The 71,657-nt window shown below is 43.4% G+C and overlaps 1 protein-coding gene across 2 annotated transcripts; it reads left to right on the forward strand.

Moving 5' to 3' along the window:
* Nucleotides 1–19,892: 19,892 nt before the first annotated feature.
* ZNF644 (zinc finger protein 644) lies at nucleotides 19,893–36,495 on the forward strand. 2 transcript variants are annotated; one of them, XM_085231915.1, is made up of 6 exons: nucleotides 19,893–21,910; nucleotides 22,333–22,888; nucleotides 23,097–23,702; nucleotides 26,249–26,371; nucleotides 33,840–33,942; nucleotides 34,415–36,495. In XM_085231915.1, the coding sequence occupies exons 1-6, from the start codon at nucleotides 19,895–19,897 to the stop codon at nucleotides 34,605–34,607; spliced, it is 3,597 nt and encodes a 1,198-aa protein (XP_085088041.1). In that variant the 5' UTR covers nucleotides 19,893–19,894; the 3' UTR covers nucleotides 34,608–36,495. The 2 variants fall into 2 exon arrangements, with proteins under 2 accessions (XP_085088041.1, XP_085088040.1); XM_085231914.1 differs by lacking the exons at nucleotides 19,893–21,910; nucleotides 26,249–26,371 and having other exon boundaries at nucleotides 22,317–22,888.
* Nucleotides 36,496–71,657: the final 35,162 nt, after the last annotated feature.

The raw sequence follows: 71,657 nt of genomic DNA on the forward strand, positions 1-71,657 counted from the left end.
AGCACCTGCTTTGATTATGTAATCTCTGTTCTGAGGAAGGTTTTTTCAGTGGTTGCTCCTGTAAGGACAGAAAGCACACTGCTACCTGGATAACCTCATACTGGACCACGTTCTTACAGCCCGAGGGTTAAAATAATTATTCCTGGTCTTGTTTCCAGTGTCCTACAAACTGTCTACAAAGTCTCTTAAATGCGATTGTTTCAAAAGTGCACTATTGTGCTCTTTTGATTAATGTAAATGAGTTTGCACAGAGTACCGTTTTAGAGAGTACAGTTAGATAAGTACATCTGACTAAAGAAAATAGTACGAAGTGAGATATCTTCAAGTGTGTAGCCAGAGAGAAAACTTGAGCAATTTTGCTGCCTTGGAGTTTAAACAGAGTTTGTAATAAGAGTTGTTGGTGTCAGAAAAGTGCTAAAGCTGAGGAGAAAATGGCTACCCGAAATCACTGTTGCTACAGTAACAGCATGGCTTGACTATTAATGTGCTGGTCTCATCGTGTTAGGTGTGTTGTGTGAGATGCTGCTCCTAGCTAAAAAGGACCTTACTGGGAATAGACTTAAATCCACTTGGAAGCCTGACAATAACCATTAACATCTTGTTTTAGAATATGAATCTATTTATTGGAAAGAGTAATTTGTAATGAATATTTTTTTAACTACCGTTTTCTACAAAAAATAAATTACTTAATGGCTTTCAATTGTACCGATAACTTTGTTGTTATAAAACAATTTGCAGGAAGTTAAAGTACGGAGTGAGTGATCTTTCAGTAGTAAGTTTAAAGGAAAACTATCTAGTTTGTTCTGAATTGTTTATTTATTATTTTGTTCTATTTATTTCCATGGAAACTACAACAGATGCAAAGAGCGCAATAATAATATCTGACAGAGCAAATTGTCAGCTACAGAACACTATTTTCCAACAGTCAGCACAGGTAGCAGTGCATTTTCACCAGCAGAGACAAGAGCCTGCATGCTGCACTCGTAACAGTCTGTACTGGTGGAGGAGACTCAGTGTGGCCACTGCTGAAAGGCACCACCCACTGCCTCACTGTGCTCACATCTACTGATGGGTTTCCATCAGTGTTCAGCAAGCATCAATGAATGTCAGTGGGTGCCACTTTTTGCACATAGAGGAGTTCATTGACGCCCTTTTGCTTTGCGTCCCCCTGGCTAATGTCAGACACCATTCTGTCAGTGCCCCTCTGCTGCCATCTGTCACACAGCAACAACACGTAATGGGTGTTGGGCTAATGGGATGTTGGTGGGATGGTTCAGCCTCTACTGCTGTACCAACATACACCTCTGATGTCGTGTGCTGACATAATAAAAAATGAGGCACTGCGTTTGGAGCACCCCTCATAGTACTCTCATGAATTTAGTGTGCATTAATATCATGGTTTTTCAGAAGTACAAGTAATTTTTATTTAACACTGGAAACCCATTTGTTTCTCTTGTTGTTTCAAATACTTTACTATTTTGAGTTAAAATTAAGAAATTAGAAACCAACATCCTGATTCAAGACTTAAAAATAAGGATTTAAAAGCGTGATCTATGCATCTTTTTGCATTATATTTTATTTCATAGGGCTGTCAATGTAGGCGTTCTGCAGTAAAATTTGCAAGTTTTTCTCTAATTGAGGAGAGCTCATTTACACTGAAGAATTTCAAAGATGTGCAATGAAGAGGTCAGTCAGGAAAGAGATGTGTGAAGTGCAGGAAATGCGTGAAAACAAGTTGATGTATTGCTGTGTGCCTGGGTTCCACAGGTGGTGGGCTGGGAGTGGGTATAGATTGGTAATTGTCTGCTCTCTATACAAGTCCAGTGTGTGTGGAATGCACTGTATAGTGTGTCAGATGCCATATGTGTTTACTTTGAATGTACTTGTGTAGTATTTATATTAGACAGTCTTATTCCATGTACTGTCTGTTACAGAGCAGCCTTCTGACTCGTTTCAGTGGAATCCTGCTTCATTTACTGCATCTCAGATGTGTGCTAGATATATAAATTGCAATTTTCAAGACTGTAGAAAAATGCTTGGTATGTAAGAACAGTCATTTGGGCAGTGGGATGTTGTTGTTTTTTGTTACACAGGAAAGGATGCACCAATTGGATGTACATAAGGCTTGAACACTTTGTGGCTCTTACGTGCAGCTTTGCCTGTGTTTCATTGACATTCAGGGGGCTTGGCAGAAGAGAGAACGGTTGTTACTTTAGAAATGAACTGACTGTGTCCGTGTTCTGGAGTGCATTCATGTCCCTGTATGTGTGCTGTGTATATAAAGCTTGTGTGATGGTATAGCAAAGGAATATGTAGTAATTGAGACTGGAGGAGTTCCACAGCTGAAGGGCTGAGGTAGTTACCACACAGGTAATGTATTGCAGAGATTCTGCTGACAGTATAATGATGAGAGAAGTGTTCAATGTCAAGGATGATGCCAAGGTTATGTGCAGTGTCAGTAATGTGGAGTGAATCAGAGAGATGATGTCGCACTGCTTTGGGTTTTCCTGATTGAGAGAAGCTGTTATGTTCAAGGTATATAATGGCAGGAAATCAAAAGCTAGTTTATGTGGTCAAGGTAAATGGACTGAAGGGTGACAGAAAACTTACAGATGTCTGCTATGCAAACTATATTGATTGGTAGTTTAAACTGGTAGAGTGTTACAGAAAGAAGGGGAATTGTTGCTCTGCAGCTTATTGTATGTATTATGGTAACTACTGTTGTGAGGAGTGCCATTTGATTTAGCTGAATATTGACAGACTGAATATCAACAGTATTTAGGATATTGCAGGTGGGGAAGCTGCAGTGGGAAGTAACCTTCAGCAACAATATATTCATATTCTTTCTTATGATCCAGAAGTTCTTTAAATTAATGCTTCAGCTTGCTTCTGCGATGCTTTAGTTTGTTGCTTACTATATACTTGCTTACTGGATAATGTATGTTCAAAGCAGACAGATCTTAAACATATCTGCTTTCTGTCCGCTTGCTTCTCTGCAGATATCTTTCCATCTGACTGTGTGCCTGCTGTATACATCGTTAAACACCTACTTCTGTCTGTTTAGAGATGAAGATGAAAAGTAGCCTTTTTAACTGGTAGTTGTTCCATTAGTCCAAACCCCAGTCTACCTAGAATATTTTTCCCTCTGAGAGCTTTTCCCTTTTTCCCCCCCTCTATTTAAGTAGTAGAGATTTTTGAAATAGTAATTAAATTTGTCATTTGACTTGACTGATGATAAAACTAAGCTCTTTTTTCTTGACTCAGGTAATTCTCTCTGACAGCTTTTTTCCCACTGTGATAGTCCAATTGATGTTACGTTCACCTACTTGTAATCTGCTTGTTTGGACTGAAACAGCTTCCCTCTGAAGTATCATCAGTTGTGTTCCTCTCCTGTGCTGTCATATTTCTCCTTGAAGTGCCTTACCATCCCATATGGGGTGTTGTCAAAAAGCAAAACTTCTTCTCAGTAGAAAAATGAGATCAACTGTTCCACGAGAAAGTCCCACCATATCTTTGGGAACTGTGCATGTGCTTTTTACTGTGGTGGATAGATGAAGGAAGAACTGTAAGAGTTGGTGTTTTTTTGTTTTTTTTTTAACTGTTTTTTCATATATAACTCAAAATCTAACAGGAGATGGAAAATGCCTGAGACAGTCTTCTGTCTTACAGTCCCTTGCTTGCTATTTCTTTCAGTCACTGAAGACTATGAAGGCAGAAGCATCTCCATTAAAAGGACATAAATTCTTTGTAGGTTGTTTGGTTTTGGCTTAATTTTACTTCTGGATAATTTTTCAGATAATGGCTTCAGTCTGGTACTTGTATGCAACTATTGCAAAAACAGTGATTGTTATTTTTCCTTTACAAGTTTAACTTTGGTAGAATTGATTGTGGCATTTATAATTCGGTTGGCTAATGTTGGAATAGCACAGGTTGGAGAATTTGTAGAAGTTATCTCAAGGGAATGAATTTTTTGGTTTTAGAGAAGAACGTGTTAAAGTTCAATCAATTGTTTAACATAAACTGAGTGGTAGTTCTGTGTGTTTGTGGGTACTGAATGTTTTAACATATATCTAAAAGCATCAAAATCCCTTCTACCAGAGAGCAAGCAGGTACATTTTGTACAGACTAGGCTATTTCTGATGACTTGCTGGAGAAAAAAGGCAGTCTAGGTTTGTATTCAGTGACTATTCGGCTGTAATGACTGATTCAGAGGAGGCTACTAGCAGTGAAGGCCTTCCGTTTATCAGGCTTCTTTTAAAATTATTTTTTTCTTGGTAGTAGTGGGTGACCATGCTAGTGGGAGCTGCTTCTGGGTTCCTTGAAGAGCTTTTTCTTACCTGCCACATTAGATCTATTAGATTCCCATGGATTTGCGGAAGACTTCCAGAGCTGCATCAGACGGTAGAAGGAAACTTCTGCCCTTTCACTGCGCCTTCTCTCTGCCACATTTCGGTTTAACAGATCTTAGTGCCGGGACACTGGTGTCCTGATGAATGTGTCTGTCGCTCTCAACCAAATAAATACATTTATTTTATCTCAGGAAGTGCTTGAGGTTATGACCACAGGTGCAATACCAGTGCTGTGTTTTTTGCATTAAGCTGCTGATGTGAACTGTGCAGCCCCAGCTTATACCAACCAAAAAAAGCTGTTGCTACAACTTATTCTCACCTTTGTTCCTTTGTCTTCCTTGATTCCTCTGTAATCAAAATCAGCTGTGAAGGCAAAAGCTGGTTTTCTATTACATTAGAACTTTTACTTAAAACAACAAAATAAATGCACTTCTCTCAATTACTGCAACTATTCCAGGAGAAGGTGCTGGCTGAAAAGAGTTAAGGGTGTTTTCCCAGATAAACATAGAAGTATCTATTGCTGTGGATCTGTTAGGGTTTTTCTGTTAAAAATAAGGACTGTTAAAAATAAGGTAGATAAGTGCATCAAAAGTCTCATCAGGATTACTATAAATGTTCCTTGTACACATTTGCAATCTGGTGTTCCTCAACCTTTGCAATCTAGTGTTTCTCAAAGGCCTTCCCTAGAAAGGGGCCTGTTGTAGGAGGTACTTCATTATTGAAATCAGGATGGTACTAACTTAAACAGAAAGTGGACAGAAGTGTATTTAATTTTAAAATAAGATGTAATTGTAATGACCAGAGGAGAAATTGGGCAAGTTTTGTAAAGTAAATCAGATTTAAACTCAGGTGAATTATCTTAATATAAACTATATATTTTGAATGACTGTGAGTTCAATGCAGGAGTCATAGGTAAAATATTTTCTGCTCTACTTATAGATGGGAAAGTGGTTACCTTAATTATTCTTTATGTACCTGAATTTTGAAGTAGCAGCTGTAGCTGTTTGCTTTTAAAAGCAATACTAAGGAAGCTTTTGTAGCTGATCTCCAGCTAGTCATAAAGATTAGAGTTTTTTAGTGTCTATAGTGTGGTCATCTCTAACAATTTTGTAGCATATTTTTAAGTTATTCCTAAGATACTTTTTGAGAACCTTCTGTCTCGGCAACTCACCCATGCTCGAGTGACTGTGATTGCCTGGGTAGTATCCATGTACATGTCTTGATCATTGTGTATGGACTGGAGAGCTTCTTGTGCCTGCTTTGGGCTGTTTGATACTGTGTATGAAAGGGAGCAGCACTGATACGCTGTTTCTGTTGTTGGTTGTTTTTTCCACTGGTTTAGGTGATCAACCCTGGCAGTGCACCAGCATTAGCTCATATTCACTGATTAGTGAGATCTGCTTGTGCTTTTGGACATTGAAATCTGCCTGTTCTTCTTTGGTATTATTGGGGTGTCTGTGAGGCATTGTCCATCTCTGCGTGTGCTGTGTGCTTCCTGCTGCCTGTTCTCAGCCCTTACAGAACAGGCAGCAAATCAGTGGTCAGAGGCACAGCTTCCTGCAGTGGCCATTTCACTGCTGTGGCCCACTTCCCTCCTTGCTGAGGCCTCGAGGCGAGTACACTATTCTTACTGGCTTCTGAGTTCCCTTGGGCCCTATCTTTGTTACCTGGTGGTAGTAGAGAGACTTTCTTTACAGCTGCTTTCCTGATAATGAGAATTAAGGCAGGAAAAATCAGAGGTAAAATATCTGTGATTTTGCCTTTCCCTCAGGAACCCTGGGGAGCTCTCTTGGATCTGCTGGGAAAGAATTCCGGGTGCTCAGTTATTTCAAATGTCAACACCCTTGAAATGAGAAGTAGCTGTTAAGATTGGGCTGTTTGTGCTAAAGTGAGAGAAATCCTCCCTGACAGTAGAAGAACCTTCATTGGGAAAGTGTTGGTTGGGCAGTGCAGGTTTGGTTGCTTTAAGCGTGGTGAGTCTCAGTGCTGTCAGTCATCAGCTACAGCTTGTGAGTCCCACCACAAAACATGCGTGTTCTGCTGCAGTGCTGTCGGCCGTGTGGCAGGGCTCTGAGTGCAGTGGTTACTAAATCCTTAGCAGCGGAGTTAAGGGCCTGCAGAACTGCAGCAGGCTGTGGTAGCCAGCCTGTCGGTCCTTCTGCAGTCTGCTTGCTGGTGAAACTTGTGGCACCTGCCTCTCGACTGGACAGTATCCTGACTGTGATGGTCTGTTTTCACTCTTCCCTCCTCTTTCCCTCTGTGCCAGATGTAGATAGAGGATAAACTCGCTTTTTTCCCAGTGTACTCTAAGAGCTCCCTGTGAGCCAAAAAGTACTTATATTCAAGAATATTTGTATTGGAGCAGCGCTTGGTCTAATGTAAGGCATTGCTGTTGGATTGCTATGTCCAGCTTGGTCCTGTGGTGCAGAGATGCTGTGCAGTTGAATAACAAATGATGAAAACTGTGTGGAGAACAGTTTTTGCTAGTGTTAGGCCAATTGCAGTATTCAGAAAATACGAGGATTGTTGCGATGGTGAGATGAGTTTGCAGGGTGTCTGGGTCATTATATTGAAAAATTGCTTGCTGTGGAAGATACGTTAGGCTGGGACTGGCTTTCACCAACCAAATTGCACAGGCTTACTGAGATGTCTGTTTTAGTGCTAATCCTACCGCTCGGTAGTGTTAAGCTGCATAGACTTTCTTCCCCTTTTCTGAAAGGTGTTTTGGCTCATCATCCATGGAAGGTATATTTTGTGAGTTTTTTACTGTACTTGCTATTGAGCCTTCCGTTGCATCTAGTAGGGCTTCACTGCTGTTTGAAAAAAATTCTTTTGCTTCTGTAGGCACAGGAATTGACTTTTTATAAACTTGTTTTTTTTTATTATTGTTACTTGGGGAGGGAGAGGGAAGTGTGACGTAATTGAGAAAGGAATGTAGCTTTTCAGTAACATGGCGGAAAGGTTGTAGTTTTATGTGGTAATCAGGAAATGATCCTGTGGCTTGCAGAAGGAGCTTGGAGACTTGTTTTCTGCTGGCTTATATTGCCTACAAAGACTTGGCAGAGGTGTCTTTCCCTACTCTCTGCCTTTGTATTTCAGACAGATGACTTGTGACAGAGGCTGACTGGGAAACTAAGATTCAAAAAAGCTGCTGCGTGTGAACCAAGTTAGGAGAGGAGTCCTAGGCAGTATGTGAGGACACGTATCTCTTTCCAAATTATTTCTGGTGACGGATTCATGAGTTTTGTCTTGATATGAGTGTCTTGTGCTAAAAAGCTGTATTCTCCTTGTCTTCACTGGTAGTAAACCAGTTTTGCAGAGATGCTGTATTTTGATCCGTTCTTGTTTTGTACAGCTTCAATAACTTTCAGTCTCTTCCAAATGTCCTGTAGTCTGGTACCTCCAACTAGGAAGTGAAAAGTTTCCTTACAAAGTTCTTCTGAAGATTTGTAAGCAAAACTGAAAAAAGATTAGTTAATCTGGTATTAATCAACTTATATGAAAGCAAAGTAGGTTATGATTTTAAAATGGGCCAACTAGCCTTAAAATTATGGTTAACTTTTTCAAAGGAAAAATGAAGAACTGGTGAGACCCTGTATTTAAAACCTTCCAACACTTAATTTCAGGTACTTTGATAGTTTTTACGAAAAAGGTCAGAAAAACTTTGATTTCTAACCATTTATTCTCTATGCTTCATTCACTGTTCAAGGAACATAAAATAGCTGAGTTTGAAAGCACTAGCTGAAAATGCAGAACTTCTCTTGCTGTGCAACTTTTTTCCCCCTCTTCTTAGTTTAATAGCACGTATATACTTACATGGCTTCTTGATAGGTTAGTACCAGCATCTGTTATTTGAAAATCGCATGTGTTTGAGAGAAAGCCATTCGAATTTTGATGTTTCCAACCTAGAATACATATAGATTTCTCTAGGTTTGTGTTAAATTCAGGTTTTATTTTGTGTTTTGTTTTGCAGGTTTGTTTTAATGTGGAAGTGGATCTCAGAGCTTAATGCAAAAAAAACAAACAAAGGTATGTGGAATTTTTTTTCCCAGATTGCTTGAATCCATTAACACATACAGCTAAGCTATCAGAAAAGCAGTCAGTGAAAAAATGAATTGTATTGCAACTTGAATCTTGATTGCTGAAGTTTAGGTGTACAGTGCCTAATATACACCCTTCCTCTTCCCCCAGTAGGTAAACTTATGATAACAGTTATGGTTGATTTTTTTCTGCAAACTGTTGTAGTCAAAAAGCTATTGTGGTGTTCTGTTAGCTGACGAGAACCAGAATTATGAATACTTAAGATGGATTTCATTCTCTACATATTATCTGCCTGGTTTCTAAGTATTGAAAATGTACTTTGCATTGTCAAAGGAATGTGTTAAACTTTCACTTCTTTTATTAATAAATAATCATGGGAAATCTGACCAGCTACCAGAACAGTATTTCAATTTCTTAATTAAGAGAGTTTGTTTTTTTTTTTTCCCCCCTGTCCTGTCCTTAGGAAGAAATTCTTTGTGGAGCTACTTGTAAGAAAAAATATATGAAAATCTACTGTAGAATCTTGATGTCCATTTGCAATTGCAGACTGTCAGTTCAGGAGCATATGCATTTCTTGGCATGCTCCTCTTACCCCCTCTAATTTTTTGAGACAAAAGATTTAGTTAAACATAGATTTTTTTCTTTTCACATTACTTCATGTTCTACAACAGGAATACTTTGATTAATTAATGTATTCCCTATTAAGTTACATTAAACACACCTAAGAGCAGTTTGCTTTCATCTGTTTTAGCTTGGTTCCTTCACAAGTGTCTTTAGGTAAAATCCCAGATTCAGTAAATTATTGTGGAGATAAGTCTTGATGGTTGGGCATGCGGGCTTTAGCAAGCAAGATCTGGATTCCCAAGTTTTCTCCTTGCTGCTGATTAATATACCATCTTAGAATTTAGCTCAGTATTTTGAACAGGTGAGATGGAGAACCTAGTGTATACACAACAAGAGGACAGAAAAAATGGAAACAGTATAGTGATGTTTGATTGGTACTGCTACTGCTTAGAGGAGATCTTGAGGTTCTGTTAGAAATAGGCAAACCACCTGTACTTGGCTATGTCTTCTGTCTCCACTCATGAGTGTAGTGACTGCAGCATGTTGTAGACTTCTGACCAGTGAATTTAAATTGCACAACTTGGTGCAGATTTGGCCTTTCGTGTGAGCTTATGTCACCTAAAGCAGTTGTTGAAAATGTGATTTAATGATTCGCTCAAACGTCTTGTGCTCTTGACAGGAATTTAGTTCCTGATGATGGAAAGTGCTTTTCTATACAGGTTTTCTTTGGGAGTAATGAATTTGGGTTTTTGCTTTGCTAATTGCAAATAGTAGGATATCTTGACTTGGGAAATCAAATAACTTATTGCCAGTTAAATGTACACAAGTAAGAAACTATTTAACAACAATGAATGTGTTTTATTAAGATAAATGTCGTCTTTGTTGATCAGAACCAGTTTGCTGGTGATGATCAGTGGATACCATAAATGTCATTTATTACTCTAGAGTTGTAAAGCAAGTGAATAAAAGTGGAATGTTATTTGAGGAAGTCTTTGGGAAATACAGCATGCTTTAGGAGACCTCTACATCAGCAGGAGGTACAATCTTAGAATTTGTGATACTACTAAAATATGTGCAGCAAATGATTATCAGTCAGAGAAAGTAAAAAGCATAATAAATTGCTGCATACCTCTCAGAACATGCTGGAGAGAGAAAAAATACTACTTTTTTTTCATTGTAATGAGAAATGTGGTCAGAATTTTTCCCAGAGTTGGAGAGTGTGTCATGTTCTAAGATATATTTCAATAAAATTGAGTTAAACTGTTTTAATGTCTTCTATTAAAAAAAAAAAAAAAGTTGCACTGTAAATCTGTGGCAGTGTTGTGCACATTCTCACCTCTGATCTTCAGGAGTGAGATCCCAGAAATAGCAGGCATAACTAACAGCATATGGTTGATGAATTTGAGAAATATTTCTGTCAAAAATAGTTAGATTAACCTGATTTCTAAAACCCTTCCTAGTCTGGTTGTGATCTCTACGTGCTGAGTTTTGAAATACAGTGAGAGTAAACCTCTGTGACTGTGCAGTTGTAATCACTGGAGATTTGCATAGGGTTATGACAAACATTATTAGTCAGTTTGCTGATCCCTGCTGTATTTGTAGTGGAAGAAAGAGTTCTTCAGCTACTGCTCACAAAAGGAGTCTGAACAAAAACACCTAATTGTAGGAAAACTTCTTAAAATGAAAGTCAGTTTTGGATTTGACTACGAAAAATACGTAGTTCTGCTTTGATTAGTTTGAAGTCTTTTTCTTAGTACACCTTCAGTCACTTACTTGGTGGCTGGGGAACATTTTTAGTTCTGTGGGATCTACATGTGGAGTAACTACATTTGCATACGGAATCTCACCACCACTTGGTGGCACTACTTGGCTTCAAAAGGATTTTTTTCTGAACAGAGAAACTCAGCGCCTTGGTTCTGTAGAATTCCAATTTGAAGGGGAGCAGCCTTGTTTTAAATTTTCTAGAAGTTGCTGATGCACTTCAGAAGTGAAGAGGCTTCTTATTTAACCTACTGAAAGGATTTGCTTTTGTATGTCTCCGTGGAAAATCTAGCTATCATATATATGTATTTTAAGATAATTTCTCATGATAGTAGTATTCTCAGAAGATGTATTATTTAATGTTCCCCAGCTGAATTATCATAGCATTTACTTGTAGTGTTCTACTTAGATTGAATAGTACACTTCAAATGATTTTAAAAGATAACATTAGTTTCATAGTAGCGTTCTTCATAATGTTATCTGTTGCAGGCAAATAAGGGAATGACGAAACTTCTTTCTTGCCTTCTGAAGTTTTCTCTGCACTGTTACATTTATTTATTGATTAAAAACATGAGGAAAGAATTCCCTCATTTGATGAGTTCATGCCCTTACTCTTAGTTCCTGCCTGGCCAGTTGTGCCAGTTCAGTTGTAAGTGTGCCAAGCTGTTAAACTGGGTAAGGAAATTGTTAATAAACTGAAAGAAGGGATGTGGAGGAAGGCAGGAGTCACTTAAATTGGCTTTGCTGCTAAGAAAGGCATAATTCCAATGTGTAACCAAGTAATTTGACAGTGTATAGCTACATGTTGAGACTCTTTTCTCTGCAAGCTGAAATCTTCTGCAGTGACAGCAAAGCTTTTGTTTTGTTTTTTCCCCTTACAAGAACTCTGGTAGTGGTGCTGGAGCCCATAAGAGTGCATGTACCTTCTTAAGCATGTTCTCTATGTGAAATTCCTCACTCGCTGTGACTATAGTCATAACTGATGGAAGTAGCTTTCATGATGGAGAAATACTTTTCTTACATTGTCTGGAAAGCTGACATTGAGAATCCAGCTTCCTTAGACCCCTCTGTGGTATGACAAAAAGGTATCTAAGCAAATTGTGAGCTGGAAGAGGGGTTCATCCTGTGAAAAAGTAATAATCGTGACAAATTCTGAGTAATAGAAAATGAGATAGAACTTGGAAAGTGCATGTTTATAAATTTGAGAATAATGAGATTATTTAGTGAGAGAACTCTGGAAAACAGCAACACTGGAAGAGAGGGATGTCAGAGTACAGTTCTGCTGTATGTTCTCCGTAGCTTGAGAATATGCCCTCTTCAGGTGGAAACTCACATATCCCTATCTGTCCTTCCTATCCCTGGACACCACTGAAGAGTGGGCACCATTGAAGGGAGTCCAGTACTGTCCTTTTTGCACTCTTCCTTCAGATGCTTGTACATATGGATGAGATCTGACCCCAAGTCTTCTCTTCTCTATGCTAAGCAGTCCCACTGCTGTCAGCATTTCCTCATATGAGATGCTCCAGTCTCTTAATTGTCCCAATGGCCTTTCTGGAGACTCCACAGTAGCTCCAGGTCTCTCTTGTGCTGCAGATCCAGGAACTCCAGGTGTGGCCTTGCCAGGGCTGAGTTAGAGGAGAAGGATCACCTCCCTCAACCTGCCGGCAGCATTCCTCCAACTGCAGCAGGGATCCCACACTACCATCTGACCACAGTGATTTATCTCTGCATGTGAACCTATGGAGGGCAACAGTTTTGTGGTGAAATAGTAAGTATTATCGCACCACAGTAAGTCTGTAGTTTTAGAAGTTCTGTGTGCACTCCTGGTATGCTGTTAGGTATTACCTCATCTGTGTTCATCTCAGAAAAATCAGTAGTTTGACTGTAGAAGGTCAGTGTCTCTTCAAGCTTGTTCGTACTTGTGAAAATACAAACTAGACAAAGACACAGGAATGTGAGGACTTCAGTACTTGACCGTCCTGTATGGATGGGGCTGTCAAGTGCTGTGGGGAGTTACGGACCTGTAGGGCTTCCTCCATTCGAGGTTTCCATTCAAGATTCATTGGTTTTGTACAGGCTAGGCATCTTTTGGCAGTATTTAGTTCACTTTGAAAAGTCTTTGCCAATGAGATCATCTTAAGTGGCTGCAGTAGCTCTTAAAGCTAGAAGAATGTTTTTGAAAGTTCTACATCTGATTCTTTTGACACTTAAATTGTATTTTCATTTATTTTATTGATTTCAGTATTGGATTTTAGTGTGATATAGTCCATTGTGACAAATTGGTATATTTTCCCAAGCAAATCAATATTGAAGAAATAAGATTAAGAATGGTTGGTGGCAGTAACAGCATTCTCTTCTATCATTCCTGAATTGTAAGACAGTCTTGCTTTGGTTGTGAACTGTTGTCTTGCAGATGTGAGATGTTTCAGTATCACTCTTACGCTTTCTAAACCAAAAATCATGTTTATAAAACTCTTACATTTTTTCTAACTGTCAGACACATGGCTTTCAAAGAAGCTGTTTTGTTAACTACAAATTTCCAGGCATATAAACTTTTGGAAAATAAGTGTGCTTCGAGTTTGATGTTCCTGAATATCATCTTACTGGAAAGACAGACTTTCTTTTGTGTAAGTTGATAGATAGACCAGCAGAAATGCTGTCTTGCTTTTCCTGGAAGATCTGAACTTAATCATTTATTTAGACAGAAAGAAAGTCTTTAGGTTTAAATTCTTAAAGATTTTATAGACTTGATGTCTTTTTGTTGCTTAGAGAATTCCAAGTCCAAAAACTTCAAATTAGTAAATAAAATACTCCTGAGAAACTATTCCTTACTTTCCAGTATTCTGCACTGGAAATGCTTTGGATCTGTTTTCTGTTTTGGGTTTTTGGTTTTTTTTTGTTTGTTTGTTTGTTTTGTTTTGTTTTTTTTTGTTTTTTTTTGTTTTTTTTTTTAAATACAGGTAAAGTTTGTGGTAAAGTTGTGTAGCTGGTGATTACTACTGAATTTTCCATTGCTGCGCAATGACAGTTGCATTTATTTTTTTTCTTTTTTTCCTCCCCTAATTGTGTTGATCTTCTGCTAGCTTGCATAATTATAAAAGACTCCTGTGTAAGTTTCTCTTTGGTCAACTTTTCATAAAGAAATATGACAACTTGGTGAAAATTTTCAAGTTTGGTTTACTTACTTCTTGTTGCCTTTTTAAGGAATTGGGAGCAATCTTTGCAGTTTTAAAATTAAAAAAAAAAAAACAAAACACATTTGTAGTATTGTAATCATTGGGATCCTGTCCATTGCAGTAACTTCTGGATTTTTCATAGTGTTGCATCAGTGAATTTTCTTACTGCTTTGAAAACCACTCTTAGTATGGGAGCCCAACTAGGTATGAGAGCTTCCTGATGTTTGAGCTTTCACATAGCCAGCTGCACATCAGAATTCATTTAGTTTTCAATGGAACTTTTCAGACTGTAGTTATGTTAATGACCATACTCCTGTGTGTAGAGGTGTGAGAGGCAGGACTGATGGTGCTGGGCAGTGCATGCTAAGCAAGCTCTCTGTTCACTGCAGAAGTTAAAAATTCCCAGAAATGTTCAAATGAATTTGTATATTTCAAAGCTCAGTAGGGCAGTTTATGAGTTAGTAGTCTGTCTGTGCTGTGCTGTGAAGAACTGAATGTATTTTCAACGGCTGAATTTGCAGATAAGCTTGGTGAAGGCAAAGTGAATCACTGGTTTGTTCTGTGGTCATCAGGCTTTATGGTTCTGTTTTCATCTGGGAGATGGATCAGGAGAGATTTTAAGAATAGATAGAGGAAAACTATTAGTAGGTATTCTTCTGATGTTTAAAATACCATAATTTTATCATCTTAGAGTATTATTACTACTAGATAGCACCCCATACTCAGTAGGTGTGAAGTATGTGCACTGTTATATGGAAGAGGCTAAAGTATTGTGAAGTGTTGTCCAGATACCCTCCAAATAAGATGATTTTTTTCTTCAGGTGTGATGAGGCTATGCTTATACACTTGGCTATTTGGGAAACAAGCTTTTTGGCTTTCTCATCTCCTGTTGTTGATTTGAGTAGCATTTATGCAATTTCCTCCTGTTCTGCATGAGTCTTTGTTTTCCAGATGTTACAAACATTTCACTTTTGATGGAAGCTCAGTACTTGTCAGTGGACCACGATCGAATTAGTAAAGGAATAGACTGCATACTGAGGGAAAACAGGGATCCTCTCTGCCTTAGCCTGGTGCCATGGTGTGCTTAAAGTTCTTTAGTCAGCTGTTGTTTGGAAATCTGTGACTTTGGTTCCATCAGCTGTCATTCCAGAAAGCTTTATTTCAGCAATGCTTCTGGATAAAAGTGATGACATCTGTTGGTTTTTTTCTGTTTTAATAACAGAGTCTTGAAGGAATAACAAATGCTAATGGAATCAGTAAAAGCCCGCAACACCTTTACTTGAATATTTGAGTAATCTCAAGTACCTTGGTTATTTGTGGATGTGGCTTGAAGAACTGAATTTACGACTAGTTATTTGGCACAGGACAAGTTCAGTTTTGCCTTTGTTGTAGCATTGTGTAAATAGTGTGTTTCTTCAGTTAATTTAGCGAGTACATTCAACCCATTTAGGAGATGACTCTTAAGTCGTTGTGATACTTAGTAGTTACTCTGTGTTTTTAGCTCACTGGTTTATGAATTTGGTGAGAAACTTGATATCAAAACACACAGAGACACTTAACGCTTTTCTCAATCTCAGCCGTGTTTTTCCAACTCAGTTTTTCACCTGCAGCATCCTTTCCAGTCTGTTGTAAATGCTTGTAAAACAGCGTTACTGTAACAGAAATGGAGAAAGCTCTAGCTGTATCTGCTCATAGGCAACAGCGGAATGCGCTTAGCATTGCAGTGTAAGCTTTAAGGAACTAGTGTTGTGGGAAGGCACTGCAATTTGGTGTGTGACACTGCAACGTAGTAAGGGTTGTCATTATGAAACAGCAGCTTGGAAATGTCATAAACCTACTTGTAGTAAATGCAATTAATAATGTACATAGAACAATGGAATTAAGTAGATTCCTATCAAAAAGAATTCTTAATGAACAGAAAGTGGACAGCATAGGTTTGATGACAGGAAGGTTGCATCTAATCTGAATTACTGAGTGACCTGGGAAGCTTGCTGAGAGGGATTACCGAATAATTATGTTAATATGCAATTATCACCTCATTTCTTCTGTAGTAACCTCAAGATGTAGTGTAGTAAGGGTGTTATAGCAAGTGCTGATAGTTTGCAAAAATACTGACGTTCAAGATTTTTGTGACTACAAGATCAGCTTAAGGCATTTAAATGATGATCTGTCAGCTTGAAGACAGATCTGACCTTACACTTTTTTAATGCTTAGAGTATCTGGCCACAGGCATTCATATCTGCAGAACTAATTATGATTTGAAACTGATATTTTATGAGTAAAAATAGTATTTAGAAAGTGAAAATGTAAATTTAAAAGTACTTAATTAAATCAGTTGGAATTGGGTTTAGTTGGCTAAATAATTGGTTGTTTTCTACTTTCAAAAATGAAATAATGCCACTATAATAAACAGTGGATCACCTAAGTCAGGAACAACACTGTTAACCATGCTTCATTTGTTCTAAGTTTACCTAAAATAATTGAATAGAATTTTGAAGTTTCCAAGGTATGAGCCTAGAATTGTGGTGCTTGTGTAGACTTTCTGTGCTCTGCTGTTTTGGACGCATCTTCTGCGTGAATGCTCCTAAATAAAAAATTAACTGCATTGCCCTGGTAGTGGATGTGGCAAGCACTATTTGCAATATTAAATCTGAAGTTTAATCTCAGTGTTTAAGTTTCAAGTACTCTAAGGATTATTTGCCATATATTTTGACAGAACTAGTACAATGTGTGTTTTGAATGTGGTGTAGAAAGCTATAAAACGATATGGAAATATGCAATGATTATTGTATACTCTTTGTTAAATCTTTGTTGTTTCAATGATTTATTTTCTTTTTTTCCAAGTAGTTCAGGATTACGTAGCATTTCAGTCTGGATATTGTGCTTCCTGAATGGCACGAGTGAAATAATAGTAATGTTCTTCTCAAAAGTAATGGCATTGTGTGGCATCATTGTTATTGAGCAAATTTCTACATGTACAGTACTGCGTTTTGACTTCCTATTATCACAATACTCACAAATCTAAGAATGTCTTCTATGTTTTTTTTTTTAAATACACTTAGTTAACACTAGTTAATACTAGTTAAAAATGCAAACTCCCTTGTTGTCCTGCACACCTAATAGTGAATTGTATCACCCCAATAGCTGGAAAAATGTGATAATTAGCAGAAAATTATAAAATGTAACAGCAATATTATCGATATGATAAGCAGCTATGGCTTAGTTCAAAGCCTGAAATCTGTAGGGACTGCTGTATTACCATAGATGTCTTCTAATCAGATCCATATGGAATAGTTCACAATCTCCATAAATACACAATATGGAAAGGAATCTCTTTTGAGGTTGCACGATGTGATGGTTTGGATATTGTTCATGATAGTCCTGAAGATTGAGGTGGTTGTATGGTGCCCTCTCCTCTTTGTTTTATCTCAGGTTTTCACAATAATGCACAGTTTTTGTATATGGAGCAACATGATTTTTCCTTCGCCCTGTAAACCTGTGAAAAGTTTTCAGGAGCCATTTGATAACGAGGGCTGCAATCTCCGTGCTCTCAGTCAGCCTCCCTGCTGTTTGGGGGCTGCCAGTGGTGTTGCTTTAAATGGGAAGCGTCTGTTCTTCCTCTGAATCCCTAACACCACAACAGATGGGTGGAACTTGGAACGTGGAAGGTTTTTTACCTCAGAGGTGGTAACAGTGAAGCCACTCATTAACACTGAATTTACCACTTTGTTAGAAACATTGCTTCCTGTTGAGAAAAGCTAACGTAGGCTGTGAAATCGACTGAGCATGCACTTGTCTACATCTGCAGTAACAAAATGAAGAAAATGCACGACTTTCAGGAAAAGCTGACTTGCTGTATTTCTTCTAAATTTTCTTGGAACGTTTTAGAGTCTGTTGCCAATTATTAAATGGAGCTTATGCTTCCAGTTATAAAATCATTCCAGCAGTCCGGTGTCTTTGGAGCCTTCCCCTCTTTAATTTGATTTTTTTTTTATATTACTGATTTTTTTAGTGCATGTTTGCAGTACCCTTTTCTAACTTGTGTTTATGTTGTAAAGACTCCTGCTGCGTAGTGCATTATCACCATTTAAGGATGATACTGTGAATATGATGTTATTTGAAGGTTGTGTTGTGTAGAAACTAACTGATCTGAAAAGAGCCAAGAAACTCAGAAATTTACAAAATGAAGACAGATATCTGGAGCATCTAGTTGAACATTAGGACATACAAGTAGCCTAATAAATAGAATCATTTCATATGCATTGGGCATTTGTTACTGAGCTGATGTGAGTACAGCTGCATTGCTAAATTGAGTAGATGACTAACTGGGTAGCAAAGGGAACACTTCTTGAACTTCTTGCTTTATTTGTACTACATATGCGGTTTATTTTTCTTCAAAATGTTTAAGAAAAAATGCAGTATACTGAGGTTTGTTATTTAGAAACTTAAAGGAGATTAGGTTATTTTGTCGTTTTGCTGATTTGAAGAGCGTAGAACTTCATGAGGCTCTGGCTAGCTTTGAATTACAAGTACGGCTATCATGATGTTGAATTGGAAAAACTAGTAGTTCTGAATTCATTTTGGTGTGTGATGTATGAAGATGAAATTGGTGCCCTTTAAATAACTTATTTTCTATCCTTAGGAAAAAAGGATGTCAAGCGTGGTGTTCCTTGATTTTGATGAAGGACCACTGCGAGGAGCCATGGACATTTGTCGTGAGTTATAACACCGTAATTTGAAGAATCTAGGTAATGACTCCATTTAACAGGATTCTTTATTCAAAATGTTGATTAATGTCTGAAATTAAGTATGTGATGGCAGACACAAATCCCCTAAAATTTGAAAGTACAATTCAAGGGTAAAATAATGTATTTTCTGTAAAACAGGTATATGTTTCCATCTCCTAGGTAGATGTTCTAATGCCTTACACTTACTGTGTTCTCAAGACCCATATGCAGGAAACTTCTTTGTGCTCAGTAAGCATTGGGTAGATTGTGTGTAAATAAATGTTGCTTATGGAAAGATGTACTTAACACATGTGAAGAATTAATTTGTAATATTCTCTGTCATACACTGAATTTGACATGGCGATTTTGTTAGGTAGATAAAATTCTAACTAAATATTTTTTTAACTGCTAATTTTTTTCCACCTTTAAGAAAATCTGTTTTATTTGTTTACCATTTTAAATGGGCTCAGAACATCAACAGCGGGTCTGATTTATGCATTTGTCTTAAAGCAAGGAGAGTGCTTTTTTAAGAACATATTGGGAAAACATTTCATTTCTTCAACGAATTTGATCCTTTGCTATGTTTGCAGCAGCAATTATATGTCCAAAATTAGCCTAGTTGGATGTATTCTGCATTAATACCCAAGTAAAGGCACTACAAGCTCCTGCATATCATGTCAACTGTATACAAGTGCTTTGAAAGAAGTGATACCTTGAGATATATAAAAATTATTTTGGTTTATTTCTTAGGTCTCAAAGGGAACTACATTTTAAAAAGCAATATAAAAATCACTAAAATGACTGTAGAGGCTGTCTGGATAACCTTAACTCCTTACTTGTTTTAGTTTTAGAACAGAATTAAGGATAAACAGTATGCTCAAGTAAATGTACATGTAAAATGCATTTGCACAATTTTTGTCAATCATATTTTTTTCCATATTGCATGTAAGTGTTGAGACTTTTTTTGGACTGAGATAATACCAGACAGTGCTGTATCACTGTTAATATAGACTAGCAAAATTAAAAAAAAAAAAAAAAAGTATACAGTTTTTGGTTCCTTTATGGATTAATTTAAAACATGTCTCAAACTTGTTAGAATGTATTTTTTCAATTCAAAACATTCTGACTGCAGTGTGAAGGAGCATGGTCCTAGAGAAAATTGTAAATTAAAATTGCCATTCTTATATTTCTGTGATTCTGATTCCTTTCTTGCTTTATTGTTTTCTGTTTGTTTGTTTGTTTTAGTATAAATGTACTTAATGGACAGACCAGCAACATGGATGATTTAGAGATAAATACTGAAGTTACTGGTGCTAAAGAAGAAGAAGAGGAAATCCTATGTGATTTTGTATCTGAGGAGGAAGGTGGCATTCCTGAATCACAAGAGAGTGACACATTGTTTCAGAAAAACAGTACATTGACTCTGCCAGAAGAGCTATCCAGGGACAGATCTGAAAAAGCCTTAAGTGGAGGCCAGACTTCTCTATTTATACACACTGGTGCTCCTACTGTTTCTAGTGAAAACTTTATCTTGTCTAGAGGAACTGCTGTTAATGGACCAGTTTCACACTCCACCTCAACAAAAACTTCCATTATGAATAAAGGCAGTGTTTCACTAACCACTGGACAGCCTGTAGGTCATCATACAGATTCTTGCTCAACTTTGACGGTGGTTCATGATCTTCAGCTGCCTGCAAAGAGTACAACAGAAAATTCAAATCAGCACCAAGTTTTATTTTTGTTACCTGATGTAGCACATGCTAAGAACATGACTCATTCCATTAAAAATTTACCTACCTCTGCTTCAGTTGGTTGTGACTCACAGAAATCAGTAGGAAATAGTGTAGACAGCACTTTAGTAGGCCAAGTAGAAGTTTGTGAGGATGATAAAAATTTACTGGTAAAAGACGATTGTGTTGATGCATTAACAGGCATTTCCTCAGGTACAGGTGGTTTCAGATCGGGATGTGAACCCAGCTGGGATCCACAAAAAGAGTTTATACAGTTTCTTATGACAAATGAAGAAACAATAGAGAAGTCTCCCATTCACTGTAAAGTAGGTTTAGAAAAAAAGAGAAAAAGAAAAATGGATGTTAGTAAAATAACACGCTATACTGAAGACTGTTTTGGTGATACTACTTATATTCCTAGTAAGTCAAAACTGCTAACTGTTGACTTCTTAGAACAGAACGAGGAGCTACAAATAGTAGAACCTCAGAAATACTCATTGAGTAAAGTAAAGCCTGAATCCACAGATGAAGAGCTGGAAGCTGTTGATGCTATCCAGCAGCTCATTTATAGTCCCACTGGTAGCTGTGCAGAGGATGCTTCTCCTGTTCACACTAGTACTTTTCTTTCCAATACTTTAAAAAATAAATGTGAACAGAATGATTCTGAATCACCATCTACCTTCAGTACTGATGAACCATCATTTTATCCCTGTACAAAGTGCAATGTGAATTTTAGGGAGAAGAAACATCTGCATAGGCATATGATGTACCATTTAGATGGGAACAGCCATTTCCGACATCTCAATGTCCCGAGGCCCTATGCGTGTAGGGAATGTGGGAGGACATTTAGAGATCGTAATTCACTTCTTAAACACATGATAATTCACCAAGAACGAAGACAGAAACTGATGGAAGAAATCCGTGAGCTGAAAGAGCTTCAGGATGAGGGTAGGAGTGCACGGTTACAGTGCCCACAGTGTGTATTTGGTACCAATTGTCCCAAAACATTTGTGCAGCATGCAAAGACCCATGAAAAAGATAAAAGATACTATTGCTGTGAGGAATGCAATTTCATGGCTGTGACGGAAAATGAACTTGAATGCCACCGAGGGATTGCTCATGGAGCAGTAGTCAAGTGTTCTGTTATTGGTAGTGACATGTCCCAGAGGAAGTCACAGAAGAAGGCATCCATGAAAGATCCATATTTAGGATCCTCAAAGAAGTCGTCGACGTACATGTGTAAGATGTGTCCATTCACAACTTCAGCTAGAAGCATTTTAAAAAAACACATGGAATATTTGCATCCAGCGTCTTGCATTGATCCCTTTGGTAGCCATCTTAGACTAGAAAAAAGAAAAAGCAGCATAATAGAAGAATCTTTAGATTTTGGTAGCAGGACAAAACAGTTGATAAAACAATCTTCTACGTTTCCAAAGAACTCAGTTTTAAAACAAGATGTAAAACGATCATTTGGCTCTACTTCACAGTCCAGTAACTTCGGAAAACTTCACAAGCGACCCTACAGGATACAGAAGGCTCGGAAAAGCGTTTCACAGTCATCTGTAAGTGTGTGCAATCTAAATTCTCCAGACGAGACCCTTTTGATTAGAAATAGCAGTGATCAGAAACTTAGAAAGTTTTCATCAAGCAGCAAAGCAGAGAGCTAGTGTCAAAGCAAGCAATAATTACTCATGTAGACATAAATGTGAAAACTACAATGATTAAAAAATATACTGATTCTTACATTTACGTTTAAGAGTCCATCTCTGTGAGTTCTTTACATTTATTTTCTCTATCAGGTAGCATCCATAATAATTTTTTGTCATGAATTCAGATAATCTTAATTGCAAAGGAGCAGAAGGCTATAAAGATAATAAGCACGTAGCTGTAGTAAGAGTGGTTAAGGAGGGATGGCACTGTTACAGGAAACAGTTTGGATTGCTTTTCAGGTTTTCTGCATAAAATGGCTGTTGTTGTTTTACAGAGACTTAACTCTGCTGAAAAAAAAGACAGCTATGAAACGGAGGATGAAAGTTCATGGGATAATGCTGAACTGTGTGATTACACTACGCGGTCTGTGGAGGATGAATCTTACAGTGATATTAATCAGGAGCATGTAAGCCTATTCCCCATATTCAAAGGTAAAATGGAAGATCATGAAGCTGGTGATAAATCTTCACTTAGTTATGAGCAGAATGATGGCTTTTATTTTGAGTATTATGAAGATGCTGAGAGTAGTAACTTCCTGCATGATTTGCATGATGCACAGAATTTAGAAAATGTAGGATCAGCATTGCCAAAGCATAATTCAGTTTTCCATTGGACTGATTTGTCACTTGAAAAGAAGTCCTGCCCATACTGCCCAGCAACCTTTGAAACAGGTGTTGGATTGTCCAACCACGTCAGAGGACATCTTCACAGAGCTGGATTAAGCTATGAAGCCCGTCATGTTGTTTCACCAGAACAGATAGCAACAAGTGACAAAATGCAACATTTTAAAAGAACTGGAACAGGAACTCCTGTTAAACGTGTTAGAAAAGGTACGTGTTTTTTAAATTTGTTTATTGTTGGTTGTTTTTTGTTTTTTTTTTTAAGTTTTGGTGTAGAGGGGACAAAGTGCACTAAATTGAGCACTAAACAAGACTTGCTTTATTTTGTTGTAAAGCCTCTCTTCGTCCTTGTGATTTGCTATTGTAATATTTAATAGTACATAATTGTCAAAATACATGAAAATTATTTTCTTTGTAGCAATTGAGAAATCTGAAACTTCCTCTGAGCACACGTGTCAGCTCTGCGGAGGCTGGTTTGATACTAAAATTGGATTGTCAAATCATGTGCGAGGACACCTGAAGAGGCTTGGCAAAACCAAGTGGGATGCACACAAGTCTCCGATCTGTGTTTTGAATGAGATGATGCAAAATGAAGAGAAGTATGAAAAAATACTAAAGGCTTTGAATAGTCGCCGTGTTATTCCCAGACCCTTTGTTGCTCAGAAATTTGCATCAAATGATGACTTTTTATCTCAGAATGTTATACCTCTTGAAGCATACCATAATGGCCTAAAGACTGAAGATATATCTGTGTCTGCATCAGAGGAAGAAGGGCTGAGTTTCCTAAATGAATGTGATGAAACAAAGGCAGTACTACATAATGAAAAAAAAAATCAGTCACTTACACTGATAGAACTTCTGAAAAATAAAAGGTTAGGAGAAGAAAGGAGTCCTGGTATTTCTTCTCAAAAGATTCATAATCAAACTGCGAGAAAGAGGTTTGTTCAGAAATGTGTTCTTCCATTAAATGAAGACAGTCCATTGATGTATCAGCCACAAAAAATGGACTTGACTATGCAGTCAGGTAAGAAGGTGTTTCTCGCTGTCTTCACAGCATTTCCAAACAAATGTTTTAATTCACAGAAAATGTACAAGTGCAGAGGATTTTATTTGGGAATTTGTTTATTTAATTCTTGTTTCATTTCCAGAGGACCTTGACTGCGAGAGATAGCGCAAGAAATTTTTCTTGTGTGTTTTTTCTTAAGTGAATATTCAGTACTGAGGGCTTTTGGCACAGAATGTAGTACGTGTTCTGCGTATGGTTGGGCTTATAGATTCAAAGTGGGCATAAAATGAGCCTCAAAAAGGAAGAAGACAGATCCTGCAGTAGCCATATGTTGAAGTGTCCGTGCATATATGGTAGACTTAACAGTTCTGAGATGTTTGGGCTTGTGACCCTGTTTCTGGGCTTTAAAACTGCTGGTTTGAGAATCACGTCTTTTAAATCTTGGAGGTTTGTGCAAAACAGCATTTGCTCAAACTGACAGAACTGTCGATGCCATTATTAGCACATAGTGTTTTAAATTGATTAATTTCTCTTAACTAATTTTGATGTTTTTAGGCAAACATGCTCTTACACCGTAGAGTAATTATTGTTTGTTTTAAAATTGTGTCTGCTCTGAGAAACTGGTGCTTTCTTAAGGTCTGTCTGTCCTGAGTGAAGATGTATGTTAGTTGGAATACAGTTGTAGCCAGTAGAGTTCTGATATGCAGCATCGGACTGATAGGGACGAAGATGTTCCCTGCACTGAGACTTGTGCTGATGAGGCAGTTCTGTAATCAACTTTCTAGCTATTCTGTACTTAGAAAGCAGTTTTTTTAGAGTGATGTTTTTAACCTACTTGTCACATAAGAGTTATTTCTTGTCTCGGGAAATTCTAGTAGGATTCTTTTCAGTGTGTATGCAGAGCTTGCATTTACCTGTTTCTTGTTGGAGCACCACCTTACGGTGCTGCAAGATTCTTTAGACTGAGGAGAAGGATCTTAGTTTTATACTCATGACTTTTGGTTCTGTTGGTTTTCTCATCAGTACCCAATGCAGGTTAGTAAAATTGGCAGTGCCTTGTACTTTTTTTCACCTCTATTCTCATCTGCCCTTAAAGAAATAAGAAGCCCAGTGTACTTAGAAGTTCTTTCAAGGGACTATTGAAAGTGTGACAAACAATTTCTTAAAGTGGCTTTCTAAAATGACAGAATTACATTCAATGTCATGTGGATATATGTGGTTGTTGTTGAAGAAAGGTTACTTTATACGGGAAGGTGTGTCTTTGACAGGCTAAATTATTTGAAAAACCATGCTAGAGGAGAAGCTTGCCAAAACAGACACTGTTATTGCTGTCTGTTTAATATTTACTGCTAAGTACTGGGTAGCAGCACCTGCTTGGTTACGATGAACAATCAGGTTAAAATAAACACGTGCTTACATAATACTAACAGTTATGGATGGGGCCCTATAATTATCTGTGGCTGAGGTAACAGTTTGACAGCTAACAATCGCACTGTGCCAGTTGAGTTGGAGAGAAAGTATTTAGCATCAAGTTGAAATCTTCAGTTCTTCCTAAAATGGCAAATGTTTCTAATCCCATTTTTAGTTTTCAAAAAGCTTTGTGACTTTTTCTTTTTTCTGTTGTTGCTATTTGTTTTTTAAACCAACCAGACCTTCTTCTTTAACTTACCTGAAAAAAACTGCACATCTTCTGTGTGCTGCTGGAGAATAAGACTCCTTCCTTCCTACAAGCAGAAGCATTCTTTCTGAGTAGATTGGGCACTTTTATCTGTTCTTCTAATAATTTATTAGTAGAGAACTGGAAACAATATATCTTTAGTAAAATGAGGGGAGAACATTATGGTAAAGTTGAGCAGGGGAGAAGTAATAATGCTTTCTTTGTCTGGTAAGTGAGGGGTTCAGTATTGTTGCACTTTCACTGTTTTCCTGTGATAAAAGCATGCTGCTTTGTTGGTTATTTAGCACAGAGATTTTAGCAAAGATCTTTGAATCGTTAACTTTCATTATTGGTGACGTATCTAAAGTAATGAACAGAAAATGCACTGAACAAAATGTTTTGTCTAACAGATGTTCAGTTATGTGCTTTACACCTTTCTCTCTAAGCTTTCAACAGTAGCCTAATTTAGTATTGAGCCTTTTTGTCTTATGGGTAAAACACTTAATTACCACTTTGTCAACCAGACTTTTAAAATTCTCTTTATTGGAAATGTTACAAGCTCTGAAATTTCTCAACAGTACTGTGCTATTCAAATTGCAGGATTGTGTTTTGGGAATAGAGCTTCGTGATATGTAGATCTGTAGGAATTTGTTAGTAGCCTGATGCAGAGTAGCCTAATGGGTTCAAGTTGCCTTCCTTCTGTTCTTTTCAAATAACAAGGTTTGGCTTAAAGCACTGCGTGGAAAGCTAATGACGGTTAACTTCGATCCTTCTAATATACTAAAAAATTGCATCAATGCAGTGAATATATTTAAAACCATCTTTATTACAGAAAACTTTTTACAACGCTTTGAGAATTTCATTTTTTGAAGAGAGAACTGGATTATAGTTTTCTTTTGAATGATAGGTATGCCTGTGAAGCTTAGAACGTGTGTGCATTGCAATACGACGTTTACAAGTGCTGTTAGCCTGTCCAACCACTTACGCGCTTATGCACGAAAGAAGAGTGCTGGACTTTTGACTGGGACAGGTATGTTTTGTTACAGATGTAAAAGCAAGTCTGTCTATGATACATTTTCCTCATCAGACTGGACAAAAGCATATGTTAATTCAAAATAATTTTGAAGCTTCCGTTGATAAAGAATTTATTTGCCATAAAACTTCAGCAACTTGTAAACAAAGATATGTTGCTGTTGTCCACTCTCATGTCTGATTTTCATTCTTACTCATTTATTTTGGATCCAACACTTAAGGTATGTGTAAGCAAAACTAAGAGATGTTCACTCAAAATTCATTCTCCCACAATATCACGATTTCCAAACCAACTAGTTGACCATCTAATAAAGTCTTTATAAGTACCTCAACAATTAAAAACATTAAGAAATAATTACATTACATATAACTACTAAGAATACTGTGGCTGAAAAACGGAAGAACCAAGTAATTTTCCAACTTGTATATTTCTACCAACATAGTACATGTAGCTGTTTTCATTTTTGTTTGGTTTACAAACCAATCATGGAATGATTGACAACAGAGTGAGTGTGGTACAGCACTTGGCACTGCTGTTAATGCTTTTTTTTTTTTTTTTTTAATTAAAACACACGTTTATTGAAAACCTTGTAGTATTCTGTATTTTGACTCATTTCGAGACATGAAGTTTTCTTGGCTGTAGGCAGATTCCTGAGTTTACTTGGAGTATGGCTTAGATTAGTGGGATTTTGTACGGTCAGTGGCAAGTTGGGGAGCAAACGTGGATATAGTGAGGAAAACTTAGACAAATTTAAAACTATGAAGTAATTCAGAAGTGCAGCAATCAGTTTCCTGTATTGATAAGCACAGGCATTTACATGATACTGAAAAAAAATATATAATTCCATTTTTTATCTGTAGATGCGATTTGTTATGCTATATATATATATATATATATACAACAAATAGTTTCAGGCTTTTTCTGTGACAGACTGAATAACATTTAAATGTATTTTACACACTGAGCCTGTGGATGCCAGGTCTTGTTATATGTAATGATATAATAAAATAGATTTAGAATGAAAACAGTTGCACTAATATCCATTGCGTATGAGAATATGATTTTAGTGATTCTGAAAGTTTTCATGTTAATGTGGTAGAAAGATGGTGATAGTTGACTTCTTATACCACTGCTGTCATAGAATCATAGAAGCATAGAATTGCTCAGGTTGGAAAAGATCTTAAAGATCATTGAGTCCAACCACGACCTCACCATACTACCCTAACTAACAATCCTCTGCTAAATCAGGTCCCTGAGCATCACATCCAAACGGTTTTTAAACACATCCAGGGATGGTGACTCAACCACTTCCCTAGGGAGCCTATTCCAGTGCTTAAGAACCCTCGCTGTAAAGAAAGTTCTTCCTGATATCCAACCTAAACTTACTCTGGTGCCAACTTAAGGCCATTTCCCCTCATCCTGTCAGGTACTAGCCCTATGGTGAGTTATTTTGCTTCTATACCTGTTGGTAAATATAACTGTATTTAAATTGCACATTAAAATCTATCAGTTATTAAATGAAGGAGACGCTGAGACAAAGAAAATAGTATACAGAGCCTAGAGAAGCTCCTTTCACCTCAGCTAAATAGGAAATACGGATGCAGCCTTGGAGGTTTTTTGTTTTGTTGTGTTGTAGTTTTTGGGTTTTTTGTTACTGCTGATGGTGGTTGTGTTTTTGTTTTTTAAGGAACAGCTTGCAAGCTAATAATTTGAGCAGTTGATGCCTTCTTTTTAAGAACTTAAACCTCCTGAGTCTTGTATCATCAGAACTAGAAGTTTGTTTAAAATGAAGTTAGAAAGAAAATTTAACAAAAAAAAAACCAAAAACTTGCTTCTAATCTCAGAAGGTAGAGCTGATCTACATTAATAGCCTATGTCATGCAGATATAGGCATTTCACTGAAAATGGTGGCTTAAGGGAGGCTTAAGTTATAGCTATAATATTATGCAACCAATGCACATGTGCTCATTTAGTAGTTACCATTAAAAACTTTGCACAGTTACAGAAGTTATAAATTTGACAGTTTGTTCGTTGACTCTTCATTTGAGCAAGCTCAGTGTAAACCTAGTAGACCAGATAATACAATTTTAAACTGTTGTTTTTTTTTCTTCCTGTTATTGCACAGTACACTGGAAGTTTTGCTAGGAGGATGACAGCTTTACAAGATTTCACTAGCACATACTGATTTAAAACTTTTCTGAATGTTGTGCTTGGGCAGATTTCAGTTTATCTTTTGAAAAATAGTTGTGGCTGAGAGCCATTTGTAGACATCTGCTTGGCTTCAGCTTGGAGATCTTATGGAGGCAGTGATAATACATTTATACAGGTTTCTTCTTCAGTTTTCATGAGGTGATTTCTTACATCTTCTAAAGCGTACAGAACTACCATAAAGAAATCTTATTAGTTGCATATCATAGAATCACAGAATGGCCTGTGTTGAAAAGGACCTCAGAGATCATCTGGTTTCAACTCCCCTGCCATGGGCAGGGTCACCATATTTATCTTAGTTTCTTGCTATCATTAAATAAGTGTGTGCAAACGTGAAAACTCTAGTTATTTTATGATTTGGCAATTGTTATGGGAACTATCTAGGTGTTATTGTTTAGTAAAAGAAGTACAGTAAACTGTACAAGTCACCTAAGTGAGAGCTGTCCCAGGGCTAACATCAGTATATGCACTAGTCTACTCAATTTTTCAGTTTGTCTGCGTGTTTTCAATAGATGGTTATCATATTGCTTTTCTAGCAGATGCCCATTTTTTTCAGAATCAGCATGTTTTTCATTTAGTCAAATGTTACCAGTTCCATTTTTTTTAATGCAACTTGTCATTTTTAGTTATAACTGAAATAGTTGCATAATAGTAAATTTTGAGAATGGGCTCAGGAGAAAAACGTTCAGAAGTGGAACTTTCTAGGCTTTGGCTGTTCAAAATTAGTATTTGTTATTAAGCTTAATTTGTGCTTAACCACTGCATAGCAAATGCTTCACTGAGTTCATTTTTATAGTTACTGGCTTTTGTAATAGTGGTTGCATGATGGTCTTCTCAAGAGCATGTATCAAACTGACTCTTAACAAACAGAGCTGTGCAAAATCTTCTAAATGCATCCTGCCCTTCTTGGTACAGTTGTATATCCAGCTTCCTTTCTTTTCTTTTTACCAGGCTTCTCTTCTTACCTAAAATCTCCTAGTTCTGTCTTGCACCTTGGCTTTTTACATCTTCTCTTTTTCTTTCTCTGTCCACCTACTTAATCTCTTCTTAACAGCTGTCATTTTCTGGGAATCATCACTGTCTTCTTTGCTCTCTGCTTCTGTAGATGGAGAATATTCTCCCAGAAGTTTGGGAGAGAACAACAATATACAAGTAAGGACTCTGTCTTGGAGCCAGCTGTATGGCTGATTTCTGTGATAGTGATTTCTGTGGTCACCACCTTTCCAAATAGTTTCTAATATTGCAGTTGTAGCTTCAGGGAGTTTGCGGTATAAGTGTGCGCAACCATAGCAGGGATCAGAGATCTGCTGGATTTGCATGTCTTTACTTGATGCTGATCAGCCAGTGCAGTGGACTGAATTCAGCATTGCATAAAATCCTTCAGAGAACCAAATTACTGGAGTATAACATATATATGTGTAAAAAGAAAAAAAATCTGGATTTCTTTTGCATTGTACTTTGCAATAATGATGAGACATGGTAAAAAAAAAAAAAAAAAGATTGAATTTGACTAATTAGTGAATAAATACACAAGAGGGATGTTTTTTTTAACTTGGTGGTGTTTTCAAATGGTTAATTAGAGTCACTTATGTATGCAGTTATTCAACTTGTGTCATATTTTATGACAAAAGTCATCATGAAGTCTTAATAAAGACTGGGCTTCGGTCACTGAAAAGAAAGGTATTCCACTCTGGAGAATATTAAGAGGTAGAGCACACAGGTTAGCATAGATGTGTTTTAATTTTGAGACTCAGACCAAAAATCATGGAATTAAGGATCTCCAATTGTGACCTTTGTAATACGTATTGTCCTAGATGCACTGATTCTAACCTCCTATCACCATCTGCTTGTCAGTCTTTCTTGATAAACTATCACAGACATAGTAGTTTTTTATACGCAGTCTTTTGATATAGCATGTGTTTTTCTAAACATTATGATCAAATTGGACTTGAGTGCCTCAAGAAGTTCACTCCAATGTTTGGTTATCTTCCTTAGTTTTCTCTCTGTCATGCTGTGTCAGAGTTTTGATGAAGTGGTACAACTTGTTGTTCACAAAAGGCTTTTGGAAGCAGCAGGTGGCCAAACGTGAAGGAAGGAGGCTTTGTTCAAAGAGAACTGGTCCTTTATAGAGAAAGACCTATAATAACAAAGGTTAATAGTTTCGGGAGCTGTCTCGCCACAAAGTAGGCATCATTACAGGTAGCTCCTCCATCTCTTTGGCAATTTGCTGCAAGTACAGTCTGAATTTCCATTGCAAGGACTGCATTATCTTTGGTCTCTTCCTAAAAATGCTAAAAATGGTTTCTGCTGAGGTCATCCTTTGTTTTACAGTAAAGGTATCCAAAGAGTTTTGTTCAGAACATGCTTTGTTACAGACAAAACAATAATATGTCTTATTTGATGCTTGCAAAGGCTCGCAGGCATCATGCCAGCAGTGTAAGCAGATGTGACGTGTAACTTCATTTAAAGTCGTTACTCTCTAGATAGACAAAAATGGAATTAATGTGACAGTTCCTGGTGTGTGTCCTTGATAACTGGTGTTGGAATTTCAGTTTTCAATGAAGTTTACCCAGATCTTACTCTTTTTCACCATTTTTGCTTCAGTGAGATAATTTCAAAATATACTTGTGTTGCTTTGCACCCTCTAAAATGTAAAGAAATATATTCACTTGGTCAAAAGACAAAGGTAACAAAAATAACCCTTGCAGAACACAGATTTAATATCCTTAGTATTTTTCGTGTTTTTTAACAGCAGCTTCTTGCTGGGCATATGTTCTATGTCCAATCCTAGCTAAATTATTCTAAGAATGCATTGAGTGATCTGATTATTGTTTTTCTTGAAGTTTCATTATATTTTCTGGTCTTCATTTTGTATTTTCTCTGTCTAGAATGTCTGTTTAAATGATGCAGAAATGTCCATATGTCTGTTTTGCTTTGATTTTTGTGTTTGGTTTTTTTTTAGTTGTTCTTGGGAAAATATACCTTTCACGGAAGTAGTAACTACTTCTGGTGTATTATGATTGCCTCTTTACCCATGTTGCTGTCCATTTGATTTCATAGTAGTTCAGAGGGGTTTTTTTCCTAGAGGAATATACAAATGCTTAAAACTGTTTGGGAGCTCTGTTACAGAAAACCAAATAAGAAGGTGAAGACTCTGAAATGCTTGGGATGTGTGTGAGTAGAATCAAATTTCTTGATGAGAATGAGTGTCTTAAGTTTGCCAATCTGAAGGAAACAAGCTAGTTCTTGTTTCAAATGCCTGGGGGCTTTTCTAGGTGGAGCCTCCTGTCTACTGTTTTTTTGCTCATTTGTATCAACTGACATCAGCTAACTGACATCGGGTGCAACTCCTGGATGCCTTTCTATTCAAAGAAAATGACGACTTATAATTATTTCCTTCACGTGACATTTTGCAAAATCAGCAGTGGCAAAGCTTTTGCTGTAACAACTGCTTCAGATAAGTCTTCCCTCGTGCAAGTAATTCTCTTGTGAGAATCAGCCTCTAGGTTTCAGTATTTTGTCTGCTTACATTTCTGGTGCTGTTGTTACTGGTGTTGCAGTATGTGACATATTTATACTACTCGGTATTTCCTAAAGCATTAAAGACAGTGATTTAACTTCCTAATTATCTAAAGGATATCTTTTTGATGAGAACATAAAATAGTAAGGACCCCCTACCTGTTCACTTTTTCAGAAGTTATCTTGGCCATTTCTCTCTCACTGGCTTTATATTGAGACTGCTTTCCTTGGTACTGTCAGAGAGAAAAAAAAAAACAACAAAAAAAACCCACCACTGTTGAGGCTCATCTTCATAATGATGGCTTCAGCCAGAATCCAAAAGAACTTTCTTTAGGTTGGTGTCTTCTCCTTTTCTACTTGTCTGCAGTCTGATTCGTTCTCTAGTTCTTTCAAACCTCCAAAAATCATTCATTTTTTTTTTTTGAGGTACTGTGAGAATCTTCAGTCTGGGGATGGAAATGGGAAGTGCTTGGTGTGTCTACAAGTTTAAGGTTTAGCTACAGGGTAAAAGCCATGTTTGAGACGTGCTCTTTTGGAAGACATAAGAAGAATGATGGATGCAATTGAGCCTGTTTGTATGTTCTTTAAATCAGCATGTTTTGCCTCCACAGATGACGTCTTATGCTTCAGGATACTAAGCTTTTCTGTTTTCTGTTACACGAGTCAGAACTTAGGCAAGTTTAACAGCTTTTGAATTCCACTGTAGCATAGCATATGCCTTTTTTAGTATCAATATCACTCATTACTGTCTTTCACATTTCTGTGTAGTTTTAGTGTGAGTATCTTGTTTTTGGAACATAGTATAGCTAGATAACACTTACCAGTCCCGAACTGCTTGTCTTTCGTGAGCCTTATCAGCTGTTTTCATCATACCAATATTAACTCAGTTTAATGCCCTCATCCTCCAACTTTGGCTACATTCTAGAATCTCCAGGTTTTGTTGTAGGTTCCCGTGACATCTGTTTATGGAAGGTGTAAACTTTTTAATGCAGATTGAACCTGTTTGCTATGTGTTTTCAGATAACACACAGTACTTTCATAAATGGTTTCAAACAGACTGAACTTAAAAAGATGGCCTTGCCATCCCTGTTGGTTGTTCTAATACCATCTTCTACTGTAGAGGATGAATACAGAAGTTTTGCAAGATGCATTACGGTTCAGATAGGAGTGAGGAGGAAGTTCCATTTGAAGTTCATCCATAGTGGATAAAAGGAAAAAGTTTTTGCTTCGTTGGGAATACATGAGGTGTTGCATTCAAACTAGAAATTCTTCATTGTGTTAGCTGAAAGCTACAACTTTGTGAAGATGCAACCTGCTTGAACTTGAGTGGTCTTACAACTTTACTTGAATTACAAAAGCATTTTTGCATTTTGACAGTGTTTTTTGAATGAAAGGTATTTCCAATGGTGCTTTGTTTTTGTATAATTCCAGAAGTTAGCAGGTGCCTGCTGGTACTAAAACAACAGTTTAATGCTAAATGTCAATTATCTAGTCTTTCAAACCGCAAGTGCTGTGCTTAAAGAAAGAGATGGAGATGGGGAGGAAGGCATTAGATGTTTCACCAGCACATTTCTTAGAGCATGTTACAATTGTTTTGGAATGTAGCTATAACTAAACATACAATAACAAGGAGGTAGATATCTTTTCACCACTTCTATAGGGAATACTCACTGAATATCTCTGGCTTAACACTGTCTGAAATATCGCTTTTTACATATGGAAATTTCTCTCTTCTTAGCTTTGGACTGTAAGCAAAAGAAGTCAAGGTCAAGATCTGGAAGCAAGAAAAAAATGCTGCCATTACCTCATAGTGCTGATGAAGTTTACATACTCAGATGCAGGTACATAGGGTTATTTTAATTGAAAGACTGTTCTTAAGAGCTTGCTACTTTAGTTGTAGGAATATTTAAAATTATGTTCTGTAATGTTTGTGATGACAATGGATAAGACTAGGGGGAAAGCAGTTGATTATTTTCATTAATTCGGACAAGATAATTTGAATCAATCATACTTAGTTGTTAAATTGCCAGCTCCCATTTCTCTAGCTAAAATCTTATTGGCCATGTTTGAGTAATACTCTGTTCTTCAGAAGAAACCCTAAGAGGATCAGATTGTTACTGCTGCTATTACAAACATAGGAGCATAACTTGTATGAACTGCATATGGTTTATGGTTACTACAGATGAACTTAGTTACTAAGGTTTTCAACTAAATATATAGAGAGGCAGACTTCAAGAAAATTAGGGCTTTGTTTGCATAATTTTTGAGCAGTGCTAGATATATCTTGATGGAACAATTTTAATATTTGCATAGGTTTTGTGGTCTGGTCTTTCGAGGACCTCTGTCTGTTCAAGAAGACTGGATAAAGCACTTGCAACGACACATTGTCAACGCAAATCTTCCACGGACTGGAGCTGGCATGGTTGAAGTCACATCGCTACTTAAAAAACCTGCTTCGATTACTGAAACTTCATTTTCTTTACTGATGGCAGAAGCAGCATCATAGAACAAGAAAACATTTTCAATTTGAATTGGATGTAAATTTGAAATACTTTGTCATTTTTTAAAATAAATTGTTACACTAAATTATGTTTATAAATCCTAAAGGCAAAAATAGAGGAAGTGGATTACAATAACATCAAAATAAATTGAATACTTAACAGTTACAGTAAGTAGTCTTTATATTTTATATAGGGTGGAAGATGTGTTTTTAAGGTTTATTATGTTTTTGTCAGTTACTGTGTTCACTATCAATACAAGACCATTACATGTATAGCAGCCATTTTTAAATCGTTGCACATGGGTACTTAAAAGACAGATTTTAATAAAACAAAGAAACCACATTCTCTGCAGTGTTACCCAAATCAAGGCTCTGTTTATTCCAAAAAAAAAAAAGAAATTACATAGTAAAATAAGATATTATATTTTGTTTGTATGTATGTAGTGTTTTGTATAATATCAAGAACTGCTAATAACAATTTACTCTACTTTAGGGCATTAAATACCATGTTACTTCATAGTTCAAGAGACTGTTTCATTCAAATAGGGCAATTAGTACTCTTCTATCTAGGTGTGTAAGTGTTTTTTTTAAATCACATGAGGCTTTTTGTACTAAAAAGTGGAGGGAAACTTGTCTAAACAAATTTCTAAGATAAATATGTACATAATACTGGAAATTTGTGGTAAGGAAATATTCTTTACTTCAGTTGCATTTCTCACTGACAATAAAGTGGTGCATCCATGCTACCTCCTACTTGTCAACAAAGATGGTATTTACCCTTATGTTTTTGTATCATAGTAGATTCAATCCAACTTTCTTTATTACAAAGCATCTTTTTGTTAACAAGTTTGTTCTTTATGATGATTTACTTAAAATCTGACTTGCTTACAGAAGTTTGCCTCTCTACTATTTTATTTAACACTGTAGAAATGTACTAATAAGCATTGCTCACTACACGGTTTAGAGTAGACTTTTCATTTATAATTCTGTTTAAAAGGTTGATCATTTTAGAAAATTTGAACACAGGTTGAAATGTTTCTACATATGAAGAGAATGTTTACAACTTAAATTTTAGAGCTTGTTTTGGATGTGATTATATGTATGAAAACTGTAACACTATGCTCATGCTAAGGACCTACTTACAGAATTACTGAAATAAATGTGCTGTGAGGATGGAAATATGGTGCAGGTGTCTTGGTCATGCTGAATTGTGTTTGTTCATTCAAACTGTCTTTGAAACATGATTTTTGTTTAAATCATAAGTCAGATTCCTCTACAAATCAATTTTGTATGCAAATAACATTTCATTTTACTCATATAGGGTAACAAATACTGTAGTTAAGCCAAGGATATGCATTGATATTTTCCTTATATGTAAATAAAGTTAAAAGCAGTTAAAGCAAGAGGAGTATTTTGGTAGAGTATATACATACCTCACTGCCAGTGAAATTGCTTTCCTATGGTATATCTCCTTACCAGAAAAATCTCTAAATAAAAAAGGTTTAAAGAAAATCTAAATGTCTATAATGTGAAGCATTTATTTACATTGTGTGAATTAAGTTTGTGAAATGGATTTGTCTTGCTTGAAATTAAAATATTCTCATTATCTTAAGTAAAAATAAGTTTACTTGCAATAAAATGACTTGTTCAGATACGTTACATTTGGTTGGTGGAAAATGTGAATGATGCTTGATCTGCCTCTACGTGTGCAGTTAACACACAAGGTTTGTTAACGTTCTGATAAAACAGATGAACCAGCAACAAGCAGTTGTGGAGGATGGAATCCTGAGAGAAGGCCATCCTCTGTCTGGCAAGGTTATCATTCGGTTAATGCTGTCGGGTGTTTTACTGTACAAGTTCCTACTGGTAACATAAACTTCATTGTCCAAATGTATTCCTACTGTTCTGTTTTGTTTTTCAACCTGGAAACACCCATCAGTCCATCTAAAGGCCAGAAATAAAAATTACTTCAGAGATCTTAGGAAAGATAAACAGAGTGTTAAAGTGTATTGCAGACATGTTATGTGTGTACAGACTGACTAAAAAATTCTGAATTTGTATATAATTGTGGGAATTTTTTACATGATGTGAAAATGAAATATTTACAGCAACATGTTGGAACGGAGGGAAGTGATCAGATCATCTTGAATGTTTGTAATGCTTTAATTGAGTGGTTGTTTACTCATGTCACCAAAAAGGGTGCTTTAGAGCACCAGATTCTGTTGCTGTTTAACATGAAAAATCCAATTAAGTGCAAATTATATTTATCTAGAATGTTTATAAGGGAAAGCCATACCAATTTAGCATTTAAAAAAAAAAAAAAAACCTTGTCTAGATTTGTAATAGTAAATCTAGTTAAATTTATTTAATTCCTTCAGCTGCAGTAGTGAACACCAAAAATATAAGGCTGTGTCTGAAGTTCAGAAAGCTCTAGTCCTGGCTGGTTTCCAAAATGACGTTCTCTGGTTAGGAGCAGCTGCTTTCATTGGCAGGCTTTGGGTGTGTGTTGGAGCTGCCTGAGTGCTTAGCTGTGTGGTTTTTGTCAGTGTTCCTGCCCTGCTTACATCAGATCCTTGCTATAATATAGTTTTGAAATATAACCTGGAAGTTCTCTGATTAGTGAATTTATATGCATATAAAGCTGATGTGGACTGAATGATCAAGATTATAGGTCTCAGATGGGGCTATTTGGTTTCTGTTGCTTGGAATTAAACATCTTTTGTCAATACCTACTGGCAGATAGAAGATCACCTTTCCAGAGTTACAGAGGTTCTAATAGAATGGGTAGAGTTCATTAAATCAGTCACTTTATTATACAGATCTCGTGTTTTGAGATCTGTGTGGCACACTTAGACCTTGGCATCAGTGAGAGAGTCTCACTGTCTTGGGTGTACTGCTAGGTACAGTCTCCAAAGAGCAGGACGTCTGGACTTGCACGTATAAGCACATGTGTGACTTGGCTCACCTTGGCTGTATTGCTTCAGGCTAAAGACTGCAGTTGTTTAGTCTTGGTAATAGTGGTTGGTTGGCTTTGGTTCCTCATTGCAGTCTTCTGTGAATCAGGAGTTGCACTCCTCTTCCAGCACCTACCCTACCTTCTGGTAAAGCTCCTTTAAATAGCAGCTTCTGGAAAATTATGAAAAGTGTCAGAATACTCAAGTCAGGAAACCAGAGGTCCAGCTCCACGCTTTGTAAGATGATTGGCCCTGTATTCAGTCCCAGTGCTATTTCCAAGTCATCCTTAAAAATAATAATAGAATAAGCTCTATTTGCATCCCCTGAAAGAGATTTCCTGCAAGACTTTGGAAATGTGCTTTTGAAGTGGGTGTGGTAACCACTGCCAAGTGGTAGTGTGGTCAGGCTGTATGTGTGGAAAACATCCCTGGGCTCTTAACTCCTTTTGGCCATATGCTGCTTCGCATGAATTGTGCGGCTTATGCTGTTAGGTGGTTGGCACCCATGAGCCAAGGCAGTCCAGCTCTGCGTGCTGGTGAAACTTCTGCTGGCTCAGGGTCATCTTGCCCTGGCAATGGTGTCAGGGCTGGACTGAGGCTTCTTCTTGATGCGAGGAATATGAGACTGTAGCTACTGGGAAGGGAAGAGGGAGCATGAAAGGTGCCAAAGAGAGAGAGATTTTAACAACTGGCTTTTTTGTCCCGAGCCAGACATTTTATGTTTGAAGTCCTACATTTTTAGCCATGCTCAGGAAAATCAAGGTCTGAGGTAAGTGCTTAACAGGAAGAACATGAATTGTAAATTGGGGCTCAGAGATGTGCATGCATGTGAGGCTTGGGAAGGCCAGCTTTACAGGGCTGTTCCTACAGAGCTGTTGTGAAACAATTGCTTTCTCTGAGCTCATCCTACGTTATCCTAAAAGTCAGTAATACTTTAAAGGGGCTATTCATTAATTCAATCTTTGACCTAATTTGGAAAATCAGGGAAAAAAATGGCTGCAAGCATGTGGAAAAAAATAACAGTAAATAACAAGTACTTGTTTTTTAATAAATCGTAAAGGCTGTGAAAGGAGCCTCCTCACTTAAGTACTACAGTTGACAGACTTTTCCAATTTTTTACCACAGTAGTTAGTGGCCTGGATGCTTAACCACTAGTTTCCTATTCCAAAAACCACTTCACATAGTCCTGACTCCATTTAAAAAAAAAAAAAGAACAAAAAAGGCATCTATTTAGAACAGTACTTATTAAAAAGGTCGACTGCATCGTGAGTTCAGGTATTTCAATCTGCTTGCTTTGTAGGTGCTGTTGCCTGATACGTGGGTAGCAATTTCAATGTAATGGAAACGTTTTGGCCCGAGCGCCAGGTCTGTAATCTCTTGCAATAAAATGTTCCTTTCTAACACTGCAGGCTTCTTGGTGTTCTTCCCCTTGCCCTGAGGTGAGCGTGCACAGCATGCTTCCACTAAGTCACCCTAACCTTGGTCTGCTTCCCTGAACAGCTGAGTAGTGAGTCTAGGAGGTCGTCTGCTGGCTGTAGCCTGAAATGCCGACAGGTGAGGCAGGAGCTGGTGTTTGTGTGTTGGTCTTGGATACCAGGAACAAGGGTTGGTGGTGGAGGGGAGCATCACCAGAGCTGGGTGCCAGGCATAAAGCTGAATCTCTCATACAAATAACGGGAGCTGTCACCTGTGGATACCCTCCCTATTTCTTGTTCTGTGAAGTTCAGGTAAGCACTGCTGGCTGTCCTAACGCCGGCTGACCTGCTTCTCTGAAAGGGCTGCTCGTGTCCAACTCTGAAGAGGTGGGGCTTACATGTTAAGTAATGATGATAATCCCTTTCGTGTCAGAGACCTGCACCATGAAACACATTATTTTCCTCATGCCTGTTCCTCCATATCAATAGTCTGCCACACAGAGTCTGTGAAGTGCTCCCAACCTCTGTGCACTTAAACATCTGATGTACTCTTACGTTAGAGCAGCTGTGAAACATAGCTGTAGTTCCCTCAAGTCACCCACCAGACCCTTTGTGTTACCTTCATTCCTAATTTGTTTTCCTAGATTTTTGTTTATGTCCATGTTTTCTTTTCCTTTTATTTGTTTCTTGTTTTCAGGACTTTACCACAGGCCACCGCTGTTGAAGCTTTTTGGGGCAAGCCGTATATTGGTGTGAACACACAGCGCTGCTCAGCGTTCTCAGGTGTGTCTAATGGTCCACTTTCTGATGCATTCCACAGGGAGGTGCTAGATGGAGCCGAGGGGAAATTGGACATTTTAAAGCGACTTTGGAATTGATATTATGCACAGCAGAAACCCAAACTTGTGAAGTTCGGACCTGCTGAAGGCCCTGGAGGTTTCTAATGTTTGGTATTGCACAGTCGGCACTGTGTTTCTGTTTTGCCTGCATACAGGTGAGCTGTTGCCTTTTTGGTTTTTAACTCCTGGCAGCCTTTCCAAAGACAATATTGAGAATATGGAGCATTTGTGTGAATGATTTTTGTGAACAAGCAACTGGTTGGCTTCTGTGAGCAAAGGGAAATGGATATTTGCTAAAGGCTGGCAAAGACATTGGAGATCTTTGTTTCACTGATAAATGAGTATGGCAGATAAGAATTTCTTAGGAAATTAAGCTGCAATTTCAGTTGTATGTGTGCAAGCATCTCAGCAGTAAGTGAGCAGCAGCACCCCGTGTGCACATAGTGTTAGCTGCAGGCAAGCAGCAATCTGAGGCTCCTGTAACCTGCATGATGGCATAGCTGGTGCATAATTCAATGGATGGTGGGGAGAAGAGGGGGAAGACTTGGTTTTCCATTGCCCCTCTTGTGTTTGTGTTGAGCAATTATTAGTAGTTATTATAGTATTTGCTTATCTAGTTATCTCCCAGATGTCAGACACTGTCAGTACCCGAGCAGGCTGAGTTTCCCTGTCTCAGTGTGAGGTGTACAACTGCTGCCCTGGTTTCAGAATGCTGAGGCACTGGCACAGGCTGCTCCAACATGTGGTGGGTGCACCAACCCTGGAGACACTCAAGGTCAGGTTGGATGGGGTTCTGAGCACCTTATCAAGCTGCAGGTGTCCCTGTTCAGTGCAGGGGAGTTGGACCAGATGGCCATTAAGAGTCCCTTCCAACTCAGACGATTCTATGATTAAAATCCCCATACATTTGAAGTAGAGCTGGCTCTGGAGCTAGGAAGCAGAGCAGTAAAGCTGGGGCCAAGGGGCAGGGGCTGCAGTGCTGAGCCGGGCCCTGCTACTTCCCTTTAAGTTCTCGTTGGAGTCCCCACAACCTCTGACCTGGTTGTGACTGGCAAGAGGAGACCAGGCCTGCTGCCACAAACACTGCTCAGAAATGGCTGCCACAGGGGTGGTGACGTGCCCCTCCCTTGGGCTGAGCTGCTGGGGAATTACTGCTGGAGAATAAAAACGTGAAGTGCAGGGCTTTCGATGAACAGGCACAGCTGACACCTGGCACCTTCTGGAAAGATATGTTGGTACTTCAGGACTGTAAGTTGTGTAAACAAATAGTATGAGCAATTAACTGCACCTGGGGAAGGCTGAGCTGTGCATCTGCAGCGTGGGTAAATGAGGGGAGACCTGAGTAACTTGTCTCTCACAAGATAAATAAACGAATGAATGAATGGCGATGTATGCTATACACTGGGAAATGAAAGCCAGAAAGGTGGTGCAGGCAGTCAGCCATGTGCTGCACCCAGTGGTTTCCTCCAGATGGAGCCATGTCAGACTGGGCAGTACAGACACAGGCTCTGTGCACAGGGTGCACAGGGCACAAAGCAACAACTCCAGAAAAAAGAAAGAGCAGGAACTGACCAGTAAGTCATCTGCTGTGCTCTGCAAGAAGCCTTACAGAGGAATTTATGGAGCAGATGGGCATGGAATGCTCACAGCCTTCTGTGCTGGAGTGCTCACAGCCTTCTGTGCGTGGACCTTTTCCTAAACAGATACCAGCAAACGCATCCTAGGAATTCCTCATTGAGACTCTTGGGTGATGTGGGAACATCAGAGAGGCCTGCTGGAGAGGGTTCTGGAGCCCGCAATGAAATCATCACAGATATGAGCAAAACACAACAAAAGGCTTGTCCCTGCTACCGAGGTAGCATTTGTTCACCTAATTCACATTATAAGAGACCAGGATGAGATGTCATTAGAGCACCTGGTGCTCTGAGGAAGGCTGAATTAAGAGTGCCTCATGTGGGGTTAGAATTAGGGGAGTTCTTAAGAGGGATTTTCACTGACCCATGGAAGCACTAACACCTTATGCTTCCCTTAAGCTGCGGTTTCAGCTCTAACTCCAGTGACTTTGAGGTTTTTAAGTGGCTTTGGATACTGGGCTGCCCATTTGAAGTCCCTTCCTGGTAATGCAAATAAATAAAAATAACCAGAGTGGGACTCAGCACTGAGCAGTGGCAAAGCAGCAGCACGAGCAATGCGGCAGACTGGTTGGTAGTTCTGGAGAGAGACATGGTTGCTGTGATGGGATTGTCATCAGCTGGTCCTGCATCGTGATTTAACTCCTGTGTGAGGACAGGTTCAGAAGATTTACTGCATTTACAGCATTTGAGACTATTAGCTGTCAGGAGGAAGATGCCCTAAATTACACAGTGTGCAGAACATGGGAGCATGGTAGGAGAATGATGTTACTGGCATACGAGAATAAAAGGCCCAAAGCCCTGCTTTGTTATTCTGTAAATACGCTGCTGCGCCAGAGGCCTTTGCAGAGCAATGGAAGCACAGAGGTTTAATGCTCCTCACAGAGCAGTGCTCCTCGCGCTCGGGTGGGTGAGGACTCTTCACAGCAATGGCTTTGCTCAGGGAGTCCCCCGAGGGTCTGCAAGAAAGAGTGATCAGATGCTGAGAGATGATAGAGCTCTGCTCAGCCATCAGAGTTTGCCCATAAGCGCTGCCAGACAGTGTACTTACCTTCTAGGGAAAAAAATACAATAATTGGATAAAATAGGATGTTCTGTTTTTATAGAAGTGCATAGTAGGAAATAATTTTAAATATTAGTGATTAAAATGATGAAGATAACTTAGAAATTAACAAAAAATGGTACTATTGAAATGTCAAATTTTCCAAATACAAAGAAAAAAAAAAGAAAAAAAAAAGGATCTCAGTTGCTGTCATTTCTGACATGAAAGCAGTGTGTGAGAGCTGCTGTGCTGGGGACCTTCCTGCAGAGCTCTGGTTGGGCAGTTGGCTCAGCACTCACTGCTGGGCAGCTCAGTGCTGGGCAGCTCAGTGCTGGGCTGGAGCCCACTGCTCCTGAGCTGCTTGTGCTTAGAAGGGACTGAGAAGGTAACAAAAAGGAGTAACTGCACATTAAGGAACTCCTCTTAGCGTCCATGTCTCCTAACATCACCAAAAATATACAATAGGCAAAAGCAGATTGGGGGAATAACTGAGATTGTAGTAAAGTGTGTTTAGGAAGGTGGCAAGAGATTTAGATTTAGAGAAATACAGCATTTGTCAGAGCCAAAGGACTGATTTACCTCCATTGCTCATTTATTGAGGAAAAAACCCTGCGTTGTGACACATGCCCAGGAAGGAAGATTCCATTTATACCTTAGGGGATCGGTGGGCACATTCGGCACTGCCTGGTCCGTGTGTGGAGGAGGATGCACTGTGAGCACTGCCATGTGCCCAGGCACTGGGTGCCTGTTGGGGAGAGGAGCTACCGGGAGACTGCGGGGAGCTACTCCAGCTCTGTGCCAGCAGCTGCAGGGCTGCGTGCCTCCAGGCGGCGAGGGGCTGAGCGCGGATCTCCCTGTCCCGGGTCAGTGCCCTAATTGCCGGGTTAGCAGACAAAAGGGGAATGACAGCAGCTGTGGTGAATCCAACCTCTTGTTCCCTCGGTGGTTTTTTTGTTTATTTCTTTTTATTTACTTTTTTTTTTTTTCCTGTTGCAAGTGCCCCAAATGTAGTGTTTTGGCTAGAACAAAGCATCTTCTTCAATGCAAAATGTACACAGGTTTTGTTCTAGCAAAGAATACCAGGAAGTGTTATTTCACTATTTCATTCAGTGGATCTGAATGTGCTTTTGTGGTTTTTTTTTTTTGTTTGTTTGTTTGTTTTTTTTGTTATTTGTTTGTTTCACTCAGTTGCTCTATGGAGAATCAATTATTTGCACAAACATAATTGTAAATGTTAAGAACCACCGTTTGGGCTTTATTAGAGGACACCTGGGTCTCTGGGCAGTGCCCTCCTTCCTTTTATATCCTTTACTGAACCCTGGGTCAGCTGATCCTGTAGGAACTACCTTTGGAAGTGTGGTAAATAACCACCCAGGAAGCACTGGGCTTTTGTACAAGCCTTCCAGTTCTTGCAGGGGAAGTGTGTTCACATGCTTCCTTTGTGGCTGGATGAGGTAGCAGCCTGGCTCAGTGGATGAGGAAGGGTGCTGGGGCCAGATGTAGGCTGTGAGGAGCTGGATGCTGTGCAGCAAAGCTGGGAAGGGGCTTGGGGCAGTGCCTGGCTCTGTGGTGTGCAGGGCTGTGATTTATGGGTATGGCTCACTGCTGGCTGGGCGCAGCTCACTGCAGCCAGCACAGCTGGCGGGAGCAAATGTACATGGTTATTCTAATATTCTCTCTGTGCCACTATGGATTCCAATACGTCTGTTAATTTCATCTTATAGATGGCATAAATGTGCTTGGAAAATTACAGCAGGGAAAATATGACAACAGTAATGCTATAGAGCATAATCCCTGCCTCAGGAGCTCGCTGTCCAAGGGCCTGAGCGCGTTCTTTGTGCTGAGGAAAGGCGCAGTGTGTAGGTGTTAGCTCCGCTCCGCTTGACACGGGATTTGGAGGCCAGTGAGTGGGCAGGAGGGGGGCTGAGAACCCCTGAGGCTCCGCAGATGAGCAGCTTGGTTCTGAGCATCCCCCTGAGCTCGTGGTGCTGGGAGCCCATGCTGCGTGGTGCCAAGCGTGCAGGAAAGGAACGTATGTGGAAACCAAAAGCAGCTGCAGTCATGTTTGGGCAATGCACTTCCCCTGCTATGTGCATGCAGTACATTGCAGAGACGTGGGCCACATGTATGCCTGAGGTGGGCAGAGCCATGGCATGAGGGTGTGGGAGAAGCATGAAGCAGGCAGTCACAGGTGCTGGAAATTCATTGAGGATAGAGCTGGTGTTTTTGTGATAAAATTGACCCGTTGTTCACCACTAAAATAAATACTTCCCCAAGGTCACTTGAGTTTTTGCCAGGATCACAAAGCTGTTCCAGTCTCCACCGGGGTTGGAGCTTGAGTTAAATGCGTGCTGGCATCTGACAGGGCTGTCTCAGCTCCCTGCTCCCTCCTCCTGCCCGGAGAGCAGGCCTCGCTGGTCTGGGAGGAGCTGAGCTCAGAAGACTCTGAGCCCTAAGAAGAGCTGTGGGGCCTGATGCAATGTCCCCAGTACGTGCTGGTGTCACCCCGGTGTCCATCCCTGCCTGCGGGCTCACAGGCCCTAGGCCAGGTGTGTCCCAATAGCTTTCTGCTATGTCGAAGTACAGCAGTGCATGGAGCTCACTGGCCCCAGATGGGATGGTCTGTGTGGCATTGCTTCCCCATGTGGTTCTAGGGGCCAAAAGCAATGCAGAACATGGGCTTCTATAATGGAACAGGCAGCCAGGGGCCCCAGTACTCCTGGATTGTGGTTTCTTGGAAATGACGCAGGCACTAAGTGCTCATTAGGAGGTTCCTTATTAGGCACCAGTTGCTGCTTATTAGGGGGAATCTGGGAAAGGCCACCTCAGTGTTTGCTTGGAGATGGTTTTTTTGCAAGCCCGTTGCCAGGACAGGCAATATGCCTTTGATACTTTGTCTCAATTGGAGTCCAAGACAGTTGATGACATTATACCGGGCACTTACTGTAGATCCGCCAAGCCCAGGGAAATCAATAGTTTTCCATTATCGGGTCCGGCTGGGTCACCGGTCTGTCAATGAGCTGTTACGGGCGCTGTACAGGGATGAACCTGACCAGTCAATTGCTGCTGACAGGAGGAAGGCATGCTGACAGCCACAAGAACGAGCCGCTGTGCAGCTCTGCACTTCGGCCCGCCAGCCGGGGAGCTCAGAGGGGCACCGCCAGGTGGGGACACATGCATGGGGAGGGGCTCGTCTGCCGTATGCCAGGCAGGGATGCGCTGAGGGGAGGCTGCTGCCATGCCGGACAGGGCAGGCTTGGCCTGCGGGGGGCAAGGCCAGGGGATGGTGGGCTCACAGCCCCCACTTGTGGGTGTGCTCAGAGCCTGTGGGCCTTGATTCCTCATCGGGTGTGGTTTAACACTGACTTCTGAGCCAACGTAAGCGCCTTGCAAAAATAAATATTTAGAAATTATCCCAATATTATGATTTTTAATTTTCAACTTTATTAGCTCCTTTCAAGTGTTAAATCCTGACCGCTTTATTTACGCCTCCAGTCCTCTGTTTGATTCTCTGCAAGTCAATATTCGCTGTGTTCCACCATCAAACACAAAGCTGGTAATCAGCTCTATCACTGGGAGCCAACTGCTGCCTTTTAGCAAACACATCACCCCACAGAAAGCCCATTTCGGGAAGCGAGGGGCGAGGGAAGCGTTTGTACTGGGGCTGAGCGAACCTTCCTGCTGTAATTAGGAGCACCAGCCCGACATGACTCGCAGCGCTCCGTGGCTCGGAACGCGTCAGATCTCTTACAGCATTAATTAAAAAGAATTTATGTTTTTTTAATAAAATGCTTCGTGTTTTAGCCCCTTTCTTCCTCCCACCGAACGTGATTATGGGGCTGAAGGGAATTCAGGTTAATGTGTTGACACACTTAACAATGCGGGGTCATGTTGCACAACACGCCTGGCTGCCTCGGCTCGGCGCAGCCCCTGACAGGTCCTCATCAACCCCTGCCCTAAAGGCAGAGCCAAGGAGAGGATTTTAATTACCGCTCTGCGCGCGGGTTTGCCAGCATTAAATTGAGACGTAATTAGGCCGCCGCATTTTAATAATTGTCCTAGCTAATTGGGCAGACAAGTTACGCTCCGCAGCGTGGCGTGATTAGATAATCAGTATTTCCAATCGGGCTCCGGATGATGATTCCGGGGCGGGACGGGACGGGACGGCTCCGTCCGGCAGAGCCGAGGCACCGACATGGCGGAGGCGGCGCTGCGCCTCCCTCGGCCGCCAGGGGGCACCGCAACCGCGCGGCGGCGGCAGCGCCCGAGCCCAGTGCTCCGCGCCCCGCTCCCCGCTCCCGCGCTGCCGCCGGAGTATCGCACTGCGCCCCTGCCGTGCCCTGCCCTGCCCTGCCCTGCCCGCGGAGCAGTGCGCTGCGGCCGCCCGCGGGTTCGGCGCTGAAGCCGCCGTCCCGCGAGCCGCTAACGATATTTTTAATTTCTACTTTTTAAAATGTTTACTTCTTTTGATTTTTCGCTCTCCGCGCTCCGCGCCGCGGAACGCAAAGGGCGAACGGAGAAACGCAGCCGTCGCCTCGCCGTTTTCTCGGGAGAAATCGGGCCGAGCAGCGAGAGGAGCTCCCGAGCCCGGCCCCGCCGTGCCGTCCCGCCGCCGCCCGCAGGTAAAGCGGCTCCGGGCCGGGGCGGACGGGAACCCCCGGGCAGTGGAGGCCCCGCGGGCCCCGGGATGGGGTGCCGGGAGCGGGCGGTGCGGCGGGGCAGCGTGAGCCTGAATCTCTGATGGCAGAAAGTTGAAACGCAGGCGTTTCACTGGGAAGCGCTTCAAGCAGATGCTGCGAAAACGCTTCTTTTTAATCGTTACTGTTGTTTTTAATCTATTGAAGGAAAAACAGCCTTGTGATTTGAGAGTGTGTGTGATCGCACTGCCAGCGAAATACAGATGCTCCGTCTGGAATCCGCATCGATGTTTCTCGCTGGAGCCTCGGGGCATCTGTGCTGTAAGGCTCTGTCTGTTTGTTCTGGCGAGATGTTGACTCCGGACCGCGTCACGAAGCAGCTTCACCCGCACCGCCGCGCGTGTAGGTACGGACTTGCGGAGGTGTGCCGACCGGGCGCGGCTCTCCCGAGCGGCAGCGCAGGGCACGGGGCGGCTCCGAGCGGGCGGCGGCCAAGAGGGACGCGCAGAGGCGTCGCGACCCATCCGTGTGCGGGGCGAACTGCGTGAATTACACGGTCGCAGATGCGGAGGACTGATCTGCCAGCGCGCGTTGAAAGCGCAGTTCGCGCTGCTTCGAAGGTGGGAGGGAGGGGGTAGGTGGCTGTAGGCGCCGGGCTAAGCACCCCTCTTCGTTTCTTATCATCTCTGGCCCCGATGGGCTCCTGCCCGCCGGGTGACTCCCCCGAGACTCCGGGCAGCTGTCCGCCAGTACCCACCCCTTCCCGAGAGGCCCCGGCTCCGTCCCACGATCCCCCGGGAGGCTACCCGCAGCTCTGGGCTGGCTGCGGTGCGCGGAGGCACCCAGCTCCGGGCTGCAGTGAGGCGGATGTTCTCGGCGAAGCCGAACCATTCGGTCGGTTCCCGCCCTGGTGGTGTCCGTCTGTGCTCTGCCCAGTCCCTTCGCAGTGTGATCTCCGGCGGCTGGGATGGAGGAGCCGCGCAGAACGGGGCAGTCCCTGCCCTGATCCCGCACCCTGCCGGGAACACGGGGGGACGCCGCGTGCGTGCAGCGCTGCGCCGGGCGAGGGCTCTGAGGGCCCAGGGCAGCGGCGCGGACATCTAAGGACACTGTTGCTGTTAATTAGCCAAATACAGCCCGCACGCAACAGTGCTTAGCGGACCTCGCAGGGACGTTTTCCTGCCTGGGGAGAGGGCTGCAGGTCTGCTTCGGGGACTCCTAGAGGTGGCCGGTGCGGAGCTGTGGGGATGCTGATCCCGAGGTGGAGGGGCAGGAAGGCCGCCGGGACTGTGGCACTGTGGCACTGGGATGTCCCTCCGCGACTCCCGCACTGCCACGGCTGCGTTTGGGTTCCGGGGGCAGAGGGGGGAGCGGTCCCTCCGCCTTGGGGTCTGGTGAGGTTAGAGATTCCTTTTTAATATCCGTGTCGGTGCGATCGTACTGATGAGTTAAAGCACAGAAAGCGCAGTTTCCTTCCCGGCTCTCACCCTCCCTCCTCCTGCTCAGGCCCAGGCCACGTTTGTCACAGTTACACTGAACTGAGTCTTCCTACTTTTGCAGCACCCCGCCCCCCCGTGACAGTGCTGTTGGGCCCGCTGGGACGGACAAGTGTAGTTGAAAAAATTAATGTACTTTGTAAGTAATATGATTTTTTTTTTCTTCTGGGTACCAATTTGCTAGTGCCTTTTTCTCCTTATTCCTAATGAGTTTAATGACGAAGAGTGAGGGGGGAAAAAAAAAAAAAGAGCAAAAAGTAAATGGTTGGAGCTATAAAATATGCTGTATTTATTTACAAGCGCTGTACTGCCCCCCCGGGCGCGGTGGCTGTAAGGTGGAGGCCGCCCTCGCTGAGCACGGAGCAGCGGGGCAGCGCCCACATCCCGCTGGGTTCGTTCCCGCTCCGTCCCGCAGCGCCGGCCGCTCCGTGCGGTGCCGCAGAGCCGCCCTCGCTCCGCTTTGCCCCCTGGCAGGCGCGTTGGAGAACGGAGGCGAAGAACGCACGCGGCACACTGAAAGTCCCGCGGATGGGTGACGCGGCAGTCACTTCCCGGTCGGTACGCGGGGTGAGATGTCTCTCGCAGCGCCTGGATCCGCGTAGCTAATTGAGGCCAGGCTGTGCCTTCCCGCTGAGGAGGGATAACAAGCGGAGCTGGAAAAGCCGCTGACAAATCCGGGAGAGGGAGCAGTGACAGCCGGGGTGCGGCAACGGCCGAGCGGCGGAACGGTCACGCTCCTTCCGCCGGGAGCGGAGTGGGGGTTCGTTGCAGTGCGGTGTCCCGGAGCTCAACGTCCCGTCGGTGCGGGAGGAGCAGCGCACCGCCCCGAACCGCTCCGGATTGGTGCCGCTCCGCGCTCGCGCGGGGCCCCGCGGCTGCAGCGCGTTTAACTTCTCGCCGGGCCCTTTCATTGGGGCATCGCATTTGCACCTCGCTATTAGGAGAAGTAATAACACTCGCAGTAAGGGGCAAATCCTGTTAATGAACAAATTAAAGTTCAAACCGTTATTCAAGTTCACAGCCCAGAGCGCTGCTCCTTTAATAAGAGTGATACACGTTACTTTCTCCAGGGCTCCCCCTCACCTCCCCTCCTCTTTATTACTTTTTAAGCTTTTCATAAGTGCTGACGGGGTATAGGGGCAGCTCCCGGCCCCTAAAGGGCCCGCGGAGCGGGGGGGGCCCTAATCCTCCCTTCCTTTGGCGGCTGGAGTAGGACGCATAAAGGCGCGGTGCCGCCGGCTGTGCCGCTGGTTCTGCGGGGGGGCCCATCCCGCACCCACGGCTGCGGCCGTCGCCCCGTGCGCGGCAGTGGCGGAGCGGAGCGCTGTGCGTGTACGCGCGGAGGAGATCACATTCCCCATTATCTACCTCCCGGCGAGTGTTTGATTTGTGACATCAAAAGCTTATCAAGGCTAGCTCAAAAAAAAAAAAAAAAAAAAAAAAAGCACCCCTACAAGAAGGGGGAGAGAGCGTTTGGGTTTGGGCGACCGTGGGGGGAACAGTCGAGAGAGAAGAGAGGAGGGCTCGGGACTGTGCTACTCGGGACGGGGCTGCTGCGTAATTCCCCGGGCAGCGCTGCGGGGCCGGGACCGGGCTGCGGGGAGGCCCCGGTTGCTCGCAGTCATCCGCACCGAAGTGGCTTGATATAATCACCATGACAACTGCCATCTATGGGCATACAAATAACGGAGATGGAGTAGAGCGAAGATTAGCATGCCATGAAAAGTACAATAAGTTTCTTATTTAGCATTTAGATAACTGTCTTTCCTTCGGAGCGGGCTTCAAAGTTGAACCCAGTTTAGACCAAGAGGATTAATTCTCTCTCCCGCATGCTTCATTGAATCTCTCATTACCAAACTTTGTCTGTATTGATGTAAGATGTGATTGAAGATTAGAGCATTTAGCAGATCTCGCCTTTCTGCGGGGCTCGGGGCCCTTTCAGGCGCGGCCCAGTGGTCAATCCCCCCCCTTTTATCCGGTGTCTGCTTCATTTAAACTTAATCAACTCCCTCAATGAACTGGAACGGGGAAGCGTCCCCGCGGCAGGAATGCTTCGCTTTCCTTAGATCGCCCTTCGCTCCCCTTCCCGATCCGCTGCCGTTAAAGCTCAAATCGCTCTCTGATGAACTTAATCAATATGATAATGACAATCGGGGCCGGGCGGCTTTGCTGAGGCTCGGGGTGGAAAAGGCGGCGGCGCCCATTGCCCCAAACCGACCTCAGCTCGGCTCCCTCTGTGCGCGCTGCTCCCACCTCCCTTCCCTCTCCCCCCTCCTTCCCTCCGCCCTCGCGGGGTCACGCAGCGCGTTGCGGGGCTGTTACCGGCGCTGGAGTCCCCGGCCCCGGCGCTGCCCCCACCGCCCCGTCCCGCGGTGCGCAGCGCATCCATCAGCGCTGGCGGGCGCGTGCGGAGCGCTCCTGCGTAAATCTGCAGCCCCTGTCCCGGCTCCGTCGGCGCTGGCGTCTGTATATCATTTTTATACTGCTACCAGTAGAGCAATTTCAAAAGTATTTGCAAGGAAAATGGATGTCCCCATCTGTTCCCGGACTCATAAATGTGCCACTTTCGGAAGGTTTTCACCGGTAATCATATCTTTAATGATGAACAAACTTGTGATATATACCTTTCCATAAAATGGGGTTTTCTTCGCTTCCCCGTGATTGGCCGCGATAAATGGCTTTTCCATATGGTGGGGAGATAAAACATGAGATTACCGGGGCTCGTCGGCTGGGTCGTAAACAAAAGAAACAATTCACTCCGAACGCTCCTTAAAGAGAACCAACCGCAGAACTAAGTTCTATTAACGGGGGAGAACGGCCTCCCCCGTGCCGAGGCCGGGTCCCTCGCACCGTGCTGCGCGGCCGCACACATTAACGCCCGACTAAGCTCTAATTGTTGCCATCGTTTTGTCTTTGTCTCCGTTCTCCAGCCCGAGCCTGGATCCCGGTGCCCGTACCCGAGCGCATTGCAGCGGGCCGCCTGGCGCTGGGTTTGGGAGAGCCCGAAGAGGAGACGCCCTTAGGACGGATCGTAGACGTCCATCGCGAACCGCGCCCGGGCGGGCGGGGAGGTTCCTGAGGGCACAGCGCGATTCGGCCGGGAGCGGCACGGGGTGACGGCCGAGAGCCCCGGGAATCCCGACGGAGCGGGCTGCCCTCGGCGTCACCGCGGCCCCTCCGGTGCTGAGCCCGTGGCTCCGGGTGGGCAGCGAGCGAACGAACGAACGAATGTGTCCTCGGGCCAGAGGGGACGTGACACCGGCCACCTGTTCTCCTGCCTCTCACAGCCCCGCATCTTCCCACCTCCCAGTGCATTGAGCCCAATCGTTTTGATCCCTGGCAGTAAATTCAGGGCCTTCGGCAATTAACTCAAGCTCTTCAGCAAACTGACACTCCGTGTAGATGTCCTAAGCGGGACATCTAGAACCTAAAAGAGCAGTTTGAGAAAAATGCGTCCTGCAGGCAGGCCGCTCATTTCGGGAATTTCGGGAGTGGCAGTTTGGCCCCTGCCCGGGTACTTCGCTCTGACAGCCAACCGCCGTTAGGAGCCGGGCCCCAGCTCCATCACACAGTGCGTGGCTCAGTGCTGCCCGGCGTGCATTTGTGAGCCCCCGAGCCGTGCTGTCCCGCCCAGGTGCCAGCCGGGGTCCCCGCTCTGCCCGACCCCCAGGACTGGGAAGGGCTCCCAGCCGAGCCGCGGGCAGCGGGACGTTGCCCGTCCATTGGGTGCTGCTCCCAGGGCCTGGCACAGCCTGGGGGCGGCTGCCGTGGTGCTGCCGGCTCTGCAAGCTGGTGGGAGGGCGTGGGACGCATGTCGGCGCAGCTGGAGGCACCGTGTCTGTTGGTCGCTCTTGGCCGGGTCTTACTTATTTTTTTCTGCTCAGCGGTTGCCTTTGTGTGTGTGAGGTCAGCGCAGTCCGTGGCACCCCGCAGCGGGACGGGAGGCTTCCCTTCCTCGGACGCAGCCCCCGGCCGCTGTCTCAGCCCCAGGTGAGGAGTTCCGCGGGCGCTGCGGGGCCGGAGATGGACCTGTACAGCCCGCACGACCCGACCAGGACATCCCCGGCTCGACCCCGCCGCCTTCATCCCGACACCGGGCCTCGGATCACCCCGAGTGAGCGGCTTCGGTTCCCTCCGAGCCCCCCTGGGCGGGTTTGTCGCTGTCCCCGCGCCCCGCCCGGACTCTCGCGTGTCATTACCCAAATCCCAGCGAAGCGCCCGGCAGGAGCCGTCAGGCGCAGGCAGCCAGACAGTTTTCTTGTACTTTATTAAAGTGTAATCAAACATCGGTTAAGTGGAAAATAAATATCCAGATCTAATAAGCTGCTCAGTCAGATCGTGTAAATGCAAATTACAAGCTGGTTCCCATCTCCCCGCCAGGGGACCGAACAAGCCACAGCAATTGCTTCATCCACCGCGATTGTAAATCAACTAAAATAATGGCTGGATAATGACCGGTTTGCGGTTTCAAGCAGATTGAATGATAACAAACCGCGTGTGCCGCACCGGCTTTGCATTTAGCACTCATCACGGCGCAGCCCGCACAGCCCGGCCGCCTCATTAGGCTGTTGTCTGCGCTCCGGCGGCAGCCGGCACAGCGCTGCCAGAGCTCCTGCGAGGGGAGGGCGAGACAATTCAATCCGCCCTCCCCGCGAGGGGGGGCACGCGGATCCGTCGCAGTGAATTGATAGCGAGGTGATGCTGCCCTAACGGGGCGATAGGAAAACACGCGTGGGGATGGAGGGGGGAGAGAAAGCCGCACACAGACCCCGGCCCCGCGGCGGGCTCCCTTCTGCTTTTTGGTGATTTTTTTTCCTTTTTTTTTTTTTTTCCTTTTTTTTTTTTTTTTTTTTTTTTTTTTTCTGCTGTTGATTTAGCTGCTAATTGGTGACAGAAATTGTCAGCTAAGTGGCAGATAGCGGCTCCGGTAGCTTCCCCCCAGAAGGTGCGAAAATCCTTTCAAAGCCGAACCGCTGCCTTAAAAAGGGAGAGGGAGAGCTGGGGGGGGGAGGAGGGGGGAAGGGCTGCGGGGGGGCTTGAGAAATCTCTCCCAGATATTTATTGCGCGCATTAAAAAGATAAATCGGGAGAAGAGAGAGCGAGGCACGAAGCAGGTAGTACAGAGCCGTCCCGCTTTATTTAGAACATGGATCATCGTGTTTGTTTGTGGAATATGTTTGCTTCCAGGATGTAATTTAACATACTAACACTCAACCTATTTAAACAGAGAGACAGATAAAGGCTTATGGAGATCTCAGGGGGAGCCTCCGGAACCCTGCTTTGACTTCTCCTTTCCTCAGGAGCATAAAATGAACAGTAATTAGGCTTTGATACTCTGGCAAATGAACAGTAATTAGAATCTGCTACCTCCAGTCCTTAACTCCGCTCCTCATAGAATATTCACACCATTATTGAACATTTAGATGAGGCCGCTCCGCTCGCACCGCCGCGCCGCGGCCCGCAGATGGCCCAGGGAAAGCGGAGCGCCGATTCGCCGGAGCCTTTGGGCCCACAGAGGGGATTTTCTGGTTATTAGAACCCTCCTAGATCAGGGCCAATTATAAAGAAAACTGTCAGTCAAGGGAAAATTGCTACATGATTAGTGAAAAGGACAAAATCAGGTGAAAAGTGTGAATCATTCAGGCGGCTTTGATTTGCTAATCAGGGGAAGGAAAAGAACAGGAAAGTCCCCAGCTGTAGCCCCGGTTTACTCTTTTCATTTTATCGTGACCTTCTTAGCAGTTACTGATATAATCTCCTAAAAAAAAAAAAAAAAAAAAAAAAAAAAAAAGGGACGGTGCGGCTGTGATTGCGGGGAGAGCCCGGGGGGGAGGCGAGGCGGAGAGACCCCGGCACAGCGCCCGGCCCTCCGTACCGCGAGGGCAGGAGATTCCTAATTACGTTAATAGTTTTTAACAGACTAATTCCCACCGAAAAGCCTTTGTACGAAGACGCCGCCTCCTCCGCAGAGAGCGGCGGTGCAGCAGCGGGGCGGCAGGTACGGCTGCGGCGGCTGACGAGCGGCGGAGCTGCTGACAGCTGTGGCAGCTGACGCGGGGCTCCGCTGCTCCCTTCTCTCGGAGGCGGTGATGGAGCCCAAAACCCTGACGGTCCCATTAGCCCCCGTCTGGGGCGGCGGTGGCGGCTGAGCGCCGGGGGTGGGGAGGCGGTGTGAGTGTGTCCCTCCGTGAGCTTCCCCCGTCCTCGGGACCGGCCCGGGGGGGTAACCGGGCGCTGCCCCCCGGCGCGGGGCCATGACAAATCGGGCGGCGCGGGGGGAGCGGCCCTGACAGTCACGGGGGGCAATTATCACCGCGTGATGAAGGAGCCTCCGCCAGGATGGATTGCGCCGTTAATTACTGTCCTTTTCCTACAGGCTTCTAATGTGAGGAAAAACACGCGGTGACAAGTGTGGAAAAGAGCAAGCACTAAATTACTGTCAGAAAAATAAACGGCGGAGCGCGGAGCTGCGCGGTGATTTACGGGGGCAATTAGCCACCGCCCCCCCGGGCCGGCCCCGCCCGCCGCCCTTCCTTCCCCGGCCACAAAACGGGGAGGGCTGCCCCGCCGCCTGGGCACCGTGCGATGGGTTCGGAGCGCTGGGTAAACCTTGGTGCTGCTGTGTCACCCTAGTGGGGGTCCTGGGGGGGTGGGGGTGTCACTGGAGCGGCAGAGCGGAGGGATGTCTGAGGCTCTGGTAGGCCCAGGCTGTGGTAGTGAGCCCTCAGCTACTGACCCGTGGGATCTCCGGAAGGACCACTGGGACCATCGGTGTGGCTGTGGAGATGTCTCTTCCTGGTGGCCAGAGCAGAGCGTAGGCTGAGTGCTGTCAGATTACTAATCAGTCTGCAGGGATGCTGCTTTGCCCCATCTCGCCCTGCTGGGTGCACTGTGAGTGCAGTGGCTTTGACCCTGACCTGCTGATCCTAATCTCCTTGGTGCCCATACATTGATTTTCACTTTCTGAGGCTGTGCTCTGCATCTGGGGCCAAGAACCAGGGCCTGGCTCTGGGGCAGCAGTGGTATCTGACCTGGGTGCTGGCCCTGCCCTCTGACCAGCCCTGCCTGTCCCAGCCAGGGTACTGCTCATAGGGCAGGGAACGTGTGGGAACAAAGGGAGGAGCAGCAGGGCAACCCTTCCAGATGTGGTGCTGAGTGGGAATGGCAGCCATGTGTTTTTTCAAAGGAAAATGAAGAGCAGTCATGGTTTGTGTATAAGAAATGGGCACGTGGGGGAAGCAGCAGCGTGTGCTGGGCTCAGCCCTTAGCCTCCTCCTCCCTTTCTGGAAATGCTCTGTGCAGAGTCGTGGGTGTGTGCCTGCAACCAGAGTCTCTCTTGTGTTCTTCTGCTAGTAAAACTGTGGATGTCCTTTAAATAAATACTTCATACCTCTTGCTTCTTTCTCCTGTTCTGCCTGATTTTGTTACCAAAGTCAAAGTCAGAGTTTTTTGGGTACAAGTGGTGAGGGATGGAGTGAGCCCTCAGCTCCAGGAATATGTGTGTTTCAGATTTGTGCTTCCTGCACAGATGCACCTACAGTGGGTGTGAGAAGTGGGGGCGAGGTCAGTGTCTGTGGCTCTGATGAATTGGACATTGATGGGGAGTGTGGAAAGACCCTACTTCAAGGCACACGCACCACTGGGGCTGGGAAGGGCCTGGGCCTTTTCCCACAGTCCCAGCTGTTGGTGGCCATGGCACTGGGAGCTCTGTGAGGGGCCTGGGGCTGCCCACACATCTCTGTCACCTCTTGGTGTGAGGTACTGAAGCCCCAGTGCTGGTGCTCGTTCATCTACTATGCTTCTACTCTCAGCAGCCTAGGCCAGCTGCTGCAGGGCTCCTCTGACAACTTGGCTCCCAGGGCACTGGGTTCCTCCACCAGGACCCTGCAGCCAGAGCCCAGCTTTGTCCTTGTGGAATCCTTTTTGGGCTATGTTTGTTGGGGTGGTATCTTGGAAGAGCAGCAGTTCCACCTGGCCTGTGACAAGTGGGTGTCACAGCCATTTCCTACAGCTAGGTGCCGGTCAAGCAGCTTTCATTTGGAGTGTGCCTCCAAGACATCATTAATATTGGGCGATTGATACAGGGTGATGCCTTTTAGATGTGTGCCACAGAAACCATAGAGACGCATCATGCTGTCATATGCCAAGTCTGTCTGCTGGACTGGGCCTGCAGTGCAGCAATCTGGTCACACAGTGGTGTTTGGCCAGACCCAGACCCAGGGGGCTGTGAGGAGGACGCAGGTCGGAGTGGTGAAGTCTTCCCAGCCTGGGAGGGTTCCACGAGGGAAGGTGGCTCTAGCACACAGGCTGCTGTGCAGCTTTGTCTGGATTCTGCCACACAGGCAGCTCCCCTGGCTGGCAAAAGCTCCAAGCCCTCAGGTTTACTTCTTCAGATGTAACCAACAACCCAGCTGATACGGGAAATATCAAAATGAAATATTTCTGATGAATTTCATAAAGGATGACTTATAGCAGAAGAAATTATTTTGGATGTAAATATTTCATTCTTCAATCATTCTGTATTTTTACTTATCTGAAAAGATTTAAGATGGCCCAAACTGTTTGGCTGGCATGCCGAAAGCATCCTGGTTTGACAGAAGCTTGAATTGATAACTTTGCTGAGGGAGCGGAGGAAAAAAAAAAAAAAGAGTTTTATTTAAATCAACTTTAAAGCTTTATTGTAAAGGGTGGCTATCGGGAGCCGAGCAGTGCTGCTGCCCCTCGCTGCAGCTGGGCTGCGGGAGCTGGGCGGCGCTTATTTATTTCCCTCACAGAGGGGAGGAAAATACACGTCCATGAATCAATCTAGATAATGGGGCAGGCTGAATGTAATAAATAATACAGTAACAACCCTAAACTAATGAGCTGTTGCTAAGGTACATTTCACAGGCTCATCCTCTATATAAAAAGTCACTAATAATCCCTTGGTGTAATCAGATGATAAAGCTTTGCCATAAGGCAACACCTGTGCAATTAAAGCCGCGGATTCTTTTGCACGTTTCATTAATTTCAGGATTTTGTAAAGGCACAGTGACTACACTAATAATCTAGTCTACTTGACTCCATGTCTACTGGAAACAGGGTGTCTAATTAGGTAAAGGTAATTAATTAGAGATAAATGGAGCTAATCAGACTCGGTTAACACTAATTCTCTGAATTAAGACATTTTGGGACACCTACTATTCTGCCGGCTTTGATGTTTCCCAACAAACACAGTCTTGGAAAGGGCTCGGCAGCATTCTGTCTGCTCGGTGCCACCCACCAGCCCAGCCTGCAGCCCATAGGGTCCCTAGCAGTGCCTTGCTGTGTCCCTGCCTCCTGCATCCAGGCCTGGGGCCGGCACCCACAGTGTCAGCAGTGATGTTCCGGGCTGCTGCCAGCCTTCTGCTGGCTGTTGTTCTCCCTACAGCTTTCTCCCCTAATGTGGGCACTCTATCAAATGTTATTAAACATTAAATGTTGTCTGATTCAAAATCTGGATTATTTACTGAAAGAACCAGGATTTCACAGGTGCAGTTGTAATGCTGTGGAGGTCATGGTCATGTTCTGAGGATGGCTCAGGTGCTGTTCATCTTGCACAGCCAATGGGCTACACTGAGTTCAGGTGTCAGCTTCTTCAAAGATATCAGGGTCAGGGGTGCAGAGATAGAAAGTGGTTGGGACAAGAAGTGGGCAAGGAACAAAACTACTCAAATATCACTGAGTTTCCATGCACCTCTAGAATCATTAAGGTTGGAAAAGATTACTAAGGTCATCAAGTCAAACTATCAACCCATCCCCACTGTGCCCACTAACTCAAATCCCTCAGTGATACATTTACATGTTTCTTGAACACCTCCGGGGATTGTGACTTCACCACCATCTCTGTTGTCAGCACTGTGCTAAAGGAGTCCTTTGTTACTTCTTTTTCAATATAACCACTTATTTCTGGTAGGAATTCATGCCCAGAACTGATGGTAGGTGTGGTAGAAAGATATTGTAGGTGCTCTGTACCAAAATAACAATATCACCACCAGCTCCGCGAGCACTCGTTTGCAGTTGGTGATGGGACTGTTCTGGGTGCATGGATCAAACATTTTAGAAGGTGTCCCTACATAAAGCAAAGCTACAAAGGAGGATGGCTTCCCATCACCTGTGGCCAACCTGCTAACTCCAGCACAGCTGAGGGAGTGCTCATTGTCAATCACTTGAACAGTGGAAGCCTGGGAAGTGCTGCTTTCTCCTGCATCTAAGGAAAGCTGGGTGTTTTTTCAGCTTACATTTCTAAAGCACCTAGGTGGGTGTTGCGCAGTGTGGTACGTAAATAACAAGAGTGAGGCAGGAATGAGTCCTCACAGGGTGAGCTATAGCCCGAGGTAAGTCTCTGCCAGCTGAGCTACACTGCCCTCACCAGAGGAGATGAAACAGAAATGTCTGACTACCTTTATTGCCAGATATTTTCTGGATTGACCTTTCAATAACTTGTTAAACTACAGAAAATATTTCTGTTTTCTGGATGTGAAAGACCTGCTGGGTTGAACCGTTCATAAACGCACCTCTGGATATTTTTAATCACAGCTTGATGGCTCTGGGCTGTCAGGAGCAGGCAGCCATCCTAAATGAGATGGTTTCTGCCCACCCCTGCAGGGCTGTATGAAATAATTCTCATTTCCAAAGACATAGCAAATCCTAGATAGCTGTTGCAAAGAGCTGTCTCTTATGCCAGTGTCATTCCTGCCATCCAGATACGTGTGGTCCTGGAGCTGGGGCAGATGTGGTGCCCTGCATCCAGAAACATGAGACCTATGAGTGTCCCTCTGGCAAGCATCTTGTTGGTAGCAACTAATGCTAATGTTATCTGCTGGGTACTGGAGGTCTGTATGGGATGGAATCTGCTTGGAATGTCTGATTTCATGACAACTCCTTCCTTACCTCCCTATAAAGCAATGCAAAGCACAGCCCACAGCCCAGTGTGCAATTTAACTGCACCACAGTAACAAAATGCTTAATGCTTTAAAGAGGGAGTTCTAAAATTTAATAGTTTATTTTATTATTTCTCTTTTGGATATAATTAACTGGGGATGCTCTTCAAACTGTGCTCTCTTTGCCACCAAGATGTGTTTTTATGTTTTACTCTGGGGGAAAGAGAAGGCTGTCAGACCACGGCCTCTCCCTTGGTGCTTGTTATTAGAGTCTTTCAGAGCCAAGCAGGCAATTCCACTGTCACTGGTCTTGTTCGGATGGAGGTGTATTCCTGGGCAGTCCCCTGGGGAAGGGTGTCAGGGGCAGACCAGCAGCCAGCATGGATCAGCACAACTCCTGCCCTCCTTCCTGCAGTGCCACCTTTGGGTTGTCCCTTGACCTGTAACATGCTGGCTGTGCTAATAACAGGTAGATGCTTAGTTTCTTCATGTCAGAAGTTCATTTATCCTTGGAGAAAATCATGAACTTTTTTCAAGCTCTTTATACCGTGATGAAGACTGGTGCAGCTTTAGCGATGCTTTGCTCTGAGTTTTCAGATGGATTTGACTTTTTTTTCAGCTTCTAGTGGGTAAGGAAGCCAGGAAGCCAAAAATGTTGTATACAAGGAAAGGCTCTCTCAATATTCCTTACTCTGTGAATAAAGCTTTCAGAGTGGCACGTGCAGGTGTTCACTGTGCTGTCCAGAACAACAACTGAGAGTTTCTGTAGTTACCTAGAAGTCATTGTAGAATAAGGCAAATGTATTTCTTCAAACTTCATAATTCTGCATAGGCTTATATCAGTGATGTGATAGTGAGATATCCAACTCCTTGTCCTTTCATGTGTAATCAATGAATATACAGATGTTATAATTAAGAAGTATATAGGAAAGTTAGGCTAAACGGGTTATCACGCTAGAGAAGAATGGATGGAAAGCTTGTCCTGGGCTCACTGAGAAAACTCTAAGAGAAGCAATCTCCAAAAGAGATCATTCTCCAGTGGTAGTCAGCTCTTAAATGGGTCTAGGAGAGGTGCAGCCAGGCTCCATCCCTTCCGGTAGCACAGGAGAATTGTCTTCACCTATGCTCCCAGGGCTGACTCATTGCTTGCCTCAGGTGGTCAATCAGAGGTTCAGACCATGATTCAGCAGTTCTCATACACTTTGTTAAGGACAAATTCATCCCAAGAGTGCAGTGTGATCTCAGCAAATAGTGTTATAATGGCAAAACTGGAGAGCAGGAGTTGATGATTAAATTTAAGTGTGTATTGTCCACATATAGCAAGCCGTGTGCTTTTTTTCATGAATGTGAACGTTCATCACTGGTGCTGAAGAAAGACAACATGTGCTTGCTAATGATTGTGTTTTTAACTGATAATATACTGTAAATTTTGATTAATACAACTGTGACCTTACAGAGAATAGAAAGGATGACAGCGCGCCCGTAATTATAGTATAGTAAAGAAATGCTGTTATTATCCACTATTTTTAGGACCTGTGTGTGCAGCCTCTTAATTTACATAAGCTTTAGACATTCACACATCCTTCTTCTTTGCTTGTGGATGATAAGTTTTGTTTAAATGAAATATGAAGGCATTGTGTTGGCTGAGAGGTGAGGCAGCTGGAAGCTCCATCACTGCGAGCAGCATCTTCGGTGCCAGGTGAAAAAAGGATGTTTGTTTGAGGAAAGAATTGTTAACACAAGATTAGTTAGAAAAAAAATATTTATATCCACCAGCATAGCATTCAAATTGTGCCTTGATCATGTGTGATTAGTATTCAGAACACTCCTGCAGTTGGCCTGGTGTGCTGTAGCCATGTGCTGTCAGGTTGAGCTACACAAGGCCTCGTGCTCTGCCCAGGGCTGTGCCTGCCCCACTTGGGCAGCCCCATGGAGCAGAACGGAAGCTGGCCTGGCTGCAGCCCGGCCCTTTGCCCAGTATGAGCTCTGTGGCTCATTGGTCTGGAGGTGGTGTGCTGCCTGGCCTGGTTCTTCCTGCAGCCATCAGAAGTCTGTTTCTCAAAGTGCAAAACAGAGAAACAAAGAGATCTAGAGATGGAAGAAAAGCTTGTTTGTACTCATTGCACCAGGGGATGCCCTGAGATCAGACCATCCATCTGAAAGTATGACCTCCTGTAACATTGCCCAGTAAGGTCAGGGATGGCTGCGTGCCTGCCGAGGAACTGCCTGCTGCGGGCTCAGCTGCCTGCAAGCACCTCACTGCTAAGTCTGGGTTTGCAAAGCTGAAAGAAAAGAGGGAGTTTGTTCTTCAGGGCTTGACCCGTTATTTTTCTGCTTTGTTTGACCCATTTTTGCTTTCTTTCATTATACTGATGATATAAGGAGTGTTCTCAGCCACGTTTCAGATTTTCATAAAGGAGGCTGTATGAGGAGAGCCATTCACTTGAACAGCTGTTCAGGTCTCCCATACCCTGTGGCTTCCTGTTGCAGAAGGGTGTGGGTGTATCAGCAGGGACTGGTGCAGCTTCTATAGGGCAACCACTGTCTGTGCTCGAGGGAGGGGATGCTCCTGGAATCCATTTTATGCCAGACACCTTGGGGAAAATAACAGTATAATTGATTAAAAACTTTTGTTAGTAAAGACCTTTCCCAAATGCCCGCATTGACAACAGGTGTGAAGGGAAGAACTCCCTGGTCTCTCCGTGTGGCTACTGAAAGAGCTGTGATGTGATGGCCACATGCTAACAGGCTGTAAGGCTTACTCCATCATCAGTACATGGGCAACATGGTGGATGTTTTAATGTGCGTGCTGCTGGACTCAGCAGGTATTAAAGACCTGGAATGTGCCCAAAGAAGGACAACAGAGCTGATTAAGAGTCTGGAGCACAAGATGGGGAGCAACTGAGGGAACTGGGATGGTTCAGTCTGGAGAAGAGGAAGTTCAGGGATTTATTTATTTATTTATTTATTTTCTTTATTGCTCTCTAGAGATACCTGAAAGGAGGTGGAGGCAAGGGGAGTGAGGTCCACTCTCCCAGGTAACAGCTATAGGACAAGAAGCAATGGCCTTAAGTTGCAACAGGGGAGCTTCAGGTTGGATATTAGGAAGAATTTCAAAGAGTGGTAATGCACTGGAGCAGACTGTGCAGGGAAATGGTGGAGTCACCATTCCTGGAGGTGTTCAAGAAATGTGTAGATGTAATAACACAGAGGGACGTTGTTAGTGGGCATGGTGGGAGTGCTTGGTGGTTGAACTAGATGATCTTAGTGGTCTTTCCAACCTCAGTGATTCTATGATTCATTAATTTGGAGAGGAACAGACCCAGTGATGTCAGTGGAGCTTTGCCTTATGAAGCAGGGTGTTTGCCAGTCCTCAGCCTCCAGCAACAGTTCCCCACTGGGCTGGGATGGCTGAGCAGAGGGATGGGTGCTGGTGGCAACTTGGTTTGTGTCCCCTTACTGCAGCCTCTGGTAGTTCACTGTCGAGCGACAATATCTATGTGAGGTGTTCTTGCTTGCTTTGCTTTATTTGCTGCTGTATATATAATCACTCCAATCTCCTTCCCTCCAAATTTCTTACAGCTGAGGAAAATGAGCTTGTCTGTCCATAAAGCATCTCGCGGCAGGTTAATGCGGTTGTATATCTGGATAACCCCGTCTACCTTTGCCAGTGCAATCAGTGTGGGTGTGAATTACAGGCAGGGGTGAGCACAACCAGAGTAGGGCTGGGATTGATGAGTAGTGTGCAGCTGTATGTGGAGCAGGCAGGGATGGAACATCTGCACGAGCCTTTTGTTCTTCGTTCTGTAATGCCATCACTGGAGCTGCTGAATTAAGCTGTATTTCCATGATGAGTGGAGATGCCAGGGGGGGCACAGATGAGTGCCACGTGTGCTGTGCTGGGTGCTACCTGCAGAGCTGCTCTGTGCTGGTGTGAGTAGCCTTGCTGAGCCCTGAGGTCTGCAGGACAACCACTTCATTTCTCCAGCTTAGGCATGCCAGGAGTGGATGAGACCTGGGATCACCGGGAAATCCTAGGATTTCTCTCCAGGCCACACTTTGGTGGTGGTATTTCTTTTAATCCAATTCAGTTTTAAATACTGCCATGAAGAATTATAGCTGATTGCATTGAATTACGCTTGGAATCTCCTGGCTGCTTGACGAAGAAGTAATATGAGCGCAGCATGGGCCTGACTTTACGTCTGTATTAACAATGTTACAGGCACAGGGCCTCAGTCTGATACATTCCTAATGAGATTTTGAAGTTCACACTATAAAATGTTCTGTCAATTAAGTCAGAAATTCAGAGCAACATATTTACTTCAGCTAACAGTATGTCCTTTCAGTGCAGGGATCTCGATGATTACAGCAGTGTTTTCTAGTTCCAGCCTCATCAAAGTCCAATAAAATATTCTCATTGTAATATGTGCTTGTCGGTAACGTGCAAGTTTTCTGACTGCAAAGAACAGCTCTGCAAAAACATATTCAGTGAGGAGGATGCAGGGTAGCAGATAGCTCTAATACAAAGGCCTGTCTTTCTGTAGTGCCCTGTAGCTGAAATGAAACCAGGCAGGAGCCCTGTTTTACTAGCAGCAGGTTTCCTTGATGCACGCCTGTGCTTCCTGATGCTGCTGACTCCCAGGAAGAAGGCCCTCCAATGTGCTGAGGAAGGACTGATTGCGGTTGTCACCAATTAACAGGAGACGGGCATGCAGGTGAAAGCAAATCCTGCTTTGCTTAACTGGGTCGTGAAAGTGCAAAGCCAGCCACAGCTCCTACATCAGCTACACCCATGGAAGCAGCTCCTGCATTACTTGAGGAGTGTTGCTTGCTGCTTCTGTGATTCTGTGAAGTCCCAGATCCTTAAAGTCTTTGGGAAGCCATGAACTAGCAGCAGTTGAGGGGACTCAGCCTTTTAGCATGCGGAACCCCCCCTCTCATGATCTGTGTGGCTGGTGAATGGCTCAGCTGTGGAAAGAGCTGGATCTGCTCCAGATCCCTTCCCTCCCAGCCCAATCTGGGACTTGTCCTGAGCATGCCAATAGTGCTGGCAGTTTTCTCAAGTTTGGGATCAGTGCCTGAAGTAAGAAGAAACATATAGGTACTAGCTATGAACTTCAGATCAGTTTAAAAGAATTGGGTTTGGTGGAGTTTTCATACGTTTGGGGCTCTGTGAAAAAAGGGTAATTATTTGGGAGCGAAGTCTTTGTATTGAAATCACAGGAAACTATGCTTTCTGCTTAGGTGTGATCCAGATGTAGTTATGGCACTGTTTTTAAGAAATCATTTGGCTTAATAATATTGCCCACAAATACATTTCTACATAATTAGTTTGAGATTTGAAGTACTTGGCTGTTAGTGAGCACTTGTGGTGGAGCTCTTGTTACAAACAAGCCTGGCTTCCTCTGTGGGCTATTGCACCTGCCTGAAGTACTAATTCAGCTCTGCTCTTTTCACACCACTGTCATGGTATGAGTGTAAGTGCTCCACAAAAGTCTGCAGGTAAGCATAGGGACTGTGGGCCAGATGAGTGGAAGTGAAATGGATGAAGAACTGGCTGACTGGCAGAGCTCAGAAGGTTGTGGTCAGCAGCACAGTCTGGTTGGAGGGCTGTAGCTAGCAGTGTTCCCCCCATCTCTCAGCAAGTTTGTGATGCTACAAAGCTGGAAGGAGTGGCTGATGCACTGGAAGACGTTGCTACCATTCACTGATACCTGGACAGCCTGGAGAACTGTGCAGAGAGGAACCTGGTGGGGTTCAACAATGGCAAGCATAGGATTCTACACCTGGAGAGGAATAACTGCATGCATCACTACAGGTTAGGGGACTGATCTGCTGGAGAGAAGCTCTGAAGAAAAGGACCTAGGTGTCCTGGTTGGCCATGAGCCACAGTGTGCCCTTGTGGCCAAGAGGTCAATAGTTTTCCTGGGGTGCATTAGGAAGCATGTTGACAGAATGTTGAGGCAGGTGATCCTCCCCCTGTACTCTGTCTTGGTGAGGTCACATCTGGAGTACTGTGTCCAGTTTGGGGCTCCTCAGTTCAAGAAAGACAGAGAACTACTGGAGAGAGTCCAGTGGAGGGCCACAAAGATGATGAGGGTTCTGGAGCATCTCCCATGTGGGAAAGGCTGAGACCTGAGGCTGTTCAGGCTGGAGAAGTATAAGGGGAGGATCTTATTAATGCTTGTAAATATCTAATGGGTGTCTAGTGGATGGAGTGAGCTCTCTTCTGTGGTGCCCAGTGACAGGATAAGGGACAACAGGCACAAACTGGAAAATAGGAAGGTCAATATGAACACGAAGAAAAACCTCTTCAGGGATGACAGAACAGTGGAACAGACTGTCTGGGGAGGTTGTGGATTCTCCTACTCTGGAGATATTCAAAACTCATCTGGAGGTTTTTCTGTTCAACGTCCTATAGACAGTCTGCTTTAGCATGGGGTTGAACTGGAGGATTTCCAGAGGTTCCTTTCAAGCCCTAAAATTCTGTGAGTCTGTTGTCCTGAGCTCTGCCCCTCCCAAGCACCGTGTCCCACGAATGTCTCAGGAGTGGGGTCTGCAAAAGAGGGTTTGTTTAGTGATGTAAACTAAATGAATGTAAGCTCCTTTACCCATTGCCTTTCCAAAAACTGATTTGTCTTAAGTCATCTGGAACGGACACCATTTTCTTCAAGCAGTGCGTCTTGTTTGTTAGGCATGTTGTGGCCCAATGACACATTGCTAATGAAAGAGTAATCTTTTAGCCCCTGTGCTGTTCTCCAGCCCCACGTGTGTGCCTGGCTTTGCCCTTCATACAGCTGGGTGCCCAGGTTTGGCATGCTGTGCTGTTCCTGTGATTGTCTGGGGAAAAGGGAGGAGTTGTGCTATGCTATATTTACCTGAGCCCAGGAACCTGCCAGGTTGATGGTAGAACTGATTGCTTGTGAAATACTTTGACTCAGATTCTTTCAGGCAGTGTGATTCTTGTAGGATCCTTGTACCTGGGTCTCTTTGTCCAAGCACAATGCTGGCCAGCAGGTCAAGCAGGGGAACTTCTGTGCCCTTGCTGACACTCACTTGTGGGACCTGTACCCAGGCCACGCTCCATCCTGATGTGCCCTGGGCTTCTGCTGCCTGCAGGAGGGGCAGTAATTCTGCTGGTAGGGCCCCAGATTCCCTCATGTGCCAGAAGGAGCCTTCCTCCTTGATGTGAGGTGCATCCCTCAGTGCCACAGCCCTTACAGCTCCTGCTATGAGTGCACTGTGATGCTCTGGATGCAAATGCCCTTTATTTTCACTAGAACTCTGCAAGTGGCACTGACAGCAAGAAGCAATGTGCTGTATCTGCATGGGTAATAAATATTACTGGTTTGAAATTTCTGCATGCACTGGGCATGGATTGGGTTTCATTGTATTCCAGGGTACGATGACAGCAAAGAAGTTCCTTCCCCTTAGCATGAAGTAAACAACAAACATGCGGCACCAGTGTGGCTGTCACTGCACCATCAGCAGCCCTCTGGAGCACTGTGAATCAGCATCGCTTTCATTTCACAAACAGAAGTAATGGCAAAGCCACTTCTATCAAAAGCTTCTAAAGAGAGTGTTTCATCTAAAGTTTTGTGCAGGCACATCGTACAAATATTTCATCGAATACATCACAATGTCAGTGCTGCTGCTTGCTTTGCTACTGCACGGGAGCTACCAGTATAGCCACCACTGTCTGTCAGATGGGTTTTCATCCTGTTTCCCTTCATGTTTTTTATTCTAATATTGCTTTTCTTCTACTTATTCATATTGCATCTGAAGAGCATTGCTTAGTTTAACAAGAGCTAAATGATGCACAAGTATAGATAGATAACATTACCCTTTGAAGTCCTATGTACAAAGGATGAAGGCTCCTGATAGTTGGTGCTCTACTGGAGGTTATCTGCAGTTGGTGAGCCGCCAAGGTACAACACAAAGTCTTCCTATTTGAACCTGCAACATTTGCTTAATACCAAATGACTGGAAAGTTGCAGGTTCCTCTGCCAGCACTGAGTGACGCTGGATGGCTGACACTTGTGGCAACTGCCTGTGGTCCCTGCTCTGCCTTGTTCGTGGGAAGGTACTGGACAAAACCAACTTCCCAGCAACAGTGACAGGACTCAGGACGGAGGAGTGAGGCCACAGAGGGCTGCATGCGCAGGAATGTCTGTAGGTGCCAGTGGGGAGAAAGGGGTTGAGGGGAACACTGCTGCTGGCACCATGGCGGCAGGCCTGGAACAACACCATCTCAATTACATCCAGGCAGCGCCGTGCTCCCTTTGCAGCCCATGGAGCTGCCAGGCAGGCTGCCAAGGCAGGCAGCAGTTTGGCAGGTTTTTAAACACTGACTGCGAGAGCGTGTGCTGGGCCATTTGTACCATATGGCACCCAAGAGCTAATCCAGAAGAGGGTGCAGGGTGGTGCGGGAGGCCAGCACCGAAATGCCATTTAGAAGGGAAACATCAGCCCAAGTGGCAGAGGGTGGGCTGGTGTCTGCACCACCAAGTCCAATTCCCTCCTACCGTCCCTTCACTGGGAGTTTAGAAACACTGTTCTGTAAAGCATAAACCTGTAAGCACATAAATAGAGATTTCAATGCAGATTTTCTATGTATGTATTGCTCAAAAGGCAGAGCTTTGTGGGAAAAAGCATTTCTGCCTCTGGACTGGGAGGGGATGCTGGTGCAAGCAGCTGCCCTGCCCTGACCTGTGTGTGGGTGTCAATTAATCTCGGGGGGCACTGGCAGGATGGGAATCCTGAGCTTCCACTGCTCTTGACCATCCTGGCCCTGCGAAGTCAAGCAGATCTGGTCCGTGTCCACCTTCCCTTTGAAAGGACATTTTATCCCACCAGCTCAGTTGTAAGGGCTTTCGTTTACAGCGTCGTTATATTAAACAAATGACATCTTCCAATCGTTTGCTCTCTGCTGTTGGCCTCTAATGGATAGTGCTTGTCACAGTTATTGATTTTTCCTCTCTTACAGAAATCTGTTACTTTGGGAATATTGAGTTGTGCTATTATCCAGACAGGTGCCAGCCCTCTGGGTGACAGACAACTGGTTGTTACTGTAAACACTTCATAGCTGGCAAAAAAAGTACACGAGTGTCATTTATCCACTAAAATACTATAAATAAAATATAGATTTGGTAGCTCTTTCATGACTAAGTTCATAGAGAAGATGGGATTTATCACACTAGAACAGGCTGAGTTCTTCCATGTGTTTGCAGCATGGCATGTGCAGTGCCATGGGCACAGTGGTGACACTGGTGCTGCCAGGTGGCACTGTAGGGGCTGGGCTTGCGCACACGGTGCTGGGGCCTCCTCCCACCCCAACCACAGCTCACTTGGCTTAGTGGCTTCTGCAACAGCTCACGGTTCAAAAGAAGCTAAATCAGCGGTGCTTATTTTACTGGTAGAAGCTGGTTAGTATGCATGTCGTTTCTGTGCCTGTACAGCACTTGAACAGCCTGGGCCTTTCCCCATTACACCAGCGGATAGCAGGCTTACACAAGCAAACGCAATCAGCTTCTACATCAGGAGGAAGAGAAATCTGTGGCTGTTGGGGAAAACACTTTTAGGTATTTAGAGCTGTGAACTGATCTGAGAGAGCTGTTGGTTATAATCCTGCAGCTGCCCAGAACTTGCTGTTTGACAACACAGTGCCTCAGTGCAGAGATCCCACGCAGCGCTGCAGGGCGGTGCCTGTGCTTGCAGGAGGGCTTGGGAGCAGCAATACCCTGGGCATGGAAGTGTCGTGGAAGTGAGACGTACAGCGGCTTCAGCCCATCGAGCAAGTGTCCCCCTCCTGCCCCAGGCTCTGCCTGCTGGACAGGAACAGTAGGTCTCAAATGAGTTGTGCTCTTAAAAACTCTTTTGATGCTTATTCCTGTATCTCCCCCTCATCTCCTGCACTTGCAGTGCACCCCGCTTCTTCCATAGACTCAGCCCTTATCTAAGCAGAGTGGGTAGTTTCACCTCTCATTAGAAAAGGCTTGGAGCTGTTCCAGATTTCCCAGCATAATGGGGCAATACAGGTACTGGCAATCACAAAATGTTTGGTTTGGTTAACAAACACCATTTCGCAAGCTCTTTCATATGTCAAAATTGTCAGGTTATCTTCTTCCTAGCTGGGATGTCTGTCAGAAGTAGCAGCTGGTTTGTCTGGCACTGTTTACTGCTACAAACCCTGCTGCTAATTGTTCGTCTTTTTCTGTTTGTCTTTTCTTAATGCCTCTTCTGCTGTCTCTCTAGGCAGACTTCCCAAGCAGAAAGGGAGCTGTCTGGTTATTTCCCTTTTGACTGGATCTTGCACAGTTTCTCACTTTCCTTCTGCAAGCCTATGAAGGGCATCTTCTAGGGGAAGGCTGCTTGCTGCGTTCCCATCACGGGCTCTGTGCCTAGTTTTGTCCAGGTGCTGTCCCCACAGCCCAGATCCCAGCCCTAGTGGCTCTCTAGCAGTCACACCCCACTTGGTGCAGCTGAGGCCAAGTCTCACCTTGTCCTTAGGTAAAACATGATTTTGTTGAGTGGCTTTGGCCTGTCCTGTGAGTCGTACCTGGACATGCTGAGGGATGCCTTCCTTGGGAGAGCTTGTCTGGTGAGGTGGAAGGGAAATGTGCTCATTGTCATCTGTTAAGTGCAGAATCATTTAGGTTGGAAGACATCACCAAGGCCACCCAGGTCAACCGTCAACCCATCACCACCATGCCCACTAGACCACGTCACCCAGTGCCACATCTACCTTTTCTTGGAAAGCTGCCAGTGCCCAGAAAATGGATATCTGAAACTGAAGAACAATATAAATACATATTTAAAAAAAAAATAATTAAAAAAAAAAAGGAAAGAATTTAAAAAGATAGATGCTAAGCCATTCTGGAGATTTAAATCATAAAACTTTAATCGAATTAATAAGTTCAAATCTGTTCCTAGATATAGGCTATTTCACTGAGCTTTAATGTATTTCCCCTAAAGAAGATACTCTGTAATTTATGACTGCTTGTGTAGAGGATACAATAGTTTGCATAAAAAATGGAACTGGAGGCTCTTTGACTGTGCGGTGGTGCTGGAGCCTCATTTACCATCTCCTTTAAAATGTACATCTCTCTCTGACTCCAAAATCTTTCCTACAGAATTGCAAGCCCAGGCTATGAGCTGGGATTTATACAGTTGTTTCTGGAATTGGTTCTGAAAGCATGTTACAATAAAAACTCAATTGCAGGACTGCAGCTACTTGTCCTGAAGGAAATGAAGGCGCCCTCCATTTCGGGAAAGGTGGCTAACCCGAAGGTAGGAGCCACAGCCTGGAATATTTCATAGATTCACGTTGCTGTTTGTTGATTCCATATTAAACAGAATAACCGAGCGTGCTGAAGGTAAAGCCCTCGTTTAATTAACCCTCTTGGTGTAGTACCATGTGATTAAATGTGACTGAGCTGCTCCTTGGGGCTTCTGCTACTGAAAATACTAACAATAATCATTTGTTTTGTTTTTATATTTAAACACATTATTGCATAGCTTGGTGCAGGGATAATTACCAATTTTATCTCCTGTGTTTTTCTAATGTTCATTAATAACAATAAAGGGTTGTAGGTTAAAAACTCATTTAATTGCCTTTATGTTAATGACATTATGAATAGCCTTAGTTACAAGATTCTAATTCTGTCCAGTATCCTGTTTCTCAGTAGAGCCCCAGGAGAGCTGCTCATTTTATCAGCATTACCGATTCAGAGTTTTTCCTTGCAGGTGGGTTTTTGTACATAATCAGAATTAATGCACAACACATTTTGCAAGGAACGGAGTAGAAGCACTCTGAATAAGTAATTAACTGGAGTGCCCAAGGAAAAATGCCTGAGCAAATTTCTTAGCATATTCATAAAACATTAAGAACAGTCACAAACACAGTGGAAACAATTTACTGGTAATATGCTTTCATGCCATTTTCTAACTCTTTTATTTTCTCCCCCCTTTTCTCTTTTCTTTTAATGAATGGGGAAGAAGAAAAAGAAAAGGAGTTTTCAGTTCTCTCATTAAGGAGCACCTGCCCTTGGAACAGCTTACGTTCCGTGCCACGTTGGACAAGGACTTATTGGAAGATAAATGGAAGTCAATATGAAGCTTTCTTAAAGTAAACAGAAAAGA

The sequence above is a fragment of the Meleagris gallopavo genome, chromosome 10 (assembly GCF_905368555.1).
Source record: "Meleagris gallopavo chromosome 10, MGAL_WU_HG_1.1, whole genome shotgun sequence".
In the NCBI taxonomy this organism is placed as follows: Eukaryota; Metazoa; Chordata; class Aves; order Galliformes; family Phasianidae; genus Meleagris; species Meleagris gallopavo.

Coding starts and splice junctions, on each gene's coding strand:
- ZNF644 (XM_085231915.1), top strand. CDS start 19,895: ATGGATGATTTAGAGATAAATACTGAAGTTACTGGTGCTAAAGAAGAA. Junction 22,889..23,096: donor TGTTAAACGTGTTAGAAAAG/GTACGTGTTTTT, acceptor TTTTCTTTGTAG/CAATTGAGAAATCTGAAACT. Junction 33,943..34,414: donor GTTTACATACTCAGATGCAG/GTACATAGGGTT, acceptor ATATTTGCATAG/GTTTTGTGGTCTGGTCTTTC.